Source organism: Monodelphis domestica, chromosome 6, assembly GCF_027887165.1.
Source record: "Monodelphis domestica isolate mMonDom1 chromosome 6, mMonDom1.pri, whole genome shotgun sequence".
In the NCBI taxonomy this organism is placed as follows: domain Eukaryota; kingdom Metazoa; phylum Chordata; class Mammalia; order Didelphimorphia; family Didelphidae; genus Monodelphis; species Monodelphis domestica.
In genome coordinates, this window is record NC_077232.1 from 265,833,223 (window position 1) to 265,905,311 (window position 72,089).

Consider the following 72,089-nt stretch of genomic DNA (forward strand, 5'->3'; position numbering starts at 1 on the left):
GATCCAATGTTCTTACTTTTCATGATTTTTGTAAATCCCCACTTGGTCATCCACTGTGCTAGCCCTTGCATCTTGGCACCATTTCCAACTTTATAAATCATGTCATCTATGACTTTATTTTAAGTGATTCATTGACATTCTTTTGATATCAAGCTCATTTCTCTATGATGCATACTCTCCCCTATGTCTTCTTTGTAGCAAAAGACGCAAATAAAACCATCAACTTACTGTTCATGCCTCTTTCTACACCTAATGCATAATTCACCACTTAGGAGAGACAAAGTATGCTTTAACCATCAATCCTCTGGGATCAATTAATCAATAAGCCATTATTAATTTCCTACTATGAGGCAGGTACTGTGTTAGGGAATAGTTTTAAAAGTGCAAAAATTGTCCCTGTCTTCAAAGATTAAATTCTAATGGAGGAGACAACAATTCCAAACGTAAACATATGAAAATACATCTGAAAAGAACAAAGTAGCTAAATAACAAGCAGTCTGGGAAGAAAGATGTAGCAGTTGGTGGGAGGGTTATCAGGAAAGGCTTCATGTAGGAGGTAGTGCTTGAGCTGTATCGTGAAAGAAAAAAGGAATTCTATGAAGGAGAGTTGAAGAGGGATTGCATTTCCTCCTGACATGGAGGATAATCAGTGCAAACAGAAGATGGGATGTTGTATGTGAACAGAGAGAAGGCTAGTCAGATCCATGAACTGATCAGATTTCTGAACTCTTCTGTTGTTCTTTTTCTTCATGGAACAGGGAAACAAACTAACAGACCCTACTGAATTCATCCCTCAGTCTGCTGCTTGACTCATTAACATCCCCAAATCTTGTGTGGTCCAGGAGCATGTTATTAATTAATTACATTTCCCCATCTCTCTTAATCAATTAAGCTCATAGCCTTCACTACATTTCATTAAAAATGATTTACTAAATAAACTGGAGAAACATCCCTTTGCTAATAGTATTTCATTATATCTCTTTATTCAATCCCTTAATCTCTTATGATTAAATAACCATTAAAGTTATTAAATATATAGTTTATTAACAAGACCTAATTATTTACAGTATTTTAGCTTGTGTTAAAAATTGTTAAAGATAGTATCTAGACTCAGTATCTGATTGTTGTTGTTTCTCAGATACTCTAGATAAAAGGGCCAAGGTAACAGTATTGGGCCTATAGGAGACAGGTGTATAAAGTAATCTTAATTTAATGAAAGTTAAAAAGTATTTAATAAGGTGATAAATAAATAGGAAACCCTAAAACTAAGGAAATATTAAGCTTTTAACCACTACCAACTAGTCCTCATGGTGTTCCTTCTCCTGGAAACCAGGTTACTCTTTTCTCCTTCCCACTAAATAAAACACAAAATTTCCTATCTAAATAACCTATTTCTAATAACTTATAAATGATGTATTTATCTTAGTCTCTATCTCTAAAATATCAAATGACCATCCAGAGTAAGTTGGTTGAGGCCTAGCAGAAGCTCAGCCTTGGCTCTGGGTTTCCCTCAGAACCCAGAGAAAAACAATTTCTTCTGGTTTCTTCTCTTCAATAACTTCACTCCAATCACAGCCAAATGATCAATGAACTCTAAGTCCTGGTATTCCCAAAGTGTCACAGGGAAAAACCAAGGAGCTCAGAGAGAATGCTGCTTCTGGGACCAGCTAAGATCCCAGAGAGCCTCCATCAATCAGACCAACTGCTACTCAGTTGTTCCCAAAATGTTGCCATAGGGAAAAGCCAGGGAGCTCAACAAGATGCTCCTTCTTGGACCAAAGTTCAGATCCAAGATCCAGAAACTGCTCAAAATCTCAGATCTCTCTATGGCAGTTACATTTTTCAACCCCCACCTGGGAATTCCAACAGAATTCTAACAGAGGCTTGGGCTCCAAACTCCAAAACTGGTCTTGATGCAGCTTAGCAAAGTTCTCTTCTGCCACTCAACTCATTGGAATCAATATATTCCTAATAATACTCCACTTCAATCAGATGCAGAGATGTAATCTCTCCCATTTGATCGCAAGTAATCATATAATTCTAAATCTATACCAAACCTTATTATTATATCCCCCCGCCCCCAAACAAACAAACATTTTAACATTAAGCTTACCTCATCCTATTCCTATTCTATACCAGAATAACTAACCTATGGTAGGGATAATTTAGGTAAAAGGGAACTTCAAGAAACAGAAGAAAGAAACCAAAGAAAACATACTTGCAAACATGCAAGTTCAAACAATGCAATTAAAGAAATCCAAAGTGCCAATTGCAAACTTTTGCAAAAATACAATTACATAAAAACAAAGTTGCATCCTATGCTGTTACAGAAAACAAAATCTATCTAGAACAATAACATGCAAACTGCATCTTATAAATCCTTTGGAAACAATTCAAACCAAACTTTTTTACTATGCTAAAATACCTATACTAATACAGAAAACCAAAACGTGTCTACACTAAAACTCAAAATTAACTTTCTATGCTAAGAAAACCAAAATCTTGTAGGAACCTAACTATGTACTCATATACAGATATATACACATGTGTACAAATGTACATATTACCTACATGTTCTGTACACACATATAGATATATACAAATCTGTACAAATCTACACATTATCTACATACTATGTACGTGCTATATACATGTTATGTATACATTTTATATATTATGTACAAACTTTTCCCATTATTTACATTTTTGTACAAACTATTTACATATCATTTTAAACTCATCTATTAGACAAACATCCCCCCTTAAGTGAGTTATAGAAAACCTTAAAGATTTTCTTTATGAAAGTTATGTAAGTTTCCCTAATGTTATCACATAGGAATATATGGAATCTTCCTCTGATGTGCACAGTCATTGCCATAGTCCCATTCCAAGGTGATCAACGTGATTAATGATAAGTAATTCATTTATTGCCATGAATACTCATCATCAAGTTATGATGTTGCAAATTGTGGGAGAAATATGTCCTATATGTTCATGCTGTTTGAATCGAATACTTACCAAATATTCAAATCAACCCCTTTTTCTTCTGTCTTCTGTCTTTGTGCTCCCATGGTGCTGTCAATGTGTAGTGTTGTTTGCACCTATGCAGAGACAGTGTGTAATGTTAAAATGGCACAAATAGTCTTACAATTCATGCCCATAACCAGTCTGTTTTCCTCTTATCTTTGTTGATGTCTTTACCACCATGCTAATGTCATCTCCATCATTGTCTTCTATGTGTTGTCCTGTGTGGTCTTCTGTTGACTTGATCTTGATATTGATCTCTGTCTACTCATTTTTTCTAGAATAACTCTTTACCTGCAGACATGTTGACTGCAGCCATGTTGTTCTGATGTCAAATCTTCCCCTGTCATCTTTTTAACATGGGAGCAATGTACCCCACAACTCTTTCTCTTGCACCCTGATAGCGGAAGGTGCTGTCATAAGTGTATTGTAATGAGGAACTGTCCTAGAAGGATGTTAGATGTTAAAACCTACCTAGGAACTCCTCAGGGCCAGTTAAGCACCAAGCCCTTGGCTTATGGAAACAAAGTTTATTTTAATAAAAGGAATAAGGGAAACTGGTAGGTATGTCCCTGACACTCTTCAAACTATCTCCACCTAACTCCTAAGTCCCCTGCTTAAGGGGAGTCTTCTGTTTCTTCTCTGAGCCCTGCCTACAACTCCCTGTCCTGCCTACACCTTTCCCAAATGATCTGACTTATTCTAATCTTCCCACAAGTAATTAATAAAGAAAGGGGGAAACCGATGGATTTGGCTGCTATACTAAGTAAGCCAAAGTTGTAAATGGAAAGTTTTAGATTACAATAGCCAAGAGGAATTCTGGCAGCTGGACCACTGGCAGATGATCTTTGGACTCAGGGAAAATTGGTTTTCTCCAAAATAATCCTCTACCTAGATGTCAAAGATTTCTCCACAAAATCCTAGCTATCCAGGGAGAATCTCTTAGAACAAAACTCCTCCTTCAGCTTGATGGAAATGTAGGCAGAGAGACAAGACCTTCTTCCAGCTCAGATGAAATCCAAGAAGGAAATGAAGGTCAGTTATTTTCAGTTCAAACTCCCACAATTCCTTTCCTACCCAGAATCCTTTCCCAGGGCTTATCTCAAAATTCCCTTCTTTTAACTAACCCTAGAAAACCAGTCTTATCCCTAACTGTATTTCTACAGTGTGGAAAGACCCTGTCCATGCTGGTTGTGTTGCAATAGTCCTGTTAAAGTTTTTGATGTACACTAAATCCCCTGGTTATATGTTATGGAGTACAAAATCTAATGGTCCCCCCTGAACTAATGCACCCATTTCATGTAATTCTTTGATCCTGTGTTGTAGTTCTTTTAGATATTCAGAAAGTTTCAGATCTACCCCAAGCATAGATACATAAGCTGTTTTGAAAGTTTTTGCCTGTATTGGTGGATAGGACATTTCATAGGATGAGATAGATATACAAGTTCCCTTTTGGTCTACTCCATAGATAGAATAGAACCAGAGGCAACATTTCTGGCCATTTCAAATGGGTTTCTGTGCACTCATCATTGATTTAACTTCTCTGTTCATCCTTTCAACCTGTCTAGAGCTTTGTGGATGGTATGGAACGTGGAACTTTAGCGTGATCCCTAGATTCTCACAGATCTGTTTTAAAATCGAGTCTGTAAAATGCATTCCTCTGTCTGAATCAATTCTACCTGGAATTCTAAATCTACATATTATCTCTCTTAATATGATCTTAGCTACAAAGCTTCTTTCTAGATGGAAAAACTTTGAGCCACTGTTAACTGGTCCACAATCACTAAACAAAACTTAAAATTCCCTGCTTTGTGTGAATTTCAAAACTACTCCACCCTATTCAGACCATTCTTTAGAAGATCGAATTTTGTTATTTCCTAATCAATAACAATAGAGATAATTGGAATAACAGAATCAGGTCTTGGAAACTACAATCTCCACCCTACTCAGGGTAACAAGATTAGGAAGGGCTGCAGCAAAACTCAAGATTTAATTATTTGAGAATATGGCCTTCAACAGACATGTGCAAAAAGGACAGAACTCTGGGTGGTCCTAGTTCAAGCTAGAGCCACCGTTGGCACGTGTGAGACGCAGGAAGTGAGGTAGAGGACAGCCTCTGGAGTTCTCATGACTTCCTGTGAGGAGGGCTAGAGGCAGTTGGAGGCTGGTGCTTGGAATTGGAGGAGCCCATGGACTGTTTTTCTCCAGTTTGGTCATGTGAGTGATAAGGACTGATCTCTTTCCTTGCCCTGGCTATTCAGGGCCTTAAGCCCATTTTGGCTTAGCCTGAGTAGAGTGGGTTTTTAAAACCCTCTTTCCTTCTCTCCCCTTTCCTTCTCTCTCTCTCTCTCTCTCTCTCTCTCTCTCTCTCTCTCTCTCTCTCTCTCTCTCTCTGTCTCCCTCTAATACTTTCTTCCTCCTGTTTGTAATTAAAACACCATAAAAAAGTTGGCAGCTGACTTGAGTGTTTCATTTAGGAATTACATAGCTGAATTCCTTGGTGACTTTAAATTAATATATATCAGTCTTTTAAAATGATTTCAATATCACATTTGGACATATTTATATAGTCAATCTGCAGGATTGCAGTTATACCAGGAGCTACCCATGCTCTTTTGACAATATCTATGATAACCTATGTCCCAAAATGACTGTTGGTATGTATAGCTTGACAGATATAAGAGTAGAATGCTCTAGGAAGAATTGGTTTTTCCCACAGATGCTATCCAGATTCCATTTTCTTTTGTAGCTTTGAAATTCTGCTTCCATTTCTGAATCTTTTTGTCTGTAGCCCTTCTTGTAACTGCAAATAAATTCCCTTCAAGTCTATGAACACAGTCCCACACTATTAAGTTCATTTAGAATGCTAAATAAAAAGTCTCTTCATGAGAATGTTCTTCATCCTCTTTATAAGATAAATGTGGCAATAGTTTCATTGAGAAAGAAAGCTTCTATTGATAATCATATGAAAAATGTTCTAAATCATTCTTGATTAGAGAACAATACTGAGGTACCACCTCACACCTATTAGATTAGCCAATCTGACAGTAGAAAAAAGTGATAAATGCTGGAGAGGATGTGAAAAAACTGGAACCCTATGCATTGTTGGTGGAGTTGTGAACTGCTACAACCATTCTGGAGGACAATTTGGGACTATGCAAAAAGGGCTATAAAATTGTGTATATTTGACCCAGCAATACTACTACTAGGTCTTTACCCCCAAAGAGATCATGAAAAAGGGGAAAGGACCGACTTGTATAAAATATTTATAGCTGCTCTTTTTGTGGTGGCAAAGAATTGGAAATTGAGGGGATAGACATCAATTGGGGAATGGCTGAACAAATTGTGGTACATGTTGGTAAAAGAGTACTATTATGCTACAAAAAATGGTAAGCAAGATGATTTCAGGAAAAGCTGGAAAGATCTGCAGGAACTGATAATAGAGCAAAGTAAGCAGAACTGGGAGAACATTGTACACAGTAACAGCAATATTATATGGTGATCATCTGTGAAAACTTGGCTACTCTCAGCAATACAATGATCTGGGACAATCCTGAAAGATTTATGATGGAGTTTTATATCAGTGTATTTACAGTTTTATTTTGGGGTCTTGTTTTTGCATGAGTTTGTTCTTACAACAGTCACCAATATGGAAGTATGTTTAGCATAATAATATAAAAATCTATGAAAAAAAAATAACAAACGTCCCCCAAAAGCTCCTATTTTCTTTCTATCTCCTCTAGATTTTCTCTAGACATAATGGAAAAAGTCTCTTCAATTTTTCTCCTAGGATCACTCAGAATTGTCTCTCTAAACTGACAATTACAATGGATATCTTCACAAAAGTCCATTTAGCTTTTAAATCTTTGGCAAAAGTCCCTATGGTTTCTATAGGAGAGGCCTTTGAAATAGGTGTTTCATTTACATGATTAGTTGATGCTTTTATCCAAATCTTTGATAAAACTGTCAAATAACACCAAAACCAAGCATAGATTCCTGGAGCCCTTCACTGAAGACCTCCTTCCAAATTGTTATCAATCCTTAGAAGTAGCCATTCTACCAGTTCTGAGCCTATTTAACTGTCTAGGCCACACTAATCTATTTTTCACTGCTTTTGAAATCCAATAATCATTGGCATCCAATTACATTTATTAAATGCCAGGTACTGTGCTAAGCTGGGAATACAGTTAATAAAAATAAAGACAGTTCTTGCCCTTAAGGCACTTATATTTAATTGGGGCAGTGGGTGGGTAGTGGGATATTAATATGCAGAAGGAGACAAGAAAGCTGAAGAGGAATGGAACAGAACACTGAGAGGGTATCCAGTGCTGGGGGCAGCTTGTTCTATGGAATTGAAACTAGTCAGAATAGCAGATGCAGAGCAGAGAAGAATAATTTTGCACAAGAATAGTATGAGAAACAGTATTCTCTTGTTCTACAAATTTAGCAACCCTGTTTTCAAAAATGGTCTTATTATGGCATGATCTGTTCTCGATGAAGACATGCTGGTTCTTTGTGATTATCACATCCATTTCTAGGTGTTCTTTAATCATCCACTTAATAATATGCTATCCTTGTTTTGGATGATTATCTTACAGAGATTATATGGAATCTATTACTGAGTCTTTAAGAGCTAAATAAGAGATCAGATGTTGTTGCCATAACTTTGAGAACTAAGATAGAATATGGGGAGAGAAAAAAGTTTGGTACTGGAAATTTTAAATGGTTTTTGAGAAATGTCTTATGTGAATTAAGTCCATTAGGAAAAAAATGTCTTAATGTGAAACCCTTCTTCCCAGGAGATAAGAGAGGAAGTGTCTATGTCATCTGTGCTCTCTGAGGATCTATCGAGAATAAAATGAGAAATGGTTTAATGTGAAGTGGTTCTCCCTATAAAGAATCAAGAGGATGTATGAATTGTAATCATGAGTGAAACTCTAAGACACCTCTGGAGAAAAGAAGTTTGGGAGGAAGGACTTGTGAAAGGCTTAAAATGAATGACTTAAGATGTGTCTTCTTAGTGATACATGAGGAGCTTTGCAGAAGCTTCAGAGAAGACAGGAAGGAGATAAGGAGAAATTATTGCCTTCTTGGAACTATTTTAAATATGGCATTTGAAAGAGAAGTTTATGAAGACAATTCTATAAAGAGTTTGAGAGAAGCTAAAAGATTGCTTCCTGTGAATACTAAAGAGAAGACAAAGAGAAAGAATTAGTTCTGAGGAGAAATATGAATAAAATGTTTAAGTGACTTTGCTTAATGTCTAAAATGAGTTGGATATTTTAAGACTGATTTTCCAGACAAGCGAGGAAGAGTTAATTAGCAATATATAGAAGCTCTGAAGTGATTGAGGTGGTGACATGGATTGTTGCCAAAATATTATAGTTATATATGTCTTCATGTTTACTTACAATTTCATTAGTACACATACACATACACACCATAATTTTATTTACTTAAATATAGATAATGGAGCAAATAATATATGTAAAGTAAGATTCTCTACTTCATCAAATAATTAAAGAATTGGAGTGTAAACTTAAGCTAATTATTTAATGAGCTAGAGATTACAAGTCCATTAATGAGAAACAAATGATCACAACATACTCCCACATTGCTATAGAGCTTTGGAGTATGAAATTAATTATATAGCAATGAGTCAAGTGATAGGCTGTGGTTGGGTGACTCACAAGAGAGTTGGTTAGCCCTCCAGACCATTTAACAGTGCTGCACATGAGGAGGTTGCATACTTCTTTATAAACTGAGCACACATATGTTTTAGAATTGTGCCAGAAATAATTATTACGCTCACTGGATTATGTGCAAACTCTATTGTCTTCCTTTTTTTAAATTTGGGATATTTGTCCTTCTCCAATCCTGAAGCTTCTATTCTATTTCTCATGAGTTTTCAAAGAGTGACAGTGGATTAACAATCAAATATGTATATTCTTTCAATACTTAAAGATGAAATTCTTTTTGAACAGGTAACTTGAACTCATCAAGGGCAGCTAGGTTCTCTCTTGCCATTTTCTTACGTAAGTAGCAGATGGTACTGGGGAGCTGGGCATATTGAGTCATTTCCTAAACCAGAGGACCTGTTTGAGCATGCCCAGATAACTTGATTTGCTCCTCCCTTCTTGTGGGCAGAGCTTCTCTAGCAGTTCATACCAGTTAAATGGAATGGCTTTCCTTTCTTAAGCATCTCACTCCCCATTCCTTTGATGGGGGATTGTGGTGACTTAAAATTTTCATTTGCAAAATGGCAGCTTCCAAGGACAAATGAAAAGAGAAAGGCCTGTTACATTCTGTTTTCTTGTTGCCTGGGGTACATATTAGTTCACAAAAGCTCCAGCACATAAATCTTCTGCTCAGAGTGGTATCTACTTCTTCCTTCCTTCCTTTTCACTTACTGGACTTTTGGTCTTCTGTCCCTTTGCCCCTTTACCAAGGAGATGGATGAGAAGATGGGGAGTCTAGGTCAGAAACCACCAGTTAGTATCTCCAGTTGGTATCTCCTCTGAAGTGTTTTGAATCAGTATCTTCTGGGATTCAAGCCCCATCACACTTGAGTTTTCCCACTCTCAAATAATTAACACCCCCTCTCTTGAAATTACATTATGTTTTCAGGGGAGCCCTTTCCCTCTCTCATACCCACCAAATTCTTCCGCTTGCTCCCTCCCATGCAACATGCTTTCATATTACCTTATACATACTTCATATTGACATATATAAGTACGTGATTCCCATCAGTAGAATGTAAGCTCCTCAGAGACATGGACTGATTTATTCTTGTCTTTTTATCCCTTGTACTTAGCCATGTCTTAATAAGTGTTTGTTGAATTAAATTGCCTTTTAGCCATATGTTTTCCTTCTGTTCTTTGTAGTATAAAGATCATTTTATAAGGGCAGAGAGAATAGAATTGAGTAACTCTAGCTTCTTTCCATCATCAGTTAACATAATCCTATGCAAACTGAGGCAAGTTCCTATTCCTTCTTTGTGCCCCCTCTTTTTTCCAACAGAACATAAGCAATTCCCCCAAACAAAAAACCTTTTTGTTGTCCCTTTCTTTCTTCTCTAGCCTTAGCTTGTTCTGTACTCAAGCACCCTGACAATATTCTATTTTTTAAAATTTTACAATGATTCCTTTTAATGGGGAAATTCAGTTTAATGCATATTTTAAGTAGAAAAAAATGCATACAGAATACAAATCCTACAGATTTCTCAGCAAAAATAACACTTCCCCAACAATTTCATGCCTGACAATATTCTTACATGCTTTTGTTTTCATTCTGTTTTGCTTTCTTTCTTCCATTTTCTATTGTTCAGTTCTGTTGGACACTTTGTGACCCATGGACCATAGCACATCAATACTATCCAATGATACTGAAGTGGTTTGTCATTCCCTTCTCCAGGGGAATAAGGAAAACAAGTAAGTGTCTTTTCTAGTGTCTGAGGTCAAATTTGAACTCAGTTCTCCTTGACTCCAGGTCCAGAGCTCTATCTACTGAGCTACTTAGTTATTGGCTTTGTCTTCTATACATGACTTTAAAAAATTTCCTATATGGATTCTTTAAACAATTTTTGTCTTTTTAGGGCCATCTCTGAAAAGTCAATCTTTGCCTTGTTCTACTCTTTCAAAGAAAACCTTTTCATACTTCATAAAGGGACAAAGGACTTGTATAACATCCCTTTAAATGCCCCATTACTTTCTATAACTATATCAATTAATTAGCTTGGAGGGTAGTATAGAGAATAAATCAATTATCCAGAGGCCAAGTACCCCTGTTACACATATAAAAATATCTCTTTTCACAAATTTCATGGCATACTCCTTTTTTTTAAATTGAGAAATGAACCCTTTATTAGACAGACTTTTAAAACAAATTATACATTTATGATTACTATATATTACTTTACATCCCCTTTCTACCTGTTTAGTTTCTCACCATCACATTCCCCAATTTGCCCCCTTTTCTATCAGCCCCACCCCCTTTCTCTTATCTTCTTTCCTTCCTACTTTCCAGTAGGATAAGATAGATCTCTATACCCAACTGACTGTGTATGTTCTTTCTTCATTGAGCCAATTCTGATGAGAGTAAAGTTCATTGTCTCCCCTTCGCACCTCCCCCATCTTCCCCATTACTGTCAAAGTCCTTTCATGACTCTTTTATGTGAGATAAGTTACCCCATTCTATTTTTCCCTTCCCCCTATTCCCAGTGCATTCTTCTTTTTCATTCTTTAATTTTATTTTTTTAAAGATATTATCCCATCACATTTAACTCAGCCCCCTGCCCTCTCTATATATACTCCTTCTAACTGCCCTAATAATGATAAAGTTTTTAGAAGGTTTAAGAATTATCTTCCCATGGAGATATGTGAATAATTTAACCATATTCAATGTCTCTTGGCTTCTATTTCCTGTGTCTTTTTATGATTCTCTTGAGTTTTGTATTTGATAGATTTTTCCCTTCAGCTCTGGTCTTTTCATCAGAAATGTTTGAAAGTCCTCTATTTCACTGAATACCCATTCCCCACCCCACCCCGAAATATTATGCTTAATTTTGCTGGATAGATGATTCTTGGATGAAGTCCTAGCTCCTTTGCCCTCTGGAATATCCTATTCCAGGTCCTTTGATCCTCAAATGTAGAAGCTGCTAAGTCTTGTGTTATCCTGACTGTGAATCCATGATATTTGAATTGTTTCTTTTTGGCTGTTTGCAATATTTTCTCCTTGACTTTGTAGTTCTGGAATTTGGCTATAATATGCTTAGGAGTTATCCTTTTGGGATGTCTTTCAGGAGGTGATTAGTGGATTCATCTGTGGCTGAGCTCTAGAAACCTTTGCTGAGGATTTAACTGCCCCCAAGGCCTGTGGCAGTGGTGGGGCCTGCCTTAGTGTGCTGCTTTGTACTTTATTTCCACTTTGCTGCAATAAATCTTTTGTGCTGGCCTTCTAAGTTGTTTGGGGCTGAAAATTTATTTCTCTGTCTTTTTGTGGGTAATATTGGTCCAGAATTTGTTTTGAGGTATTATGTCATAGCTTTTTGAAAGTAAGTTGGTAGAGAACAGGTGGGTCTGTGTACTTTCTCCGCCATTTTGGCATCTCCTTGGGGACATGCTACTTTTAAAGAACACAAAAAAGTAATGCTGATCTTGGCTGGCAACTTTTTGAATTGGGGCATTTGTTTAGTGATTCACATATGGATGATTATTAGATGCTGTGTATCTTATTTTTTCCCTTTAGGAAACAAGGACTTTTAACACCATTTAATGAAATATTATTTCTCCTCAATGCTAGTACAAAATGCTTGATCTGTTTTTGTTTAATATTTTATGAAATATGTGGCTACATACATTGTGCTGCACCATTGTACTTAAATCATTATTAACATCAGGAATAAAATATCCATATTGTCTAGTTAGAAATGGAACTGGAATATTTAACTTAATTATTCCCATTGAGCTTAGGAAGTCACTAGAATACAGCCTTCTGGGCATAGGAACATATGAGACTCTTACTCGCTTTTCACCCCCTCTCCATTTTCTCTCTTCCTGATTTATATTTGGCTGAATAAGAAAATGTTCCTGCTGCTTCTGGCAGACTGTGCAACTGCTAACAGAGAGACCTGGTTATTCTTTCCTCAGAGTGAGCATAACTATGCTCCAAGGAGCAGCTTATAAACCCAGAATTCATAATAAGGTAGGTCCCAGCTGTTACTTTAGCTATACCTGATCACCTTTCTGGACATTGTAAGGGAAAATTCATTAAGAGATCCACTTAACATCATAATAAATTTACATTAAAAATTAATTCTATTTTTTGTTTTTTATTTCACCTTAATTTCTAAATGTATTGCTTCTTCATTTCTTCCCAAGCACTTCTTCACCCATCCTGTTCTCCCACCACCCACCTATACCTGTCTCCTCCCATGGGGCTGGTTCAAGCAATCTCCTTCATCAATTCCTTCTCTTCTCTGCTTCCCCTCTCCTCCCAGGGCTGACGATGTCATCAGCCATGCTAGATGTAGTTCACTGTTTGCTTAGAGTAAATATAATCGTCATTAGATTCCTGTGGTTTCTCTCTCTTATGAATTTGATATCAGAAAAAAGTTATTAATAAATCATAATAGCTTAGAGTCCCCCCTTCCATCCACTTTTAGGAGATTTCCTAACTTGGACAATGGTTTTAGCTCTCTGTCATAATCTAAAGTTTGTATATTTCCAGCTAATGCCTTGGCTCTTCCATTCCCCTTTTCTTGGATAGACTGAAGTATACAGAAATGCACTGTAATCCTTCATGATTATGGGGATTTTACTTGAAGCAAAGTCAAGAGAAGGAAATAACTGAGAGAAGGAAAAAATTAGAAAAGGGTATAAAAAGAAAGCCACAGGGAGGAGAAGTTGGAGGAAGAGTAGACTTTAGTTCTTAAAGAGACAATTATAACTAAAAGTCTTCGACTGTTCTTTGTTCCAAGGCACCTGCTAGGACCCTATGGCTGACTGAAATCTTGCCCTTCTCTTCCAGAGCTCAACCCTTCCCCTTCTCTGGCCACCCATTGCTTCCCTATAGTTGCTTCTTCTTAGTTCAATTAAGTCCCTGGTGGGCTGAGGATTCTGTCTCTACCTTGTTAGCTTGTGAGAGAAAATAGATTTTTGCTCATCGAAAAAAATTAAATTAAAAAAATTTAAAAGTCACTGCAGTCCACCACACTTGGATCAGCAAAGCTCAGCAGGTGAATACAGAATTTATGTGGGAGTCTTGGCCAGAGGAGCCTTCATATTTGGGACTGTAAACAACTCCAGGAATTCACATATTTCTTCAGAATTAATGGCCACTCTTTCAAAAGACTCTGCTTTGTTTTCTTCTATCTTTTAATAAAATGCTTTTCTGTAACATTATAAACTGAGGGCTTAGGAATGGGGAACTGGCTTCTGTGCTCACCTGGGATGGGATGGAAGGAGAGGAGATTGATGCTCAAACATATGTTGATAGAGATCTGTGACCTAAGAGAAATGAGAAAAATTACCTAAAGTTCATAGAATCATAGAGCTAGAGCTGGAAGAGACTTCAGATACCCTTTTGTCCCTAGCCTTCACTTTAAAGATGAGGAAACTGAGGTTCAGAAAAGTTAAATCATTAGTCTAGGATGATGCAGCTAGTGAGGTCTTAGACAGAAAGAATTACAAGCCAGATCCTACTAATTCCTACCAATGCCCTGTCTACTATGTTGTTCAGTTGCTCTAGTTGTGTCTAACTCTTTGTGATCCCATTTAGAGTTTTCTTGACAGAGATACTGGAGTGTCTGCCATTTCCTTCTCCAGCTCACATTACACATGGGGTAACTGAGGCAAACTTGACCAGGGTCACACAGCCTGTAAATGTCTGAGACCAGATTTGAATTCAGGTCTTCCTGAGCACTAACCCAGCAATATATCTACCCGGCCATCTAGCTGCCCTCCTATCTATTATACCATGATGTTTTGGGTTTTTTCCCCATTCATCCTCTTGATCTAATAAGGGTTTCAAGAGATTATCCTTATAAGACAACTATGTCATGTCAGTTATTAGAGGGCACAAGTGTTAAAAATTGTTCTGGTATTCATTTAATGCTGAAAGAAAAATAGAAAGAGTATTGATGGTGAAGAGTTTACTCTGCTGATGACTCTTTGAGAAAATCAAAGCCAAATGAATAGTATGATCAATTTTTGATTTATAAAATTTGGCCTTTGTTATTATGTTATATTTTTGAGCTGATTGTATTAGTACCTTTTTAAAATGATGCTTAATAAAAAATTAGCCCACTCTTTCTGTAAACCTTGAAGTTTCCTCTAGAATGCACAATGGTTTTTTTTCTGTTTTACTTAAATTCTCTGTTATGGCAGATGCTATCATTGTATATGAAGACATAAAATATTTTAAGGAACTCTTGACCCTATTATCATAAAGTGTGACTTTCTCCAACTTGCACATATGATCATTTTTGACATTAGCAATTTTGGAGTGTCAAATAAAAATACAAATCTCTATCAGCATTATGTTTTTATGATGGCCTGCATTTAAGTTGAGAAAACTGGTGAAACTATGCCATCTAGTGCCCTCTTCTGAAAAGAACATCTGTGTTGATTAAGTTGGAAAAATATATGCATGTGTATATGTATATATTTTACATATATAAGAAATATAAACACACAAATCATCCTAACACAGCATATAGATAGCTAGAGTAAGCAAACCGACACAACGCTAATCACACACTGTTGTGTCAATTAGTGATTTGGAGAATTAGGAAAAGACAGAAAAATTCAATTCAGTTTGATTCAGCAAACATTTATTATTTGATATGTGCAAGGCCCTATTCTAACTCTTTGCCTGTAAGGAGCTTACATTTTTCTAGGCAGGGAAAATCAATATAGACACAACTAGTTAATATGAAACATAAAACTAATGAACATTACGGATTGCAAAAGGTCTACACATTTGCTCTTTACAATAACCCTGTGAGATTCTATTTTACCCCAATTTTATAGATGAGGGGATTGAGGGCTAGAAACATTAAATGACTTGCCAAGGCTTACACAGCTATTATTTGTCTTAGTCAAGATTTGAACTCACTTCTTGACTCTGTCTAATGCTTATTATGTACAAAGCAATAGAAAATAATTTTGAGAAGGAAAAAGTGTTAATAATAGATCAGGAAAAATTATGCTTAAGAGGTGGCACCAAGGTTGTCCTTTGAAAGAAGCTGAAGGTTACATGAGATGGAGATAAAGAAGGAGAGCATTCCAAATATGAATGTCTACTTGTGTAAGGGGATAGAGATCATATAGCAAGTCAATTTAATTGGATGTGATAGCATACCCAGGGGAAAAATAAGAAACAAATCTGGACAGCGAGATGGGAGCCCGATTGTAGAAGGTTTTAAATGCCATGCAGAGGAATTTGTATTTTAGCCTTGTGAGGGAACAGGAAACACTTAAATTTTTTTTTAATTTAAATTAGAGACATAGAAAGTTCTGTGTCTTAGGAATGCCAATATAGCACAAATACAGAGGATAGATTAGGAAGGGAAGACACTAGAAGCAGAAACTGAATAGGAGCCAAGTGTAAAGTCCAAATGTCCAAGAATGAATTCAAAACTCTGTGTTTTCCTAGATTAGTCAAATCATTTTTACTAATTTGGAAAAATAGGGAAATCATGGACACTCAAACAAGTTTTATAGCCTTGTTTTTGGAGTATAACAGACTCATGCTCTTACAATTAGATCAAGAAAAAAAGAATAAACTTCAAGTGCTATAAAATTGAAAGATAAATTGGTGGTGGTGGGTTGAAGACTATGCTTGGACCTTTTAATAACTTAATTTTTAATAATATTAAATGATACACATTTCAATAATAAAATTAAGAAGCTGAGGAAGGTTTTTCTTGACTTGCAGTTGTGTTTTGAAATTCTTACTCATTTCTAAATTTTTAATCAGAAATTCTTCGAACACCTCTATTCCTTGACAAGTAACCACTTGTAGGAATATACTCAGCTTTGTAGAGAAAGTATTCTTGATGGTTAATCTATTCTTTTGGCTTTCAGAAAATTGTATTTCAAGATTTCCTCTCACTCTTCCCTTGAGCCACCCTAGGTAATCATTCAAGATGGTGAGCTATTCTCTTGATCCAGAGAATCCTACAAAATCATGCAAGTCAAGGGGCTCAAATCTCCAGGTCCACTTCAAGAACACCCATGAAAAAGCCCAAGCTATCAAGGGCATGCATATCCAAAAAGCTACCAAAGATTTGAAAGACGTCACATTGAAGAAACAGTGTGTTCCTTTCTGTTGGTACAATGGTGGAGTTGGCAGTGGGGCAGTGGCAGTGGCAGCTAGGCAGTGGGGTTGGACACAAGGTCGTTGGCCCAAAAAGAGTGCTGAATTCTTGCTGCATATGCTTAAAAATGCAGAGAGTAATGCAGAACTTAAGGGTTTGGATGTGGATTCTCTCGTCATTGAGCATATCCAGGTTAACAAAGCTCCCAAAATGCGAAGAAGGACTTACAGGGCTCATGGGCGAATCAGCCCATACATGAGTTCCCCTTGCCATATTGAGATGATACTTACTGAAAAGGAGCAGATTGTTCCTAAACCAGAAGAGGTTGCTCAAAAGAAAAAGATATCCCAAAAGAAACTGAAGAAACAAAAACTTATGGCACGGGAGTACATGTGACATTATCAAGCAAATAAAAGCAAAATGAAAACATTTGTTACAGTAAATATTTTTGTTGTACATATGTTAGAGCCCCCCTTTTTTTACTTGATGTTTGATTTATACTTACTTTTTAATGGCTATTTTAAATAACAACTTTGGTCATCAGTGTAGTCAGTACAAGGGTTCTGAAAGTTACTGACCTGTATGTATTCTTCAGCTTCACCAATTATGGCAGAGGGGAGGCAAATGGAAGATTAAGTGGAGATTGTTGACACAGGAAACATCAAAATTAGGTAGACTAATGAAATCATTAAGTACATTTGTCACAAAGTACTATATAAACATCTATTTTTCACTGCTAGATTATTGTAAACTGTGTTCCTGAATTGGAGATGCTCTCATCCAGCTTTGAAACCTGTTATGCCCTGGTTGTGTTAGTGTACATAATCTATAAAAATATGCACATTAGGGTGATGGGTGTATGTTCAGAATATCTGCTTATAAAGTACACAATTGGAACTTACACTTTGGGCAGCTAGGTAGCATAGGGGATAAAGTGCTAGCCCTGGAGTTCAGAGGATGCAGGTTCAAATTTGGCTAGCAGTGTGACCTTGGGTGAGTCACTTAATCCGAATTACTTAACCCTTGCTGCTTTTCTATCTTAAAATTGTTATTAAAAGAGAAGATAAGGTTTGTTTTTTAATAGGTTAGACACACTATTGTACAATTCTAACAGCTTTTCCCATTTCTGGTCTTGTTTCTTCTATAATTGCAAGTCTGAAGCATGATTTTTTTTGTTGGTGTTTTTTTTTAAAATCATTTCCCCCAAAATTCCTTAATGTTTTTTTAAAAAAAAATTTAAAAATTTTTATCAGTCATCACTTGAGTTGTGTTAACTTTTTTTGAACTTTAATTTAAATGTTTTTTTATGCACTCAGATTCTTTCCCATTATTGCCCTAATAAGAGTATCAGTAATCCTGTGGCTTACTATCCTGGTTGGCTAGATGCTTACTCCCTATCTCCTAATCTGTTATTGGGAACCCAGACTCTCAATGGCCTCTCTGTTGTGGGCCAGGGTCAGGCCCCTCATAATCCTGCTGAGGGAGGTAACTTTCCAGGTTTGAAGGAGCAAGTGGCTCCCAGGCAATATTCTTTGGGTTCATATTCAAAAGTTAGCAATTTGCCCAATGCATGTTAGCAATTGGGACAGGGACTGCTAAATCTTAAGTAGCACTGAAAATTTTGACAAGCAGAAAAGTTAAGCAAAAGCTTAAGCAGTGACTCTTGAACGCTTTAAAAAATTTTTTCTCTAGCAAACCAAACACAAACTTTTGGAGAATTTCTAATCTTGGGGTCCAAGAACCTAGCCTATCTTTCTGGCCTCATTACTCCCCATTCCATTCAACCAAGAGGACTTCACACAGTACATCTTAATTTCCAAGCCTCATGCCCCAAATGCACTCCCTATTAAAATATTTTATTTCAAGATTAAAAAAAAATTTCCTCTCATGGTAGAAGCTATTCAGGTCTAGTGTGATACAATGGACCCTTGGTGCTTAAATTTTTTGTTTTGGATGCTTGAAGTACTTTTTCTTTGACATGGAAGCTTTGGATTTGCGCTATAACATTCTTGGACTTTCCCTTTGGGGTTTTCTTTTAGAATATAATTTATGGATCTCTGGTTCTAAAAGATTTAGTCCATTTTCACGGTCAGTTTCTCAGAATATAATGTCCTAGGGGAAAGTCGATAGCTCAGTGGATAGAGAGCCAAACCTGGAGTCAGGAGGACCCAGATTCAAATCTGAGCTCAGGCAATTCCTACCTATGTGACCATGGGCAAGCCACTTAACCCTGATTGAATTAGATGATTCTTAGGTGATTTTTTTCCCCTCTTGGCTTGTTTCCCAAGTTGTTTTTTTTTTTAAATATTAAAAAATATTTTGATTGGATTCTAATATTTATTGCTATCTCAAGGATTTGTGTTTGGTCTATTATTGTGAGCCTGTTACTTGGGTAAGATTTGCCACTTTTTCTTCTAAGATATTTATTCTTCTAATTCTTTCCTCCAGCACTTTTACTTTTTCTCTCTTGCTTCATTTCATCTAAGTATCTTTTTAATCTGTGGAAACTCCATTTCCCCCCTTGAATTTCACTTATGAAGTTATTATAAAGTTACTTTCTCCTTCCTTTTGTGTTTTGTTTTCCCCTGTTAAGAGTGTAAACTTCTTGAGGGTAGGAACTGTCTTTTTCTTTATATTTATATCCCCAGAACTTAGCAAAGTGCCTAGATCATAGTAGATGCTTGCTGTTTCCTGACTTCTAGCCTAGATTTTTTTTTCAGCTCTAGATGTAAAGTAATTTTTAATGCTGGTCAGTGTCTTCTTTGGCTTACTAATTTCTCTAGCTTTAGTTTCTCAATCAGGACTTATGCTTTTGGATAGTATAGTTGATCCAGCTTGGTCTAACCATCAGCTACCTGGATTCTTAGGCTCACTTCCAACTCCTGTATTAGACTCTCTAACCATATAGAGCATATATCTTCAGGCCCTTATGTCACCTCAGGAGAAATTGCCAGGGATCCAAATTTCTGGGTTCCTCGACTCTTCCAGTCTATGTATTTCCAGGTATTCACTGGTTGTTCCTACTCCTGGTGGCTTACTTGATGTGAGTTTCTTTAAAAAAAAAAAAACCAAACCCAAAAAATTTTACCTTCTATTTTAGAATCAATAAGCGTGTGAGGCCAGATTTGAACCCAGGATCTCGCATCTCTATACCTAAAAAAGCCACTGAGGCACTTAGCTTCCCACTTACTATCAATTTCTAGCCAGTTTGGGAATTGTGCCAACCCTGGTGCTTTTAAAGAGGAACCTTAGAACCTTTCTAAGAGGTTCTTGCTACCTTTGGACACAGAGCTTTGCAGTTTACCTATGACTGGCTCATTTTTTATCATTCTGGGAGGATTTTGGCTTGTTTGTCCATGCCAGTGCCCCTCCACCTTTCTTATTTTCCATGAACTTTCTGTGCTATTCAGGGTAGAAGAAATTGCTTACTATAGTCTCTCCTTGGATTTCTTGATAATTTATTCCGGTGCAAATTTCAGTTTTTTGACGAAGAGAAATCTGGGCACTTTGCCTCCATACAGAGAACCATTGGGACAGAAATCTCCTAGGTTCCAAATAGTAATGAGTTTTCCAGGTATTTTCCTACTAATTTAACTACTCCTTTTCATTGTAACACCATTGTATGATTATAGTTTCCTTGATTATTTTGTTACAGGATCATAATAGTTCATGTTCTTAGCAAGGAATAGACCCACAGATTGGCTATTTCCTTTGAAAACTATTTTTTCCTGTGTGATTGACTTCACTTCTAGTTAGCTATATTGCTTCTGAATGGAAAAAAAAAGTCTATCCAGATGGTTTCCAGGATTCTAGCTACTGGAATTCATTCAACACTAGTGATAACTCACTGGTGAGAACTCGTACCAAATCTGTTCTACATGTGAGTCTTAGTTTTGAATATTAAAATTTCACTTCATTTCTTATAAACTGTTTAATATTTCAGAGTCAAACAAAACCCATATGCGCTAACTATGGTGAAATTCTGATAGTTTATTACAATTATAATATTTGCATGCTAGTTAGTTTTTTGGGCTAAGAATGTTGAGTTTCTTCAGATTCCTAATATTCTAGATATCTGCATCAACATGACATCAATAATAATGGGATGTTGTACAATGTCATTGTGTAACTTGGAGGTAACCTTGAAGGCAGGAAGACCAGTGTCATTCAGTGAATGATGACATTCATCTTTTCAAGATAGGTTCTATAGAATGTTGTATGTGTAGTTTCTATTTTGCTTTTTAGTTTCTTGAGAATGTCATTGGGCTTCTCATAAAGAGTTTCCAGTACTTTGCTTATTTGTCTCAATTCATCTTAAAGAAGAATACATTAACAATGCCATTTTATAATTATCTGCATTCTCAGTGTCTTGGTTCCAAATCCAAATGATCACCCCATTGGCGTGGAATAGATTTGCCCAAGAATTGAGAGCAACACAAAACTATTTGATTTTTAAAATATTTTATTTTCCCAATTACATGTAATAACAATTTTCAACATAAATTTTCTTAAATTAAAAGATCCAAATTGTCTCTCTTCCCTCCCCCTAAAAAAGGAGATAACAATGAAAACTAAGAGGCCCATTTTAATTCAGGTGGGCTTTTGAATTATAAACTTCTCTAGGAGAAGCTGTCCCCTTCTTCAAGGTCATAAAAATTGCAATTCCACATTGCCCCTCCAAGTTCTGAAAATCCAAATCACATTGATTTCTATTCTTGTTCTACCTGCAACAGATGGCAAATTTCTAGGCAGTTTGACTCAATAGCTAGAAATCAAAGCTGGATCCAAGTGAATCCATTTATAATACCACCCAATATCATGCATTCTTACATTTATGTTAGACTAACAAGTTTGCAGACTGAGACAATTTGACCCAATGTCAAATTCAAAATAGCAGAATTTATCTTATCCTAAATACATCACTAAGACTTCTGGGTAAACATGACAGCAGTGTAGATGCAGGACTCCTCCTCTCCTCTCCAGCCACTGATACAGACTACCTCAAAAAGCCAAAAAAAAAAAATTCATATGAACGAAGGGACCCTACAGTAGGACACAGCATTGAAGGTATGTGGGATTTGGGCATTACCACACCATAAGGGGGTGAAAAAGCTTCCACAAAAATGCAAGCTGATCCACCCTCCCCCACCCCATCTACAGAGCCAGAGTCAGGGCCAGAATGTGCTAGAAACAGTGAGTGAGCGAGGGGCACCTCTGAAGTGAGTGAGGGGCACCTCTGGGTCCTTGGCAACTGATTGAGACCACTGAGGACCTAACCCTGAGAGCAGCTAGACCTGAGGCTCCAGCACGCTGAGGATCACAGACCGTGGGAGCCAGCAGGGAGATAGCACGGAGCACAGAGAGGGGCAGCAAACAGTGGAAGCTGCAGAGACTCGAAAGCTGGCCTCAGCCAAAATCCTTGCTCCTTAGCTCCATACACTGAGAGCCTGCCCATCTCATTCAGATTTCTAACTGGAAAGGGAAGGAAAAACCACCATAATAATGGCAAACAGTGCCCAGGAACAACTTCCCAGCACCAAGAAAAACAAGAAGAAGGGGTTGACCCTGGATGGTTTTTATGGAGAAAAACCCCAGACTATAGAGGAAATAGAAGAGGAAATGCAAATAAATGCACCAAAACCTTCCAAAAAAGGAAATTGTTCATGAGCTCTTGAAGAATTTAAATTGGAGCTTATGAAAAAGATGGAAGCTTTCTGGCAAGAAAAGTGGGAAAGAGTTCAAAGAGAAAATAACAGTTTAAAGGATAAGAACTCCCAATTGGAGAAACAGCTGGAAGCCATGAAAACCAGGATAGACCAAACCAAAAAAGAAAAGCAGTCCTTAATAACCAAAATTAGGCAATTGGAAGACAATGGTCTTGCAAAACAGTGAGAATTAATAAAGAAAAATCCAAAGACTGACAAAATAGAAGAAAACATAAAATATCTCACTGAAAAGATGACAGATCAGGAAAACAGAGCACGAAGAGACAATTTGAGAATCATTGGTCTACCTGAAAACCCAGAAATAAACAGAAATCTTGACATCATACTATAAGAAATTATCCAAGAAAACTACCCTGATGTTCTTGAACAAGGGGGCAAAATAGACATTGAAAGAGTTCATAGAACACCCTCTACACTAAATCCTCAAAAGACAACTCCCAGGTATGTAATTGCCAAATTCAAGAGCTTCCAAGCTAAGCAGAAAATTCTACAAGAAGCCAAAAAGAGACAATTCAGGTGCCAAAGAGCACCAATCAGGATTACACAAGATCTGGCAGCTTCCACACTAAAGGACCACAAGGCTTGGAATATGATACTCAGAAAGGCAAGAGAATTGGGTCTTCAACCAAGGATCACCTATCCATCAAAACTGACTATATACTTCCAGGGGAAAATACGGGCATTCAACAAAATAGAAGATCTCCAAGTATTTGTATAAAAGATTTCCAAGTATTTGTAAAGAAAAGACCAGAATTAAGTGGAAAGTTTGATATCCAAACACAAAGATCAAGAGAAACAAGAAAAGGTAAAAAAAGAAAGAGAAGGAAAAGGGGAAAATGTTTTTTTATTCAAACTTTCTTCTTTAAGGGCTTCAATAAGATCAAATTATTTACATTAATATATGGAGAAAATGTTATTTGTAACTCTCAAAAATATCTTCACTATTATAGTAATTAGTGGAATCATTCACATGAAGAGATTGGGGTAATAAGTACTATAAGATGATATGCAAAAAAAAGGAAAATGGAGGGGGGGAATTGAAGATGGCACCTAGAGAAACTTGAAGAAATAAGATGAATAGGATAATCTTTATGACACAAAGATACACATGGGAAGGGGAGAGGAAGAATACTCTTATAAGAAGGAGAGGAAGAGAGTGTTAATAGGTAATACTTAAACCTTACTCTCAATGAAATTAATTCTTAGAGGGAAGAGCATCTAGATCCATTGGGATATTGAATTCTATCTTTCCCTACAGGGAAAGTAAGAAGGGAAAACTAAGGAGGGTAGGGACACAGGGAGTATAAAAAGGGAGAGAAAGAGACAGGGGGAGGGAACTTAACAGACAATGAAAAATAAAAAGGGAACAAAAATGGAGGTGGAAGAAAGGGGACTGATAAAGCAAACCATTGGTTTAAAAGGATATAGCAAAAGAAGAAAGGACAGAACTAGGAGAGGATATAAAAATTCTGGGGAATACACAAGTGGCAATCATAATTTTGAACATGAATAGGATGAACTCACCCATAACAAAAACAAATAGGTGAGTGGATTAGAAATCAACATCCCACCATATGTTGTCTGCAAGAAACACACTTGAGGGGGGTAGACACTCACAAGGTTAGAATTAAAGGTTGGAGCAAAACCTATTGGGCCTCAACTGATAGAAAGAAGACAGGAGTTGCAATCATGATATCTGACAAAGCCAAAGTAAAAATAGATCTGATTAAAAGGGATAGGGAAGGTAACTACATCCTGATAAAAGGCAGTATAGACAATGAGGAAATATCACTAATCAACATGTATGCACCAAATGGTATAGCACCAAGTTTCTAAAGGAGAAACTAGTGGAATTGAAGGAGGAAATCGATAGTAAAACTATACTAGTGGGAGACCTGAACCTTCCTCTATCAGAACTAGATAAATCAAACCAAAAAATAAATAAGAAGGAGGTAAGAGAAGTGAATGAAATCTTAGAAAAATTAGAGATAGTAGATATGTGGAGAAAAATAAATAGGGACAAAAAGGAATACACATTCTTTTCAGCAGCACATGGTACATTCACAAAGATTGACCATGTACTAGGGTGTAAAAACATGGCAAACAAATGCAGAAAAGCAGAAATAATAAATGCAACCTTTTCAGATCCCAATACTATACAAACTATTTGACATAACAAGCAAAGAGGGAGTTCTACCAAATTCCTTTTATGACACAAATATGGTACTGATTCCAAAGCCAGGCAGGTCAGAAATGGAGAAAGAAAACTATAGACCCATCTCCTTAATGAACATAGATGCAAAAATCTTAAATAGGATGCTAGCAAAAAGACTCCAGAAAGTGATGAGGAGAGTTATTCACTATGATCAGGTGGGATTCATACCAGGAATGCCAGGATGGTTCAACATTAGGGAAACCATGCACATAATTGACCATATCAACAAGCAAACCAACAAAAATCACATGATTATCTCAATAGACACAGAAAAAGCCTTTGACATAATACAACACTCATTCCTATTGAAAACACTAGAAAGTATAGGAATAGAAGGGTCTTTCCTAAAAATAATAAACAGTATTTATCTAAAACCATCAGCCAACATCATCTTCAATGGGGATAAACTAGATGCATTCCCAATAAGATCAGTAGAGAAACAAGGATGCCCATTATCATCTCTATTATTTAACATTGTAGTAGAAACATTAGCAGTAGCAATTAGAGAAGAAAAAGAAATTGAAGGTATTAAAATTGGCAATGAAGAGACCAAGCTATCTCTCTTTGCAGATGATATGATGGTCTACTTAAAGAACCCCAGAGAATGAACCAAAAACCTAGTCAAAATAATCAACAACTTTAGAAGTTGCAGGATACAAAATAAACCTCAGCAGCAGGAATTAGAAAGAGAAATTCCATTCAAAATCACCCTAGACAATATAAAATTCTTAGGAATCTATCTGCCAAGATAAACACAGGAATTATATGAACACAACTACAAAACACTTTCCACACAACTAAAACTGGATCTGAGCAATTGGAAAAAACATTAACTACTCATGGGTAGGATGAGTTAACATAATAAACATGACCATCCTACTCAAACTTATCTATTTATTTAGTCCCATACCCATCGAACTTCCAAAAAACTTTTTTACTGAATTAGAAATAAAACAAAGTTCATTTGGAAGAACAAAAAATCAAGGATATCTAGGGAAATCATGAAAAAAAAAATACAAAGGAAGGAGGATTTGCAGTACCAGATCTCAAACTATACTATAAAGCAGTAGTCATCAAAACAATTTGGTACTGGCTAAGAAACAGAAAAAGGAGGATCAGTGGAATAGACTTGGGGTAAGTGATCTCAGCAAGACAGTCTATGGCAAGCCCAAAGATCCCAGCTTTTGGGACAAAAATCCACTATTTGATAAAAACTGCTGGGAAAATTGGAAGACAGTGTGGGAGAGATTAGGCTTGGATCAACACCTCACATCCTACACCAAAATAAACTCAGAATGGGTGAACGACTTGAACATAAAGAAGGAATAATAAAGTGGAGGAATTCCATGGGAACTGAACAACCTCCAGGAACTGATGCAGAGCGAAAGGAGCAGAACCAGGAGAACATTGTACATAGAGACTGACACACTGTGGTACAATCGAATGTAATGGACTTCTCCATTAGTGGTAATGCAGTGATCCTGAACAGCCCAGAGGGATGTATGAGAAAGAACACTATCCTCATTCAGAGGAAAAATTGTAGGAGTAAAAACACCAAAGAAAAAACAACTGCTTGATTGCATGGGTCGAGGGGGATACGAGGGGGATACAGAGTCTACATACGGGGCATGTAGACTCTGAATGAACATCCTAGTGCAAATACCGACAATATGGAAATGGATTCTGATCAAAAACACATGTAATACCCAGTGGAATTGTGGGTCAGCTATGGGAGGGGATGTAGGAGGGATGGGAGAAATAGAAAATTATTTTTGTAAGCAGGGAATAATATTTGAAATTAACCAAATAAAAAAATTTTTTTTAATTAAAAAAAATGTTCTGGGAATCTTCATGAATAGAAATGGAGAAAAAAGCTGAACATAAGCCCATCACAGTAAAATATCTGGCTTTGTTTGGGATTGATGATATTATTGTAGCTGTGTTTGGAACAACAGGGTGGGATCCTATTAGATGGTCATTTACAACTCCTAAATACTGGATGAACTGATAGGTTGTGCTGCCTTGTTCATCGAGCTTTGCTTTCTTTATAGGAAGGATTGGTGTATTGTACTCAGAGAATGTTTGTACTGTTATCCCTTGCATAATCAGTGAGTCTATTATTAGGTGGATGCCCTCCACCACCTCTTTACTTACTTTGTACTGAAATATGTGAGTTTCTTGACCTGTATAGATGGTAGTTGATCAAAGGCTATTCTCTGTTTGTATTAGGCTAAAAACCTGTCTGGTAAGCCTCAGACCTGATTCAGTGACACAACACAATCTGGCTGCTATCTTTTTTTTTTTTAAAAAGAGGATTTATTTGAGTCTTTTCACACATGGAATGGAAGGAGGGTCAAGGCAAGTTTCCCTAATCTCTAATTTTCTATATCTTCTCCCACCAAGCTGAGAGATTCTCATGGATCTGCCTTCTGTTCTTCCAGTTGCTTACCTCTACTCTGACTGCCTTTGAATCAAAAAATCCCTATCTAGCTTTCCTGACTACTGTGCCCCCCAAATATTATTGGTAGACAAAATATAGTTGAGGTTGCTTTGATCAGATGAAAGCTAATGGCAAAGTCACCCTAAAGAGTCAGGCCAAGAGGCAGCAGCTTCACTTGACGACAGACAGATCTTCTTGGCTTGAGTTGGCTTATTCTAAGTAAATAAGATAACAAGTAGTAAACAGGAACTCAGGAACATGGTCAGTGGGAACAGATGTAACTTCGGTAGATAAATCTTTTTTTGGATACCAAATAGAAGATGGGAGAAATCTCAGGTGCAGTGTAAATGGCTTCCAGCCGAAAGTCTGTTATTTTTCCTGGCAGGAAGTGATCTCTCCAAGCTCCCTGAGAAACAGGAACCAAAGACCCCCTCCACCACTCTGTTCCTCTTTTTATATATTCCTGACACTCCTTAGAACTTTATTCCTTGTGTTCCATACATGACCAAGCCTCTCTCTTGCTTTCTATCATACCTATAATCCCCCCTTTGTACAGAAAAAAACACCCTACAATCAGTTTTTTCCTCTGTGAACCAAAATACTTACCATGATTCCTTTGTTACATACTTTTTCTATAGTCTAACCCCCCAAAATAATAAAGATCTACTCTATCTAAGCTATACTTAGTTTAACTTGCCTATTCTAGGGACTTGAACAAAGGAAAGGCAGGGAAGGACAGGGAGTTACAACAAATTATCACAAAGTCTAAACTCAACACAACATTTGCAAACTCAAACAAACTAGAAATGTGAATATAACCTACCAACAATATAAAATGCAATAAAATTCAAAAGTTAAACATTTCAATAAACTCTTCAAACCCAACTTGCTATCAAAACCTTATACTGCTACGCTAATACACAACTACAATCTTATTGATAGATAGAAAAATGTATAAATCTAGAAGAAAATTAGATAAACTTATAATAAAACTCAATGGAGTATAAGCTTTCACAAAAAACATAATCTAACTAAAAAAACCTGACTTATGCAAATGCATTTTAAGCAATCTAATTTGAACAATTCCAGTCTTTCTTTTCTACATGCTATTGCTAATACATTGAACCAATTTTTCTACATTAAACTATAAACTGAGTATCCTATCTTATTTTAACTATACCCATCTTTTTATATAATCTGTACTTATAATTACATATCTACATACATATTTGTATGTTACATATGTTCATATGTACAAATTTGTAAAACTTTGCATTCAAGGAACTATAGACATCTCTTTTACATATTAAAACCTATATATAAAGATATGTATATTAGACTTATTACAATTATTTACAGCTATGTACATGTGTGGTAATATGCAATTTATGTACTGTATGTTTCTGCATTAACTTCTACTTTTGATCCCTATATGTTCCCTTATACTATCCAAACAGAATATCTCAAAAGAGCTTCTATCTATCTAGATAATACCTCATTGATCTAATATGTCTATCATAATAATTAGTGGAATAGAGGCCCTATATATGCTTGTTGGATGTATCATTCTCATTCACTCTTCAGATTTTTCCTCTTCTCATCTTCTCTGATGGATCTCTTCTTTCTTGAATGTATGTCCTGTGGCATGCAACTAGATATGAAAGTGTTTTTGTGTTTTATGATGCATTTCCTCTTACAATCTCCTTCTTCAGTCCCTATTTAATCCTCTTCTGTACACAATCCTTACAGTCTCTGCCATCCTGTCATTTAGCTGCTTTCCTTCTGCTCTCTCCTTACTGCTGCTAAGTTCTGTTTTCAAGATTTTCCTCTGGTCCTAACTCTTCCTCTTGTTCATCTTCTCCTTATGAACTTTTTGCCTATTGTCTTAGTTGTCTGATGAATCTTTCAGCTTTCTTTTAATCAATCTCATCTCTTTCCTCCTTCTCCTAAATCTATCTCTGTCTCTGCTACTTTCTCCTCCTCTACTGTGAGCAAATTTCACATGAGAATACTGAACCCAAGGTTCTTTCTCTAAGATTTTTAGAGCTGTATGTTCGTGAAAATTACCCTGAAAGGTCCACTCCAACTTTCCTGTGTAGCTGATGTTTTAGCAAAGTTTCTAAAATATACTAAGTCTCCTGATTTGGTATTGTGAAGTGAGAAGTACAAAGGCCCAGATTGATGCAATAAACCCATCTCATGAAGCTCTTTCAGCCTGTCTTGTAACAGTGCTATATAGGAAGCTATTTGAATGTCTCCTTCCAGCATGGAAACATGAGCTGGCTTACATGTTTTAACTTGTAATGGAGCATGGCCATATAGCATTTCAAAAGCAGAGATATGTAAATCTGCACTAGGGCGAATACAGAGGTAAAACAGAGTAAGAGGAAGGATTTCTGGGCACTTCAGGTGAGTCTCTGAACAGAGTTTTCCAATCATAATCTTTAACTCTCTGTTAAGTCTCTCGCCCTAACCAGAGTTCTGTGGATGGTAAGGAGTATGAAAACTTGCTGTTATCCCCAGATTCTCATAAAACCTATGTAGAACTTCCTCTGTAAAGTGGTTCCCACCATCCAAGTCAATAACACAATAAAACATGGGACTACAAAACGGGAAATTATTTCCTTAAGTAGCACCTTCACTACAAACCCTGCTGTGTTTTTAGTTGGGGGAAATGCTTCTGCCCAAGCCCAAGTCTGTCTACCAGTATTAGACAGTATTTATACTTCCCACCTTTAGGCATATTTATATAATCTATCTGTAGGCTTTCAAAAGGGGTGTAAGCTAAAGGTTTACCACCTAAACCTTTCTTTTTAAATACCCCTTAATTGAATTTCACACAGATAGCACATTTTTACAGACCCTCCTTCCAACAGATGTTATTCCTGGGCCAATGCAATTTCTTTTTACACTATCTACCATTGCTTGTGTTCCAAAGAATCCTTTACCATGGATTGAATTGTGTAAAGATTAAAATTTAGGGGAAACTAAACTGGCCTGAGCAGGAGTTTTTCTTCAACTGCATGAGCAGTCATTTTTTTTTTATCAATGGTCAAACTCAAGAGCCTGTCCACATCAATGACAACTATTAGTATTACCAATACAAATAATTAATAAGGGTCAATACCTGAAAATAACACCAAAGAGCAGCTGCCAAAGGTCCCTGGCCCTATACAACAACCATTTGTCTAATTCCAGGAGAGACCCAAATACTGAGAAAAAAAAAGGCAAGAAGCTGCCTGTGCAACCAACAAAGAACAAAGGGGGAAATGGCCTGGGGTGTCCCAACAGGAGAGGGCCTCTCTAGCAATCTAGATGGAGCCGGGGGGTCAAATAGTCTCCAAACCTCTGGGGAGTTCCAAGACCTCAGTGATAAGACTCTGTTTCAGGCCATGCTTCCAGTCATCACACACCATGCCAGGAAAACCTGGGGATGTGCCATCAGGAAGGGGACAGGCTCTGGCACCAAAGATTGCCTATCTCCCAAGGGCTGGGAGGGAAGGGGCACTCAGGAGGCTTTTGACAAGGCATCATCCAGAAGCAGGGGGAGTAGCTCAAAGCCAAGAACAGGACCTTCAAAAGCAGCCCAGAGAGTCTAAGAGAAAGTGGGGAGCCCAAGCCCTGGGATTGGCATGAAGTCCTGGTCCGAGGAATCTTATAAAAAAAGGAGCTGAAGCCAAAGGTCTTCCAAGACAGCTGCCAGGCTCTGCCCTGGGCAAAGGTGTGTCACTGGTGTGTCTTTTGCCTCTCAGTGGTAGCAGAACATGAGTGATTCTGGGGTGGAGGACACCCCTCAGAGCCACAGTTCAGAAGCTCACGTCCTGCAAATGATAGAAATGAAAATGATTTGTCTACTTTAGAGGCAGTATACCCAAGCCAGGGGTTTCCTCTCATTCCTTGGGCAGGGCCAAAAGACCTTGTGGTGCTGCAGCTGTGAGGCTGCACACAGCCTTGATGAAGGAATCCAACCTGAACCAATGCCAAGAGGATCCTGACCTCCTAAGGAGAATCTGGGGGCTCAGGATTACTTCAGACCAGCTCCCTGGGAGCTCCCAGGACAGAGAAAAAGTCAAAGGGACTGACCACAGAAAGGTCAGCAAGGGTTACATTTCCCTGAAAAGTGCCTTTCAACCACCAGATGGATCTTTTGGTGATGATGGCGCAGGGGAATCTTCAGCACAGGCCCCTCAGGGGGAACAAGTCCCTACCAAATCCAGCAGGAGGAAGCAATTGAGATGTCTTCTAAATCGGCTCAACAAACAGGCCCCAGTTTCTGATCCAGCTCCAGAGAAAGCCTGGCATGCCCTGATCATTGCCAAAGCCTCTAACAAAAGTTACTTTTCTGAGTGGATGAGTTTTCCCTCCACTGAGTTGCACAGTCCTTTGGGGTTCGTAGTGTTAGAACCAGAAGGGTGCTCAGAGGTCAACTAGGCCAAGGCTCGTATTTTACAGAGAAGTAAACAGACGCACAAAAGATCAAGCAACAGACTCAAGGTCATAAAAGCAGTAGAATTAGGATTCTAATCTAGGGCTCCCGATTCTAAATCCAGTCTCACTTCTCTGCTAATCCCCCACTAGAACAATTTTTTAAACTGGGGGAGCCATCATTTAGGTAGGGGAGAAGGTTGACAAGCTGGAGAGCATGGGGAGAGGACAGTGTGGATCAGGAGCTAGGGATGCTTATCTTTCAGAAGAAAAATCCATTCAGAGGGGATCCAAGCAGGGTGGGAGATCTCTGAAGGTATCATGTAGAAGAGGCTAAGACTGGGGAGTGGGGGGATGGAGAAGCTCCCAGGAGAGAGCTGTCAACTCAATAGAAGGAATACTTCTTCATCAGAACTGGTGAATGAATATATGGGATGGCAATCACCAGAGAGGTATGGAAACTGTCAGTATGGTTAGGGTTCCTCCAAAATCCTTCATCTAGCCCTTTCAATTTTCCATAAATTACATCAGTAAAAGGAAATACATATCTACAAATGCCTTGAGGAAACAAGGCAGAATCATTAGTACCACAATTTTAAAAAAAATAATCAATGCCATTTTAATAGTCTAAAGCTTTTTGGGTATGCAGTGACATTAGGGTAAATGTATTTTAAACTTATATTACTGAGAAATCGAAAAAGTTAAAGAAAATCTTCTCGATGCTGGTTGACATGTGCTTCAAATATAAAAAGAAGAGAAAAATAAAACTCAAATATTATATTGCACATGCAAGGAAAAACAATAATAAAAGTTTTAAAAATCAAAAATATATAGCTTACAATCAGTAACATTGTGCCAGTCAAGGAGAGTTAGAATACAAAAGTTTATCACCAAAAAATGAGATCCATTTCCTTTTAAACTTGGCCATGAATCACTGTGTGAGTGCAAATTATTTTCAGAATAAAATAGTAATACAGTAGTAGAGTAGATAATGCATATTCAAAGAAGTCCCAAAGTCCCTTAAATTCACAACATCCCTGTTAATTACAATAGCAAATAAACCCACTATTATATTTCACATGAGTTGCTGTGTGACATTTAAATAAACTTATGAACTGATGGATATTTGTCACAATTTTTACAGATGTAGTAAATCTTTCAACCTTGGCAAAGATATTTTTAAACAAAATAAAACTTATTTGGGTCTAGAACATCACCAACAAAGCTAGATTATTCTGGTGGAAGTAAATTAAACTAAAGAGAATGCATACAGGAGCTCCTTTTGACTTCCTGTTTTATATAAAGCTTTAATTTTTCCTCTGGCAAGAATTTCTATTTGGTTCTCTCCATTTAATACAACATTCTATATTTTATATACATCTAAAAATATCATCCATTCAAGAAGCACTAGTTATCTAAAGTCATTTCTGAAGACCGGTTAAATTACAATTTAAATTCTTAGCTTATTATATTCTCCAAAGATTGTATACAGTTGCAACCAGTCTTGATGAAGTCCATCCATCATCATCTATGTGAAAATTAACAAAGGCAAAAAAGCAGAAAAGGCTTTTAAAGCAACATGTGATCTTCGATGGATCTAGTGACAAGGGTTTGGACCTTGGCCTTTGGACCTTGGACCTTTGGCAAGATGTTCATGTGCTTATATAATGATATTTTGTTCTTCAGCACAGGTACAAAATAAAGAATAATGTAATAAAATAGTATTGATTAGTTTAATAATATATGAACTTAAAAGAAAATTAAATCTTAAAACAATCAGGAAATATAATAATATAAGTAAATGACAGGGTACTGGCAGGCAGTACAGTCAAAATCCTTTTCACCAATTCAATAGACTTGTTCTCTATTATTGGAGGAGAATAAACTCAAAATAGTTAGCAAGAAATAAACTTCCAGATATCTTTTAAACTTTCCTTCCCCTCCCCCCCCCCCCCAGTATTTATTATCCATTTAGATTTCTTTTGTCACCTCTTTTAAGTTCCTCATACATACACTGGGCAGAATGTGAAGATATCCCATATGTGATCTGGTGCAGAAACTGGGCAGGCCAAAATGACAATGGAATTTAGGGAGATGCATCTCCCCCTCGAATCTTAAGATTAGTCAAGCTCTTAAGTGCAAGGTGTCCAATCAGCACAAAAACCTCAAGGATCAGAAGTAAGAAAACACACCCTAAAGCTATAAGCTTCGTGAGCTCTATAAGGCTCTGTGGAAAAGGAAGCTGTTTGAGCTATGCTTTGATTATTTATGAAACTGTTATTGATTCTTCTTTGGGGACGGTAATTAATGGTCTTCTGGAGCTAGATGGAGCTACAGTTAGTGAGCAAGGTCGGGTGATGAAGAGTAAAAGTCCAGGTGGATTGACTCCTACTGAGCTCACACTCACTCTTTCTGGGCTGTGATATCAAGGGGTGTTACACAGGAAATTGGGGTTCCCTTGTTATAAGCAAGTGATGGGGAGTTGAAGGGAAGTCTCCCCTATCAGGTGATAGAAGGGGTACCCCCAAAATCCCTTGCATGAACTGGCCAGAAAGATAAGCCTCCCCCAAGTATGATGACTCAGTGGGGGAAAGGTCTTGATCAACACTAGTAAAGACTAGTGAGTAACTCCATTTAAGTTCTTTTGAATAACTCTCTAAAAATATACATGACTGCATTTTGAATATATTTAATAGATGTTGGATATAAGGAAGTGTGGAGTTGGATTGAGGAAACAGAGGTCCCTATTATCTATGTCCCAAAAAGGTCCTTCACTCTGCCAGCTGCAAAGCTGGACAGAGTTTCACATTCCCCTTCCACTTTTTCTCACTCTAAATTAAATATTAGAAGGGTCAAAAAATAGTAGAGCAATAGACAGGAAGAGAGAGTCAGGCTCTCTGACCAAGAGTCCAAGACCCCCACAGGGCCAAAGAGACTTGACACTCTTGATAGATGTTCTCAGAGGTACAATGATGTAGATATACTCTTCAGGTGAAGTCAGAGGACTATTCACTGGTAAATTCTCAGTTGTCTCTTGACAAGATCTCAGCAAGGAAAAGTGCTTCCTGCCACCTTGAGATCCCAGCTCAAAAGCCTTGAATTCCTTTTGGAGTTCTCCAGGTCCCTTTTTCTCTCCCATGATCCTCTGTTACCAACAGTCTCTTTCTGTCAATCATCTCTTCATTCGGTGTTCTAGCCTTGCCTTTGCAACCTGCTCTTACAATTTCAGCACAGATTTTCCCCACCACAGGGATCTTGTGATCCCTGTTCAAATGCTCCACTTGACACCGGGAATAAGTACTATGTTCTGTTTGCCAAAAATTCAATCAAGGTGCATTCAGAAATAAAAGTTTAGGTGGTAGATCTTTGGCATATTGTCCATTTGAAAGTTTGAAGATTGATTACATAAGTATGCCCCAAATTGGAAGATACAAGTTTTGTCTTGTAGTTGTTGATAGATTAACAAAATGGCCTGAAGCTTTTTCATCTAATACAAATACAGCTAGTTTTGTGGTGAAAGTGTTGCTTAGAGAAATTGTTCCTAGATTTGGTATTCCAATTACCATGTGTTCTGATAAAGGATCTTTTACACAATATATTATGAAAAGAGTCTATGAGAATCTTGGAATAACACTTGAGTATCATGTTCCTTATCATCCACAAAGTTTGGGTCAAGTGTTATTAATTTATTCAATCTTAATTCAAGCTTATGTAATTCAATCAAAAGAATCTTGCTATCTCTAAGATACACTTTTGTATTTGGGGATGCAAGAAGAATATCATCCACAAAATGCACCAATTTACTCTCTTTGAATTGAATACTTTTAATACCTCTTTTTAGAATCTGTGAACCCTTGAGGTAAACAGGTCCAGGTCCATGTGTCTTTTCCCACTTAAAAGCAAAGATCTTTTGAGAATCCTCTTGAATTGGAATTGAGAAAAAAAGCTGAGCATAAATCTAACACAGTGAAATATCTTGCCTGACTTGGAATGGAGGAAATTTTAGCAGCTTGGCTCAGTACAACAGTATGAGTTTTGATTACATAATCATTGACAGCTCTTAAATCTTAGATAAAATGATACATGGGTTTTCCATTCTCATTCAATTTTGACTTTTTAATACTCCTGTATTAAATTCTGAGAAGCAAGGCATTAAGATTCCTTGTTGGATTAGAGATTCTAGTATTGGTTTTATTCCCTCAATTGCTTTTTTAGTCAAGGGATATTGAGGTACACAAAGAACTGGTCCTACCTCAGTCCTCACCCTAACTGGAGTAGCTGATTTCAATAAACCCACATCTATAGAAGCTTTTGACCAAAGATCCTTATGGATATTCTCAGGTATTGGATAAATTGAACCTAAGTCACCTTCTGTAATTACTGAATCTAAGAAAAGTAACAGAAAGGCTTTCAGAGAGTCTTCGTTTTCCATTGGACCATTTAAGAAATGTTTAAAATTGTCCAGTTGAAATTGAATGTCAGCTTGCATCTTGTGCATCATAATCTTTTGTGCCTTAACATTTAAGAATTGATAAAGAAAATTCCCTAACAAAATAAGGTGAAGGAGGCATTCTGAAAACTTAAAGGTTCCCAATTGAAGGAAAGCCAAAAAAGGTTTCTTGCAGAGTAGCATTCATTATTAGTAGTACAACAGAAAGACAAAACTGAGTGCTCAATACTAGACTCTAGTGGCAGGGGTGATGAGGTTTAAGTCAAGAATTATGGGCTGGTTTTAGGGGTGAGGACTCTGCTTAGCTGGAGTGGGAAGAGGTTTGTTTGTTTTGTTTTTTTTAGCTAAGAGGTAGTATAGGAAGCTGGGTGGGGAGTTTGGGGAAAGGACTTAGTTAGGAGAAAGGACTAGTATCCTCCTGAAAACGGAAAAGGAATCCCCCTCTGCTGGGCTGGGGTTTGGGGCAGGGAGTTTAAAGCTTGCCAGTAGCAGCAACAGCAAGCAGCAGTAACAGCAGGAGTTAGCAAGAAAAGCCTCTGTGAGGGAAAGACTTGGCTACCCAGCTCTCCTTGAGGACAGGTGTAGGCAATGAGCCTGAGAAAGGTTTAAAGTGTTTCCCAGAGGGAGAAGGAAGAGGGGAGAGGGAAAACCATGGCAGGAGAAGAAATCTGGTTCCTTTAGTTCTGAAGTCCCTTCGTGGTTTCCAAAAACTGTAGGAGTAAAAATGAATAGATACTCCTAGTATTTAAAACTATATAGGATTTTGATAATAAATCAAAAGAGAGGGAAAAGAAAAAGGATTCTTTTACTCAAGTGAGAAGAGCAAAGAACCAAAGACTCACACCTACAGCACTTTACCAAAAGCACAAGCTCTCAAAAAAGAGCCCTGCCTGGGTCTCAGCCAAATTTATCTCCCAAACATCCTTATGTAAAATAGGGAAGTAACTTAAAAGGATGCTGGGAATGTAGCTCAGGTGTGGCACAATTTTTCACTTGCACTATAGTTATGTTCATCAAGGCACAATCATTAATTTTTCCATTAATCATATTTTCTTTAAAACATTTCTCCATTAAATCTATTTGTAATTGAATCTTTATTTCATTTGCTTTAACTCTGAATCTCTAAGCATCCACTTAATAACAGCTTTGATCTTATACAGTCATTTTAATTATCCACTTACATTTATATACAATTGCCACACATATTACAGGAAAATATGAGCATACTCTACACATAGTCAAGTCTATAAAAGGCTTTAATACAGTCCACTCCAGTAACATATAACATATAACACCAATCCAGAATCATGTTGAAAATCAAATAAGGTATCCAAAAGAAACCATTATAAATTACTTCCATTATTCCTTGTATCATGTTGTTGACAAAACTTGGGAGATGGAAGTCTAGAAGATGAGGTCATATCCTGCCTCTGACCAGTACTAGCTCTTCTTGCCTCAGTTGCCTCATCTGTAAAATAGAAGAGGTGACAATAACAGCATCTACCTTCCGGGTCTGTTTTGAGGAGCATATGAGAAAATATACATAAAATACTTTGCAATTCTTCAAGAGCTAGTGAAATGCAAGCTGCTTAGATGAATGTGTTGACCTAGAATCAGGAGATCTTGGTTCATACACTGGTATTTCGCAGTAGGCAAAACTCAGTGTTCTCATCTGTCAGATGGAGCTCCTCTTCCTGGCACTATCATAACAGAGTTCGTGTGAGGAGAGGTCTTTGTCTAAGTTTCTTGTTCTAGAAGCTTCTAAAGCAAACCCAACCCCTTCTTCACACACTATCAGTGATGATTTAGTTATCAACAGTATAGAGAAGGAAGCTAAAGAGAGAAATCCTTAGTTCAAGTTCTGTCTCTGACAGATCCTGAGCATTGTGTGACCCAAGACAGGTACCTGAGGCAGTTCTCTGTGTCCAGGGTAGCTCAAGAAGACTGTAAATGACAGAGGCAGGCTTAATCTATACCCTGTCAGTCCTGTTTGACTCTTTGTGACAAACTCCATTTGGTATTTTCTTGGCAGAGATGTAGTTTGCCATTTCCTTCTCTAGCTCATTTGACAGATGAGGAAATTGAAGCCAGCAAGGTGAAGTGACTTGCCCAGGGTCACATAGCTAGTGAGTATCTAAGGCTGGATTTGAACTCAGGTCTTTCTTACACCAAGACTGGTATTCTATCCACTGCACCACCGGTTTGGGAAATTCTAAGCAAAATAGACAAGAGAGGACATTATCCTTAGAGCCAAAAAGTGCCTTTGACAGGCACTGGGTCAGAAAAGCACTTAGTACACAGGGCCAGACAGTTCAAGGAGGTGCTTCAATTCCTAGTGCCTCCTTGAACTGTCAGTTAAGCTATTGAGAGAGGTTGGAAGGAGTCTCCACACCAGGACCTCCCCATGCAAACACTTACTGGTTCACATGAGTTATGGTCTGGACTTGGGGAAGGAAGAATATGATGGGTGCCACTGACTGGGAATCCATCACTTAACTGCTGAGCTGGGCTCCAACATTCCACACATTATCCTTAGTTGTCCCTCTCCTAGGTTACTAATCCCTCCATCCCAGGTTTCCCAGAGTCAGTCCATGTAAAGGAGGGTACTTAAGTCCCCTTAGAGATAAAGCCTTCCCTGAGAGCCCTGCACCAGCACTGAGGCAAATGACCCTGAACTGAGAGTTGTCTCTCACTTGAACTCCCCCCAGGCTACACCCCTACCTGCTGGGAATTAGATCTCCTGGACCTCACAATGTCACCACTTAACACAAGGTTGGCCTTCAAATGAGAACCTTGACAGCCCCATCATCTGCCTCCCCTCTCTCCAGACACTGATATTCCACTTAGACTCACTCACTCTTTGATGATCTGCACTCAGACTCTTCTCCACCCTGTTGGTGCTCCCTTATTGCCATCTCCCTCCACCCCACCCACATCATCGTGTTTTACTCCAAAACTATCTGTCCTCTCTGGAATGCATGCTTCCATTTTGAACTTTCCCCCTTCTCATTCCTTCCAGCTTCTGCCTCTCACTGAGATCTGGCTCCCTCCTGATGCCCTGCCTCCTTGGCTCACTAAGGAGCAAGAACACTCCTTTCTTTCCATGGCCACTTTCACAGCCTCTCTCTCCCAAACACTCAGCAACCTCTTTGTTTCTCTAAGGTTCATTCAATCCAATTTTATCACCCAATTCTGATTCTCTCCTGGTTCTCTTTCTGTCCAGCTCTGATCCCACATTCTCAGTCTCCTTTGCCAGATATTTTGTTTAAAATCCTTACCTTCTTAGTATTAATTTTAAGACTGATGAGTAGCAAGGGCTAGGTAATTGGGTTTCAGCGACTTGACCAGGGTCACACAACTAGGAAGTACTGGAGGTCAAATTTGAACCTAGGTCCTCCCATCTCCAGGTCTGGCTCTCAATCCACTGAGCCATCTCGCCTGCTCAGCCATGGCTGCATCTTCATCCAGATCATGCCCACTCTCTGTGGGTTTTCTCCAAGACTCCATCCAGGGGATCCCCGCCGTCCTCAAGTCGTGTAGTCCTCTATGAGAAGCACTAATCGATAGCAGCAAACTTGAGCATCCCCCCAAAAACGGAGCAGCCCAGTCTCTACGCCTGCATAGGAGGGCAGCCAGGCCAGTTGAGAAAGGGAAGAAGCAGAGCCCGCCTCCCCCCACCCCCAGGCTGCCCTACCACCATCTAGGTCCCCACCACCGTCACCATCACCATCGGACATCTCGCCCAGGGAGCACGAAACCTGTGACTCTTCCTCGGGCACCCCCTGCCTGGCCCCCTCCTCAGTGTACCCCACACACCGTGCCCCGCTCCTCCCTCCTCAAATTTCCTCCCGCTACTCCGCAGGTACTCACCTGGCGCAGGTTGCGTTTCAGGTGTCCTGGCTCAGTGGCGCAGGCTGTTCCTAGGTCACGCCCACCCGCAGTTGGTAGGTCCGGATCATGGTCACCGCTGCAGCAGCAGCAGCAGCCACTGCAGTCACCCATAAGGCTCCGGACTGGCCGGCCGAGCCCCAGGGACACGCCGCCTCTCTAGGCCAGGCAGTTCATGCTGGTGGCTTATTTTCCTCTGCTGCCTCCACTCAGGCTCTCCCCAACGACTGGGGGCCACGAGCCGGGCCGTGACTTCTGCCCTCCCCCAACCCCCAAGCTGCTCCCCGCAGCATATAGCCCACAGCCAGTCCCAACTACAACTCTGGGGAATTATAGCAAGGGGGAGAGGCCCCGCCCCGGGATAACCACGCTCCTCTCCCCGCCCCGCCCGGACCCGGTCCGAAGCCTGAAATGCTGGTGGAGGTGGCGCCTCTAGATTACCCTCTCTCAGCGCTAGGGAGGCGGGGCAGAGAGGGCTCCCCAGCGGCCCCATGCTTAGGAGGCTACCCAGGGCTGGTGGCAGATGGCTCTCTGCAGCTGGCAGGGTTGGGTAAGAGCCACCTGGGGTCCACCTCACTCCCTGCTCTTCCTCCTCCTCCACCTGCCCAGTGACACTGCACCTTCTGCTGACAGCCGAGCTGCTGGAGCGAGGGACCCGGCTCTGAGTGGGAACTTCAGGCTCCGCCCCAGCCAAGAGCCTTTATCGATCTCTTCCCTCTACTGTGTCCGAGACTGGGAAAGTGGGGTGGGAGAGCACTATTAATCCCCATCCCCATCCAGTGCAAAGGTAGGGTGTCGGGGCACAGGGAGTCATGGTCACCGGTACATCCAGTTGTTGCCTCAAGCTCTTGAGTCTCACCCCAACCTCCAGTGTTCTCTTCCTTACTCCCCTCTGTGGGGGTTATCCTCAAAGGCCTCCCGCTGCTACGGAACAGAGGACATCTATCGTACTGGTCCAATCCTCCTCTCCCACTGCCCTGTCCCCTAACCCCATTGACCCCAACCCCAAACCCTGGGTCGTTCAAGTCCTTGGGCTCATCCTTCACGTCAATTCCAGGACTGAGATCTCTGCTTCTGGGGAAACAAGGGAATTAGCCCAATACGGCACTAACCGCCTTCTTGGTGAAGTATCCTGTTTCTACCCTTGGTCACCCTTATCTCCTCCAGAAAAGTCTTTCCTGCCCAGTACTCCTGACCCATTCCGTTATACACATCCCCATGTGATGGGAGGACCTGATATTCTCTGGTTGGGGAGGGGATACCCTTTTAAAGAACTACCAGGCTCCAAGAAAGCTTTAAAAATAGAGGAATTTACCGAGTGAATCGCCAGGAGGCAGGTACAGGTGAACACTGCCTTCCTTAGAGGAAGGGGTCCAGGATTTTTATACCTTAAAGGGCCAGAGACTATGTGATTGGGAAAGGAAGGTGGGGAGGGGGGCAAACAAGGAAGATTAGGTGACATTCCCTGAGGTGCCTTGGGTTCTGAGGTAGAAGCACAGATATACATTGTTTATGACATTCTAAGCCCTGATCATAAAGGAGGATGAGTTGCATGTCTCACAAAATCTAGTAATGTTTGATATGCAAATAGAAGATACAGATCTGTGCTAAAGCCTTCATCCTAGGGGAAATGCATCTAAAACAGAAGAAAATGTATTGCTCAGAGAATCCTTTATTTAAACAGTTGTCACTTTAGTTGCACCAGGTCTGGCTTTCTTTACCACCAGCACTCCTGGGGTCCAGGATGGAGGCATTCCTCACATACTCTTTTGACATGGGATTCCTCTAGAGGCTAGGGGTGTCCAGGGGATCCTGTACCCTCAAACCACCCACACAATCTACCTACCATCTGCTGGGACTAAAGAGGCTCTTTCCATGCCTCTCTCCCCCTTCCCACTAGGATTCTTCCCTAGGGTGGAGACAATGGGTCCCCATGTCTCCATGGCATGTGAGCTGGCTACAGCCTGACTCTTCTTTTTTCTATATCTGATCTCTATACCCACAACTCACAGACACGCACAAACAAAAGTTGCTCAAAGTATTCTCCTGTGGCCTTGGGAGAACCACTTAACTTCTATAGGCCTCAGCTTCCTCACCTGTAAATGAAATGATTACCTTCAGGCTCCCTTCTAACTCAAAAGCTAAATCTTTGCTCTGATACCGTCTCCCTCCTTTGGCAGAAAGCAGGGATTTAGCTAAAACTAATTTGATTCATTCTGGATTGGTCCCTCTACTCCCATATCCCCTTAGCAAATGCCTGAAGGACTCCTTTGTGGAAGAGTCTAAGAAGGCAGGGAACATAACCCATTTCCCTCAGGTATAAATACTGCCCCTACAATTAAGTTTCCTAGGAAGGTTACTATTTTACCAAGTCCAGTGCTGCTGTCTGGGCTGGGCAGAAGCCACCCCATGTCTACCTCAATTCATGATTTGATTCCTATTTCTCCTCCTCCTCCTGCAGGTGACCTGCAAGGCATAGTGGTTATGTGGGCTATCAGGCATCCAGGCCAGGAACAAATATTCCTTAAATGCAGCCGACATGGCAGGAGAAGTTTAAGAATGCTAATGGCCCAGGGAGACCTTCAGAGCCCAGCCAAGCAGAATTCCAGGCCTGGTTCTACCTGTCCACAAGGAACAGAAAAACCATGATGGGGTAATTCCCTTGCCCAGTGGGGGAGAGAGGATCTGTGGAGCAGGAGCAGCTGGCAGATCCATGGAAGGACCCCACTTTGGTCCCTGGGGTGCAATAGGAAAGCAGGTGTCATGCTCAGTCAATCGTAAAGGGTTCTGCTTTGGAAGCCACCCACCATAGTGCTGAGAACTCAATTGCCAGCTACTAGATGTCTACTGTGTGCCAGGCACTCCACTAAGTGCTGAGAACTGTAAGAGAGCATTTACGAGAGGAGACAAGCATGCAAAACAAAGTGAAGGACCTCAGCTGTCAATCAAGAAAGAACATTCCAAATGGAATGTTCCCAGGAAAGACAGTTGGAGAGTCAAGCCAGGCTGACAGGGGAAGAAGCTCTGAATTGGACCCCTGTTAGCTTCTGTCCTACGCTGAAGGACCGGAGGGGGGGGGGTGCTTCTGGAGCTAGACTGAGAAGACATTAACTTTTGTTGGTGGCTTAGTGTGGTGAAAAAGATATTTGTGTCTCTGAGATTTGAGTTTGAAGAAGAAGAAAGAAGATTAAACAGTTATCCTCCCATCTCCTTGACAGACTTGTGTCACAGCTGTAACAGGACTGACACTTCCCAAAATCCTCCTAACCCTCCTTATAGATTAGGGATAACCCTACCCCTCTCACCTCAAAGTCCTGTTTTTCCCAATAAACCTCCTTACCTGAGAAAGAGGGAAAAAGTATCTTCTCTAAATCTCACAGTTCACCTTTTAGTTACATAGGAAGGTGGCTGACTAACAGGGGGTAGGGGAAGGGTGGCAGGAGGGTGTGGGTGGAAAACTAGGAGGTGAAGGGTGGAGGGTAGGAAATATCTTAATCTATTAGCCATCAGTAGTGATCAATAGGCAACCCCAGAATATCCCCTTTAGTAGTATCTCTCTATCTCTCAGAAGTATCTCTATCTCCATTATAACTAGACACCTTCAGGTTTCCCCTAGTATCTCTCTAGTCAAGCCAGAGTATCCCATTTATTGCTACCAGAAATATCTCCTAGATTATCTTTCTAATACAATTATTAGAACTCAATTGTCAGCTACTGGATGCCTACTGTGTGCCAAGCACTCCACTAAGTGCTGGGAACCCCAAATGAGACAAAATCTCTTCTCTTGAAGCTCACCAATGGCCAGGGCAGACAGTTCTGAACTAACAAGAGAAAGAGACAAGTTGTACACTAGGAGCTAAGATAGTGGAGTAAAGGGCACTGCTCCCCTAACTCCTCAATACACATACAAAAAGAAAATAAATCACCTCAAAACAAATATAATAGAAGGATCTGAGAGGGAAGGATTGAGAAGAGACAATTGAAAGGGGGAATGGAAGGAGAGAAGGAAATGGGGAGAGATGGAGAGAGAAGATTCTTCTTCCCCTCTCTTTTTCTGGGAGAGAAAATATATTCTGGGAGAGAAAATACATATTCCCTGACAGAGGGAATATATATATCTCCTCAAAGAATAGTTCTGGGAGATGGAAGTCACCTACTGTCATTTCCTTTCAGAAACCTGGGGTCACCCCACTGTCAAGGAGAGATGTTGTTCCTTGAGTTAGGCTGTTTGGATCCCTGGGATCCTGAGCTAACCTTCCCCTTTTGGGGAGAGATGTGATTCTCTCCAAATCTTCTGTCCCCTTTCCTAGCATCAAAAACTAACCAAACCCAATTCTAAAGTAGTAAACAATTTATTTGGGTTCACACAGGGAGTGAGAAGTAGGGGTGTCAGGCAAGGAAACTGGGGAGTAGGAAATCCTAATATTGGTCCCCTCTGGCAGACGGTCCCCCTCCAAGTTCTTGGGGTTCAAGCCTTGAACCCTCCTCCGGCCAGCTGCTGGTTGATCCTGATTCCTCAGCTAGCTTTTAATTCAGGAGTCTAGGAACAGGTCAGAGAGAGAGAGAGAAATCTCAGGGAAAGATCAGTATGGCTCTGGCCAGCGTGAGTCCAAATCCCAAACCCCCTTGAGAATTCCAGGAGCTGTTCTTGAAGAGTCTTAGTGGAGGTGTTTTTCAGTACCAGAAGGAATAACAGGTCCCAAATGAATGTACTCTTTCTCAGCTACCAGGAAAACATCCCTTCCTCCTCCACCTCCCAGGCTGGAAGACCATTGACAGTTGGAGCTTCTCTCTCTCTGCCCCTCCTCTGCTGCTCTTCAGCTGATCTCTCCTTCAGCTTGGCTTCTAATTGCAACCTACTGAGCTCTCTTCCTTCCTTCCTTCCTTCCTTCCTTCCTTCCTTCCTTCCTTCCTTCCTTCCTTCCTTCCTTCCTTCCTTCCTTCCTTCCTTCCTTCCTTCCTTCCTTCCTTCCTTCCTTCCTTCCTTCCTTCCTTCCTTCCTTCCTTCCTTCCTTCCTTCCTCTCTCTCTCTCTCTCTCTCTCTCTCTTTTTCTTTTTTTCTTTCTCTTATTTAAACCCTTACCTTCCATCTTGGAATCAATACTGTGTATTGGCTCCAAGGCAGAAGAGTGGTAAGGGCTAGGCAATGGGGGTCAAGTGACTTGCCCAGGGTCACACAACTAGGAAGTGTCTGAGGCCAGATTTGAACCTAGGACCTCCCATCTCTAGGCTTGGCTCTCACTCCACTGAGCTACCCAGTTGCCCCTGGATCTCTCTTTCTTACATTACACAAAGGATAGCTGAAGAAATATGCCTCACTGGGGTGAGAGGAGAGAGCAGCCCAGATAGCATCTATTAGAACTGGCAGAATCTGAAGAAGCCCAATAGATGGTGACACCATCAAAGTCAATGAAGCTGCAGAAAGGGACCAAGTCCAGCCTGAGCCACTCCAAACAGATATAGAAGGCAGAAAACCTACAAATTCTCATATGGCAGTGGATCCCTGAGGCCACAAGGGGGCAGAGTGCATGGAGGAGCCCAGAGTAGAAGACCTGCCCAGCCCCACTTAGGAGGAGGAAGCAGCAGAAAGGGGACCAGTCCAGCCCATAAAACAAGAGGGAAACAGCACAGGGCTGTGAATATAGCTGGGCAAAATATCTGCAAACCTCCCCAGAGCAAGCCAGCAGGGTCACCTCCTTGACAGTCACACGGTGAGGAACCAAGGCTTAGAGTAGGAGACAGTCTTCTCTAAGTTTACACAGCTGGTATATAGCAAAGACCTAAACCAAGTACCAGAGAAGCGCACTTAGCAAACCTGGAGCAGTGCACCCTCTACCCCAGGAAGAAAGAAGAGCCTAGCAGATAGATAAGGTAACAGGAAAAACAACAACAACAACAACAACTAGAAAAATGTGCCAACCCCCTCCCCCCAGCTGTGACATTATAAAGTTACTTTATTGACAGGGAAGACCAAAATATGAATTCAGAAAAGGACAACAATGCCAAAAAGGAAATAGTGAGGCCTCAAAGGAAAGGGTGAAAGGATGTCAGGTCTCAAAATGAAAGAAGTTTAAAAATAATAAAAGAATGGACAGAAAGGTAAACAGCTGGAGAGAAATTCACTGAAGAAATCAACTCCCTAAAACATAGGATTGGCCAAAAGGAAAGTGAGGCACAAAAATACCTTGAAAAAACAATTTCCTAAGGAATAGAATGGACCAATGTATTTCTAGGACTACAACCTAGAATTACACATCCAGAAAAACTGAGCATAATCTTCCAGAGGAAAAAAAATGATATTTAATGAAATCGAGGAATTTCAGACCTTGCTGGCCAAAAAACCAGAGGAAGGAAAGGAAAGGAAAAGAAAGGAAAGGAAAGGAAAGGAAAGGAAAGGAAAGGAAAGGAAAGGAAAGGAAAGGAAAGGAAAGGAAAGGAAAGGAAAGGAAAGGAAAGGAAAGGAAAGGAAAGGAAAGGAAAGGAAAGGAAAGGAAAGGAAAGGAAAGGAAAGGAAAGGAAAGGAAAGGAAAGGAAAGGAAAGGAAAGGAAAAGAAGGAAAGAGGAAAGGAAAGGAAAAGAAAGGAAAGGAAAATTTGCAAGGAAAATTTGATGATGAGCAGGTTCAATACTCAGGAGAAACATAAGTGAAAACTTAAGGGTTTTGATAAGGTTGAATTGTGTATATTAATACCTGAGAAGGTGATGACTGAAATAACTAAGATATCTATGATACTTGAAAAAGGTAAGGTATTTAAAATATGCAAAATACCTAAAATACTTAAGAACTTCATCACAATTAGAGCAATGAAAAGGAGTATACAAAGAAGGAAGGAAGGAAACTAAATTAGATGGACTGATATTAAAAAAAAGGTATGGGAAAGAACAACTTATAGACAGAAGAGATAAGGAAAGATAGAAGGGAATAAAGGACCTCTTATTAAAAGGCATGTAAGTGGCAAATACAATGAAGGAGAAAATGGAGGGGAGGTGCAATGATTGAACTTTACTCTCATTGAAACTACTTCAAAGTGGGAATAATACTCACATTCTTTAGAAACCTACCTTAACCTATAGGGAAATAGGAGGATAGGGAGAATAAGGGATGGGGGTATGGACAAAAGGAAGGTGAATTGGGTGGAGAGTTATCTGTGAAGATTAAATTAACTCTCCCCTGCACAATATTAGATTTAATACCACACTTACACTTGAATAGGGGAGGTCTGTGACCCACATGTGCAATAGTGGGTAATGAATCAGAATTACCTGGCTGTCCCCGGGCAGTCCTAAGCAAAGCTTTAGATATAATTGGTCCATGTAAAATGGAGGGAAGTCACAGGGAAGTGATGAAAAGGAATGATCTTTAAAAATGCCAAGAAATTCCCGTGAAGGTGTCTTTTGGAGGACTTGATTTTGGAAGAGCTCTGACTGAGGATCTTGAACTACTTCTGTTTTCCTTAAAACTACCATGTGGGGTGAATGAAATAGGCTGACTCCTTTCCTGGATTTTTTGAAGGGGCTATGCTCAGGAGAGACCTACCCTATTAAGAGAGGCTTCCTGCATCCCCAGGTCCTCTGCTCAAGGCTGAGGCTGCTCCAGCTAAGAGCTAATTAGCCCTGCCTGGGTTGAGCCAGGGGCCAGAGCAAAATACTTAGTGTGTAGACTAGATATCTTAACCTATTCTCTCTCTGATTTTCTTACTTTCACTCTTTCTATATTTTATAAATAAAATGTTAAAATAAATCTCTTTGGGATTTGACTAAATTCCTGGTGACCCTACTCCTAAATAATATAGTCCAACCTTTTATATTAACCCTTTACATTTCTACCCCTTACACATGAAAAACAAAACATCCATGAGGGAAAGGCTAAAAAAGAGAGAGAATAAACAGGGGAGAGATGAGGTGAAGAAAAGCACACAATTAATAATCATGACTGTGACTGTGAATGTGAATGGGATGAAATCACCCATAAAACAGAAAAGGAGAGCAGAATAGATTATAAAACAGAACCCCATGATATGTTGTCTACAAGAAACACATTTAAAGTAGGAAAATAGAGTAAAAGAGGCTGAAACAGAATCTAATATGCCTCAGCTAAAGTAGAAAAAAAAGCAGAGGTAACAATCATGATCTCAGACAAAGCAAAAGTAAAAACTGATCTAATCAAAAGACATAAGGAAGAAAATTACATTATAAAAAAAGGCACCATAGACAATTAAACAATATCAATATCAAACATATATGCACCAAATGGCATAGCATTCAGAATCCTAAAGGAAAAGTTATAGGAGTTATAGGAGAAAATAGATAGTAAAACATCACTAGTGAGGGACTGCAATCTTCCTCTCTCAGAAGTAGAGAAATCCAACCAAAAAATAAACAAGAAAGAAATTAAGGAAGTAAATAGAACTTTAGAAAAAATGGATATGTTAAAACTCTGGAGAATGAGAATAGAAAGCAATATACCTTTTTATCAGAGGTATATGGTATCTTCACAAAAACTGATCACATAATAGAGCACAAAAGCCTCACAACCAAATGTAGAAAAGCAGAAATATTAAATGCAGAAATAACTAATCATAACACAATCCAAATTACATTCAACAAAGGGCAGCAAAAAGAATAAAAATTAAATTGGAAATAAATAATCTTTTTTTTCTAATTCATTTTTAAAAATTTTATAGTATTTTATTTGGTCATTTCCATGCATTATTCATTAAAGACAAAGATCATTTTCTTTTCCTCCCCCCCACCCCCCATTGCCGATGCATGATTCCACTGGGTATCACATGTGTTCTTGATTCAAACCCATTGCCATGTTGTTAATATTTGCATTAGAGTGTTCGTTTAGAGTCTCTCCTCTGTCATGTCCCCTCAACCGCTGTAGTCAGGCAGTTGCTTTTCCTCGGTGTTTCTACTCCCACAGTTTGTCCTCTGCTTATGGATAGTGTTTTTCTCCTAGATCCTTGCAGATTTTTCAGGGACATTACACCGCCACTACTGGAGAAGTCCATTACATTCGATTATACCACAGTGTGTTTGTCTCTGTGTACAATGTTCTCCTCATGTGTGTTTCTTGGAGATAACATATGGTAGGGTTTTGGATTCTAATCCATTCTTCTATTCGTCTACGTTTTATGGGTGAGTACATCCCATTCACATTCAATGTTATGACTGTCACTTGTGGACTCCCTGGCATTTTGATATCCTTCCCTAATTCTAACCTTTCTTCTTCAGCTCTACCTTTTAGTCCAGTGATTTACTTTAAACCAGTCCCCCTTGTACTTCCCTTTCTACCCCCCTCCCTTCTTATTCCCTCCCTTATTTTCCCCTGTAGTCTTTTTAAAATTTCCCCCCACCCTCTCCCTCCCTTGTACTGCTTCCCTCCTCACCAGTCTGTTTTTTACCCTTCTACTCCCCTATGGGGCACAAATCTATTCTCTTCCCCAATGGATTGGATTGTTCTTCCCTCTTTGGGTCAGTTTCAAAGTACGTAAGAGTTGAGTATTTCCTATCTCCAACCTCTTTACCCTTCCAGTGTATCGATGTTCTCCCCCCTCCCGCCATGAGCTTCTTTGTGACATATAAATTTACTCCCATTTGTTTCTTTTCCCATTTCTTTTAGTCATAACCTCTTTTCTTTTTTAGCTTTAGTCATGTATATATATATATACATACATACACATGTAAATGTATTTATGCATGCATATATCTATATACCTATTTATGTCTTGTCCTTTCATCCTATACAGTTTGTCACTGTTCCCTCTGAGTGTAATTCTTCTAGCTGCTTAGGTGATAGCAACAGTTTTTAAGAGTTGCCAATGACCTCTTTTCTTATAGGGATACATATCATTTTAACTTATTGAGTCTCTTAAAATTTTTTTGTTGTTGTTTTTCCCTTCTCTTTTAATTACGTTTTGATGATTCTCTTGAGTTCTGTGGTTGGACTTCAAATTTTCTGTTCAGGTCTGGTCTTTTATTTATGAATGCTTGGAACTCTTCTGTTGTGTTAAATGACCATACTTTCCCCTGTAAGAATATAGTCACTTTTGATGGGTATTTTATTCTTAGCTGTAGGCCTAGTTCCCTTGCTTTCCAGAATATTGTATTCCATGCCTTTTGGTCCTTCAGTGTGGATGCAGACAGATCCTGTGTTATCCTCACCGTGTTTCCATGATATCTGACAGCTTGTAATACCTGTTCTTTCATCTGATTGTTTTTGGATTTGGCTATAACATTTCTTGGTGTTGTCAGTTGGGGATTAAATACAGGGGGTGATCTGTGGATTCTTTCAATCTCCACTTTCCCCTCTTGTTCTAGGATCTCGGGACAGTTTTCCTGGATAATTTCCTCTAGTATTATGTCCAGGCTTTTTCTTTTGTTGTGGTCTTCTGGTAGTCCAATTATTCTTTAAGTTGTCTCTTCTTGAACGATTTTCTAAATCGTCTGTTTTGTGAATGAGATGCTTCACATTTTCCTCAATTTTTTCATTCTTTTTGTTTTGTTTTATAGTGTCCTGCTGCCTTGTGAGGTCACTTGATTCTAGTTGTTTTACTCTGGTTCTTAAAGATTGGATTTCATCTCTGGCTTTTTGGTCGTCTTTTTCCTTCTGGTCTGATTTTCTTTGAAGATCGTCTTTCATCCTCTTTATCTTGTCTTTCATCTCCTTTGCCTCATCTTTCATCTCCTTTGCCTCATTTTCCAGCTGGATGATTTTGGCTTTCAGGACACTATTTTCTTGTTTTAGTTCAAGTGCCTCTGTTTCCAGATGACTTATCTTAATTTTTAAGTTCTTTTCCCAATTGTCTTCAGCCTCTCTTAGTTGTGTTTTGAGTTCTCCCACAGCCTGTATCCAATTCGCTGGGATTTCTGGTTTATCGTTTGCTGATCTCTCCCCCTCTGTTCCATTTGGTGAGTAGTAGCTGTCTATTGTAGTTTCTTTCTTCTGTTTCTGTTGTTTCTTCAAATTCACCCCTTCTTTACTCCCCGTATTTGCCTGTGCTCTTGTTCCTCTCATTTTTTTGTTTTTTGGGGACTTCTATCAGTCTCCCCTCTTAGAGCTTTAACAGAGGATCTCTTGGCGTAATCTCTGGGGGAGGGTTTTTGGGGGTTTGAGCTTTCCTGTCCTCTGGAGGCTTTTGATTGGCTTAAAGTCCAGCAGTCAATGAGGATGGGTGGGGAGCCTGGGCTTCCCTGTGTTCTGGAGACTTTTGATGGGATTGAGTTCAGCTTAGTTGGGCTGGGTTTACTCTGAGTTTTAAACTTCCTGGATGGCTGGAGCAGATATGGAGGATCTCCAAAGCTCTGGCCAGGCTGCCAGGTCTATGCTCCTTCTAGGCTGCCATCTTGACTTTGCCTCTAGGTTTCTGTTTTTTTAGAAGACCCTGCTCTCTAAGGGGGGAGGGGTTGTGGCTTGCCTAGGCTCTGAGGGCTCCTGATGGGATTAGGTTCACCTGGTTTGGGCTGAATGAGCCCTGATGCAAAAAGCCTCCTCCTCCACAATCTGTGTTGAATGCCTGGAGACTGACCTGGGTTTTTTCAAGGTAAGCCCTTCACTGGCCTTGAGGTTTTTGTTCTTTCAGAAGCTCTGAGGGCTCCTGATGGGATTAGGTTCAGGTGGTGTGGGCCGAATGATCCCCAAGCCAAAAAAAGGAAGAAAAAAAAAGCAGCAACCCCCTCTTCCACAGTCTGTGTTGAATGCCCGGAAATTGGCCCGGGTTACTTTCAAGGTAAGCTCTTCGGAGCAACCCCTTTGCCAGCCCTGATTTTTCTGTCGAAACTAAATAATCTTATCCCAAAGAATGAATGGATCAAAGAATAAATTATAGAAGCAATCAACAATTTCATTAAATAAAATGATAATGAGGAGACAACATATCAAAATTTATGGGATTCAGCCAAAGCAGTGCTTAGGGGGAAATTTACATCTCTAAATGCTTATTCCAATAAAATAAAGACTGGATCAATACAACTATTAAAAATCTAGAATAAGAACTAATTTTAAATCTCCAACCAAACAACAAAATAAGAAATCTGAAAATCAAGGGAGAGATTAATATAATTGAAGGTAAAAAACATTGAACTAATAAATAAGAAAGGAGTTGATTTTATGAAAAAATAAGTGAAATAAATTATTGGTTAACTTGATTTAAAAAAAGAAAAAAGAAAGCCAAATTAGCAGTATCAAAAATGAAAAAGGTAAGAAATTAAAGCAATTATTGGTAAATTTGCTCAACTAAATGCCAATAAATTTGACTTAGTGAAATAAATGAATAATTACAAAATATACACTACACAGATTAACAAAAGAGAAAATAGAATACTTGACATCATCATGAAAAAATAAATTGAACAAACCATCAGTGAACTTCCTAAGAAAAAGGTCTCAGAGCCAGAAGGATTCACAAGAGAATTCTACCGAATAGCCAAAGGACAACTAATTAAAATACAACATAAAATATTTAGAAAAACAGGGGGAAGTAACCCTTCCAAACTCTTCTTATGATATAAATTAGGAAGAACTAAAAAAGAGAAAGAAAACTATGAATCAATTTCCCTAATGAACATTGATGCAAAAATTCAAATAAAATACAGGCAAGGGAATTATGACATATCACAAAAAGCCACTTGCAAGAATCTTATTTTTCAGCACTGGAATATTTTTTCTTGTACCACCTCAGAATTTTCAGAAATCCCCACTGCCCCTGACCTGCTCATTACAGGTGACACAAATATGACACAAAGCAATCATATTTCATTAGTTGTCTCCACAAACCTGTAAAAATGAAGAAGAGAAAACCTCAAGCCTGAGAGGAAAAGAACAGAGGCTATCAATCAGACTCCTCCCCAAATCACCTCCTCTCTGTCTGGCTTTCTCCACTGAGCATTCAGTGCTTTCATTTTTTAGAGTAGGCATTCCATCAACTGCTGAATGTATGAATCAATGGATGGATTGCCCTCAGCTTTCAATATAGGAATCAGTACCCAAGCAATCAGTCTACAATTCAACAATGTGCCTACTTTGTGTAAGTCTCAGTCCTGTCACACCAAATGGAGTTAGTTGGGCCACTGGAGAAAGAGAGGCCAATGGAAAAGGCTAGAGGTTTTCCATGCCTCTTCCTTTCAACCTGGTCCACATGTTATACTGTCTTAGTTGTCCCTCTCCTAGGCTGCTAATCCCTTCTATCTCAGGCTTCCCAGAAGGCCCCAAGTCAGTCCATGTCAAAAGAGAGCACTTCTGTCCTCTTAGGGCTAAAACCTTCCCAGAGAATCCTGCATCAGCACTGAGGCAAACAACCAAGTAAGATTTTTTTAAAATCCTGAAAATCTCTTGGGACCTCTCCATCACCAAGCCTTTCCATCACCATGACCATTCCATCACCACGGCCATTCCCCTGCCTTCCTTCCTCTCGAAATAAAGTTTGTTCCCTCACCATGAAGATATCCTGAGTTGACAGTTCTTTGGACAAGACCCTAATTTCATCCCCCTCATTAAATGCACAAGAGGGATTGAATTTTTTGACTGGAAGTGAAACGAGCTCTGGCTTAATCAAGACAAAGGCCCTAATTTCACCAAGAGGACAATTTCCTGATGTCCTTAGGGAGAGACCTGCTGAAGAACCAACTTTTCCTGTGTGTCTCACTTCCAAAATCTTTTTTTTTTCAGTTTTTCCAGGTTTTTATCTGTTCCCTCATAGATACAACATTGACTTCTGTATCTCATATCATCAGTTATCCCACATTTCCCTTTTAGAAAGCCGTACCATATAATATTGTATTTTTAGAGAGAAAAAACATATCATCCCAACTGACAACACATTGAAAAAGTATGACATATGCAAACCTGTCTTTCCCCATGAGTCTGTAAGTCTTCCCCCCAAAAAATGTCTTGCATCCTCCCTAAGAAGGAATGTCTCTTCTCTCCTCCACAATTCATGGATCAACTCTTGGCTCTTATGAGTCCTTAAGATTAACTCAGGATTCATTCTTCCTGGCAGAGTTAGCATCAGCAGACAACATGCCCAGACACTTAGTACAGTGCCTGACAAATACCCGACTAATTGATTAATTGATGGCTACCTTTCAGTCTTTAAAACCAAGACTCTTGGAACAAATGCCTGAATCATCAAACATTGAGTGGGTGCTCTTACTAAGTGCTAAACCTCTGACCATATATCCATTATGTAGGAGAGCTGGCTTTCCATTCTATTCAACCAGTATCTATTCACAGCTTGCTTGCTCTCTTAAGGATTTAGCCTCCTAAATCCTTCTTGTCTTGCCTGTCTCCCTACCCCCACAATCTATCTGTTGCTGACCTCTGACCCCTGCCTGACCCCCTGCCTTGGCCTAGCTGAAGGAACAATATCCAACTTAATTGTCTAATCATGACTCTCTTCTGGTTATCTTTCTACCTCTCTAACCAAACAATAAATGTTAATTAATAATTTAAAAATATTAACATTAATTTTAAGACAGAAGAGCTGTAAAGGCTGGACAATTTTAAAGTTTAGTGATTTGTCCAGGGTCACATAGCTAGGAAGCGTCTGAAGCCAAATTTGAACCTAGGACCTCCTGTTTCTAGGCTTGGCTCTCTCTCTACTGAGCTACCCAGAAGCCTCCTGACTTGTAGGTCCCAGCTCAAATTCCACCTTTCCCCACCCCTCTTAGTCCTAGTATCTTACTTTCTCCCTAACTTCTCTATGGGTCTTGTTAGTTTGGAGCTGTCTGCCCTGGCCCTTGGTGAGCACTCTTTTCCTTTGGGGTTCCCAGCACTTCGTGGAGTGCCTGGCACATAGTAGGCATTTAACAGATGTGCCCTGACAAAATTGACTTCTCAGGTGCTTGTCTGTCCTGTAGGTGCAAAGCAGAACCCCACCATGAGTGACTGAGTGTGCTTCCTGCTTTCCTTCCATGGGTCTGCCAGTTATCCACTTTCCACAGGGAAGTACCCAATCATGGTTTTTCCCTTTGAAGGGAATCAGGCCTGGAACTCTGCTTGGCTGGGCTCTCTGATGGTTTCTGTATGCCATCAGAACTCTCAAACTTCTCCTGCCGTTTGGCAGACTGGGACTCTGCACATGGATTGTGGCCCATGTGATCACCATTCCCATCTGGGCAGGGGCACTTAGCTCATGTTTCCTTTGAACTGGGAGGGTAGCTCCAAAGCTCGGAGGTGAGAGACAAAGAGACTCCTGGAGTGGTGCTGCTGTTCCATGAACAGACCTGTTAACTGCAGGATCCATGGTGGCTGTTGTTCTGGGCCCACACTTCTGCATGGCCTATGCCCTGGAGCTTCTGCAAACCACATCTGGATGGAAATCTGCACTGCCTTCAAGACCTCAAAGCTGCTCCTTTCTGTATTTCACTGATGAGCTTGTGCAATGTCTCCAAATGCACTTCACCCCACCCCCACCCCTGCACATCTGCCTTGACTTTCTATTTCTATGGTTTCTTCCTCTCTCACTGTGCCTGTGCTCCCACCCCAAGCTCCTGTTTGCATCTTTCCCACTGCTCAGAGCTGAGGTTTCCCCAGCACTGTAGATCTATCACTGGTTCTATCCATCTACACACACTCTATATGTCTGCCTACAAGATATATTTATGCACCCATTCTATTTTTGGAGCCTTGCCACCTTGTGAGCTCAAGAACAGGGACATTACTGGTCCCCCTACTTTTGTAAAGATGACTTTAAGGTTATGACTTAAAATTTAGATTTAATTGGTCACCAAATAAAATACCCAAGTCAGTCTGGAAATGTATGGTAATTTAATTAATATAGAGGGAAGGAATTTAAGGAGAAGGCAGAAAGAGGATATAGGATTTCTCCTGCCAGGCCTATTCCAGGGAGAGTCTAAAATCCCCACCTCTAGGTCTCTGAAGAAGATTAAAGGCTTCTAAGAAGATAAAGTTGGAAAATAAAGGAGGAAAATTCATCCAAAAACTCACCACCGAAACAGAGAATAGCTCGTAGCCATGCTAAGATGCCAAAAGCTCAGCACGCTGCTCTCAGCTAACTCTCCACCGCCAATCAGGGAAAGAGTCCCAGAGAGACGAAAAAATCCCAAATATATAGACCTTTCACTTTTGTGTCTCCTCTAAATTTTCACATCTACCAATCACATCAAAGACTTTCTCCAGGACTGCCCATACTTTTAGTTCTCATCTTCTTTGATTAGATTATATCTTTTGAGTTACTTAACACTTCTTTGTTAAGTTCACCTTTTGTTAGTTACTTGGCCTTTTTGTGATTAATTTAACCTCTATAGTTACTTAACATCTTTTTGTATTAAGATACTTGACCTTTTTGTGATTAATTTAACCTTTATAGTTACTTTTTGTATTAAGATCTAAAAATAGACTTAGCTTAAAGTTTTAGCTTCACTATAAGGTGAGAACTAAGTACCTTCATTGCTCAATCAGGAGATTACAACTTTATCTTCCCCTAAAGTACAGTCTAAGTAGGGTGGAGTAATTTTAAAGTTCACACTTTACAGATGTGGAAATTGAGACTGGCAAACGATGCCCAGGGTCATGTAGATAGAATGTGCCTGGGATGGACTTTGAACCCAAGTCTTCCTGATTCCAGTCTGTGTATGCCTTCTTACTAAACTTACTAATATGGAGCCCTCTTGGACAAATCCACGGGGACTCCTCCCCTTAGGGGTCCCATCCCCTCCCTTTTCTGGCTAAGCATGAGCCCCCCCCCATCCCACCCAGCCATCCCTCTCTTCTTGAAGTCATACTTCCTCTTGAATCTCACTAAAGACAGTTAGCCCCTTTTCAGAGGTTTCCAAAAGCAACCCCACAGTACTGATTTCTGAGAATGCTTCCACCCCTTTACTTACTTTTCTTACTGCCCCTTTTCTCCTTTTTCTCTGCCAGGACTAGCTTTAGCCTCTTTCCAGAGGTCCCTAGTCCTGCCCCTTCCTCAAACCCAGGTCACTCAGGCTCAACTCTCCTTTCAGTTTCTGCTTTTCTTTTTCCGCAGTCATTCATTCAGTAGAGGCTGTTTTGAGCCAGACACTGTTCAAAGCACTGAGGATACAAGAGGAAATAGTTTTTGCTCCCTGTGTTCTCTTTTGCAGTTTGCTAAGTGGAGGAGACAGAGAATCCTTATCTAATACTTCCCTTAATAACTAGTTGGCTTGAGTGCTAAGCCCTCGCCTGTCCTGGCTTTTCCCCTCAGTCCCTGAGCCCTCTTTGGTGTCTAGTCCTCAGCACTCAACTCTCAGCATCCACATTCTGTTAGACCCAGATTTCCCTTCAGTAAATGCTCTGTACTCCTTGACCTCTTTTCCCTTTCTGGGTCCCCCCAGCCCCGCTCCCCCCAGGCTGGCCTCATAATTGGTTCAAACATAGAGATGAAACAGGTGAATGAATGAGGAGGTGATAATGTTACAGAATTTTCTGTTTAGCTAGGCTCCAGGAAACTGCAAGTCACTTAGAGTAAGGAAAGAGGGAGATTTATTACACTTGTAGACCCAGACAGGATCATTCCTCCAAGGTCTGGGCCCTCAGGAAAAAGGTTCTTGTCATTTTTATACACTTGGGTTACATGATTGCACACATACAGATACACGATTGGATGAAAAAGGGGATTGGCCCTGCATTGTGTTGCAGCATTGTCGAGGGGGGAGGCAGCTTTTAGTTCCCAGGCTTGTATATAGTCTTTAGCACGGTATAGACAGTCTAAGTCCAGAACATCAATCCAGCATGGGAAGCAACAGTGCCTTTTGAAGTGGAAGTACTGGTTTTGTTCTGGAGTTCCAGCAGGTATAGGGGAAGGAGCGGCAATATTGGTCATCCTGTTTGTAGCAAGCTTCTACGTGGGGAAGCCAGTCCTTAGAGCAAAAGGGGACCTCTAAAAGGGGAGATTTGAGTATTTTCCACTACAATAAGAAGGCGAGAGGAAGAAATAGCCAATAGATTCCTATTTTAGTTATCTGTTAATGCCATTATTTGATTGTTTAGACTTTGAGATTCCATTTGGAGTTTTCTTGGCAGAAACACTGGAATTGTTTGCCATGTCCTTCCTTTTCCAGCTCATTCATTTTACAAATGAGGAAACTGATGGAAAGGTTAAGTGACTTGCCCAGGGTCACACAGCTAAGACGTGTCTGAGACTGAATTTGAACTCAAGAAGATGAGGCTTCCTGACTCTAGGCTAGCTGCCTTTCCTTGACTGTACCTGTGGGCTTATGAAGCCTTCTGGACTTCTGGATCTACTGGTGGCTTTCTACACTTTTCACCACAAAGTGTTACTGCTGTTCCATTCATTTATTTAGTCAGTTGTCACCATTTCCTTTAGGATTGATCGGGTTCACTTGGAACCTTCTGTTGGCTTGTAGGATTTAGATTTGGAAAGGATGTCAGAGAAATACTAGTCCACAGATTCTTTTTCTTTTCTTAAACCCTTAATTTCTGCCTTAATAGCAGCTCTAAGACAGAAGAACAAAGGGGTTAAATGACTTTCCCAGAGTAACACATCTAGGAACTATCTGAAGTCACATTTGAACAAAAGACCTCCTGACTCCAGGCCTAGCATTTTATCCACTGTGCTACCTAGATGCCTCTTAGTTAGATTCTTAAACTGGGGTCTGTTGTGGTGAAAATTTTCACCTTTTAAGAGTATTATAATATTGAACAATGGCCGCCAAGGAATTTACTTATGAAATTCCTAAAATGAAACACTCAAGTCAGAATGGAGTTTATGGAGGTTTGATCACACTGGGAGTAGGGAAAGGAGAGGGAGAGAAGGAGAGAGAAGGAAAGGGAAAGGGGTTACTCAACCTCTGACCAAGGCAGGGGGAGTTTAGGCCCAAAGGGCCAAGGTGGAAGGAATCAGTCCTTGACTCACGTGACCAATCTGAAGGGAAGCTGTCTGCGGCCTCCTCTCTGTTCAAGCTTCTAACACGAACTGGCGTCTAGCCCTGTCTACAGGAAGTGAGTGAACTCCGGAGGCTGCTCTCTCCGTCACTTCCTGTGCCTTACACGTGCCAATGGTGGCTCGAGCTTGGCTTAGGACAGCCCAGGTGGGCAGTTAGTTATTTCTGATTTGTCATTGACTAGCACATGCCCGTGTAGTGTGGGTGTGCACAATTTTTGGGTGCTAGACCAAGATGGAGATTTTAAAATTCACAGGTCCGTTGATAGGCCAGTGAAGTTGGATGGGAAAAAAGTGACATCTTTGTGTTCACTAATCTTTTGTTTCCTTTGTAATCTGATGTATTTTTTTTTGCATTTAAAAACGTGATTCTAAGAAGGGGTCACTAGACTTCACCAGACTGACTGCCAGAGGAGCCTAGGACCCACAAAAAAGGGAAGTATCCCATGTCTATTCTAATATACTCATTTTCTGAGGAGTAGAAAAATCCTGTGGGACAGTATGATCTCCCCAGATTCACATGGGTGGCAAGGGGCAGAGCTGAGATTTGAACCTGGTCTTCTGATTCTAGACCCAATCTTCTTTATATTCTTCTACTTCTCTGTATATACTGTACCATTTCTTTTTCATACTAGTTGTATGAACTATTCCAGGCCCAGTGTAAAATGGAACCCTTTAAAATGGCAGCCCAAATCTCTTTAATTTAGGTAAAATGTTTCTTGTATGTAACCCCAACATCCCCATGAAGTAGAACTCAAATGGACAAGAAGCCTTTATTAAATATTTATTTAGGTGTCAGGACAAGAGCAGAGTGCTGGAGCGAATTCGATCCCACAAGCATTCATTAAGCACCTATTATTTGTAAGGCAAGTGTTCCCAGACCGAAATGAAAGGTGGTGTGATGTAGTAGATAGAAAGATAGCTGTGGAGTCAGGAAGCCCTGGGTAGATTCGAGACCTCCCTCTGACACATACCACATGTGGCTCTTAATTTCTCCTCTACCACTCTGTGATGTGTGGTTACATCAGTGGAGGAACTTCTGCTTCATGAGTTCTAAATCATAGACCCACTGTCCCGACTACCTGCCCTTCATTCAGTGCTCGCTCCATGTCCTCTTGTTACAGGACCCTGAAGTCAGGGGAGGAGATGAGAAGAGCCCTTTGAAATGGGGACTTCACTTCTCTGGCAAGAGAACACTTTTTCCTTTCCTCTAAAGCTGCTGTGTAAGAAACACATGTTGTCGTGCTTCCATGATGCCTTCCTGCAGCCCAACATGCAGATTATGAAGTTCTTGGCTCATAATGAGATGGTCTGCGTCCACCTCATAAGCATCTATTTTGGTGAGCAAGAATGGGGGTCTCTGAGGGGGCTTCTGAATCATCTGACCCAGCAGAGTCACAAAGAGAGCTTATGTCAAATCACACTGACTGGGCTGTCCCTTTTCTAGTCACAACAACTGGATGTGATGGAAGAGGAAGGAGAGATAAAAGACCTAGAGAAGTATAATGCCAAGATGGGCCTACCTCCCTATTATGTTTCTGCTCTAAGGCGACCCTCTCCTCTGGGGCTGTAAGGTTAGGGGATGCCAATCTTGGGTACTAGAAAGGTTTAGTGGGTGATGAGCAGGTAGTGAATTCTGTGTCACCCAAGGGATGTGACCAATGAGTGTCTCATCCAAAGTGGCTATTCAATTCTGTAAGCAACCACTGTGTGCAGGAGACTCTATGAGGTGCTAGAAGTTACATATACAGTTTCGGGGAAATCCAAAGTTATTTGAGGAGAGAGAGATGACTAACAATGGGAGGGACCAGGGAAGGTTTCCTTGAGGAGACAAGACCTGACTGAACCTGAAAGGTGGAGAAATCATCTGAGAGGCAGAGATGAGGAGGGAGAAGCCCAGGCAAGTCACAGGCCATGGCTGGTATCCATGGCCAGGAGCAGTAGCCAGAGAGGGGGAATTCAGGAGACGGAGAATGACTTAGAATGAAGGGAAGTGCTGTGATAAGGTTTGAGAGATTGGTGGGAGCCACCAAGGAGATGGCTTGAAATGCTAGACTGAGGACACCATATCTTATCCAAAGGGCAGTAGGGAACAAGTAGGGGTTTCTGAGGTGGGCAACATGGTCAGGCCCCTACCGTAACTGACCATATGCCACAAATTGATGTTAGCTGATCTCCCCCACATCCTTGCTGAAGCCAGAAAATCCTATTCCTCCTTAACTGAGTCTGTGTTCCACAATGATGATTCCAGATTTCCTCCTCTCCTCAATTTGCTCTCAGCATCCTGACTCCCAACTTGTCAGCTCACCCCCAAATGAAGGCCTGTTTGCTGAGAATATCCCCTTTTGTTTTCATCTTCAATCTCTGACATCTCCCACTCCATCCTCCAGTCTTTGATAGAAGTAGCCCTTCTCTCCTTGTTAAGGCAGCCCCAGCCCCACTACAAGGACTCTTCATTCCATGTTTGATCATTGATTGAGGAGATGTGATCAACAGGAGCTTAATAAATGTCTACTGACTGACTTGGAGGATGGTGGTACCACCAAGAGAAATGGGGAACTTGGAGAAAGAATATGTTTAGAGGGAAAGATGATGAATATGTTTGGGACCTGTTAAACATGGAATTATAGATTTGGAATCAGAAAAGACCCTGAACGACATCAAGACCACCCTCCTCATTCTATTGATGAAGAAACCAGAATACAAAGAGGCTGTAATTTGCCTGTGGTTACTCAGCTAGGCACCCTTCCTTATCTGACCTGTTTGGACTCTCCCTGCTGTGATAAAGGATGGAAAGATTTGCAATTTGCAAACTGTGCAAGAACTGAAAAGTGCAAACCTAGGTATGATTGACAGTGGCATGTGACCAAAGGTCACATGGGAGCTGGAGGTGGAGGATCTGGGAAGATTCCATCCTGCCCCAATGAACTTTTCTTCTGGTCTCCTGAGGAAGTCAAGAGGAAGGTCTGAAAAGGATTTCCCCTGTGATGAACTGAGGAAGGGTTCCTGTATCTAGCTGCTCGCAGCATTCAATCTCACTTGGACATCAGGACTTGCTTGGACATCTAACAACAACAGATCCTGGCTCTAAATGGGTTTTTTTTTGGACCCCTGCTGAGTAAGATTTGGGAACTTGGTTAAGTTTTAGTTTAGTAACCTAGTTAGCATAGTTAGTTAGTTTTTAAAATGAGAATAAGCATAAGTAAATCCCTAAACCCTTAATCCTTTCCCTTCCAAAACAATAAAGTAGATTTTTATGTGTTTTTTCTTCTTGTGTTTTCCTTATCCAAAATCCTATCCTAACAGTTTGGCAAAGCCAGCTAGGTTAAGAATCTGTATATTGTATTTATATCTTGTATGATTGTATATTTCCCTGTGTACTTAGCTAGCTAGAAGCTTAGGGGGTTACATAGAATTCTGAGGGTTGACTTCCTGAAGGGGTTACTGAAGCTGCACCACAGACCCCAGCAGCCATCTTGGGGCAGCCATCTTAAGAGAAAAAAAAACGTTTTGATTGTTTGAAAATTATTTGTGTTGTCTTTAGTTTATGTACAATATACACGGTAGCAATAATTGTACAGTGGAAGCTGGCATGTCTGTAGACATGTTTTCAATGTACTGTTTCAGTTCTTCGATTATTTTCTGCATGTACCATATTTTGTATTTGTGATGTTCCCTAATTATTGTCATTATGTGTTTGCTATGGACTGTCTGGAACCCCTAATGCATGTTAAGCTATGTGACATTATGGCTTATGTACCCCTGGCTGTAATCTGTGCCTGTGTGGTCTATAAGTCTCATGTCTCTGTGTGCTTATGTGTTAAGCGTCTAAAATATCTGGTGATCTGGTTAGAAGGGATGACATGAAGATGATGGTTATGCAAATGAAATTCAAACTTGATTACCTTCGAGCACTTAATAAACCTGAATATGACTCAAGGCTTTGCATAAGATACCAACAGAGTAAACAATAATGGGAAAAATGTAAATAGATTAGATAAAGAGGAAGCAGCAGGAATGATTTCTTTGTGCCCACTTAGAGATATGCCAGTGGTCAAACAAAATGAAGTCCATAAAGTGAAAATACATAAGAGATTTTCCCTGGAAGACCTTGAGTCCATCAGGAAGAGAACACAACTTTTTCATGACAAACCTAAAAGAGTGATTAAGGAGATGCATAGGGCAATTGATTTGTATGATCCTGACTTCAATGATTTTACCCTACTAAGGAAGGAGGTCTTGACTAAGAGAGAAAGAACCAAATTTATTCAGGAGACTAGAACAGATCTCTTATTGCAATCCTGGCCAGAGGATTTGAAGTTAGATATATCTGAAGAGGGAGTTTATGAGATGTGAGTAGAGGCAAGAGATGCAATTCTGGAGGTAATGGGAATGTATACCAAAAGGCCCAATTCGTGGTCAAAATTTGAGGCAATCAAACAGGTCTCTGAAGCTCCTGTGGTTTTCCTGGAAAGGATAACCAAGGCAGCTGAAACTTTATTGGGAATGGATCCCCTGGAAGAAAACTCAATTGCACATATTAAGAGGGTCTTTGTTAAAAATGCTGTCCCAAAGATTAGGCAATTTTTAAAAACAAATTACCCTGACTGGGAGGAATTAGAGCTGGATGATCTACAGAGGAAGGCCACATATTTGATTACAGACTCAGAGGAAAGGAATGATGACAGGGATACTATTGTTGAGGAATTGAAGAGGAAATTGAAGGAAGCTGAATCAAAGTCCAGAGAAAGTGAAATCAAAGAAATGAAAGCTGTGGCTGTGTTAAGATCTGTACAGCCAAGGTATACTAATAATACTTATAAACCAAATGAGAGGAGATCAGGCTCTAGGAGGTGTTTCCTGTGTGATCTGTGGAAAGGAAACTAGACTAACAGTTTGTGTGGGGGAGGGCCAACTGGGAGTGGCAGTTGGGTCTTCTGACTAGCACTTCCTTCCTGCCGGGGGGAAGACGGGGGTCTTGCGTCCTGGTGTTGGAGGAGATAGGAGCTTGTTCAGCCCAGTCTGGAGTGGCATGCTCTTCTTGGTTCAGCCCAAAGACACAGGCTTCTGAAGGTTAGAATTGTTCTTGTTTGCTTTCTGTGTACTGCTAAGAGTCTGAATTAGAACAACAAGAGTAGACGGGAGTGGGACAAACCCTCAGCCAGCCACTGGGGCCTGGCCTCAGGTCTGAAGCTGAGAAAAAACTCCAATCCCAACCAGTTATTAAACGTTATATTTTGAATTTGCAGTCAGATAAGTGGACTATCTTTACTGATCATAGAGGGAGATGAACTTCAGTTCAGTCATTCAAAGACAAACCATCCTTACTGGACCCCAGCTGTTTCCTCTCAACAGGGGGCATCTCCCTCCCCTGCTTCACCAAACAGTGTTCCCTCTCTCCCCTTAACTCCTCCATACCCCATAGAAACCTCCCATTTATCCCTATTTTTCCCAATCCTATTTCCTTTCCCAATAAATATTACAGTTTTTGACAGAGCCAGCTAGGTTTCCCAACGTATTTTGTCAAGAATTTGAGAAGTTGGGCCTGCATACATTTCAAAAGCCTATGTGACGGAGACTTCCGCTCAAGATGGCAACTTAGAGAAAGCTAAAGTTCGGAGCTCCAGAAACCCTTCCTTACTGATCTCAAACAGAATGCTCCTAGGGCATCGAAATTCAAAACAAACAGCAGAATAGACCCCGGAAACACTCTTCCTGGACCTGGATCAGAAGGTATGCCCCCCCAAAGAGTCGGAGCCTGAGATCACTCGGATCTAAGGGGAAGGCAAAGGGAAGGTCCCAGGACCCATCCCCACCAACCCAGAGTGCTGAGTCCAAGGCAGCAGCAGGAACCTCAGGGCAGGCAGGGGGGCATCGGGAACCGGCTGTTCTGAGGGTCACCCCATGAAAATGACTTGAGCCAGTCACGGGGGAACCCAGACAGCAGGGAGGCAGAGAGAGACGGGGGGAGCCTGTAGCCCCCTGAACAGAACCTTCCATCTGGGTCTCACTGAAGGTCGCTGCCTGAGGGCATACTCAGTCTGAGGTTAATCCTATCACCAGCCCTCAGAGCTCCAGGAAGCCATGGCACCTCCCCCCTCAGAGTACAGGGTCATCTGAAACAACAGTAACCCTCAGGGCTGGCAAAAGGGCCTCAGAGCTGAAGGCCGAATCCTGAAAACAACCTGACCCAGTCGAGGGGGCACCCAGACAGCAGGGAAACAGAGAGAGACAGGAGGAGCCTGTAGCCCCCTGACCAGATCCTTCCATCTGAGTCTCACTGAAGGTCCTTGCCCGAGGTCATACTCAGTCTGAGGTTAATCCTATCACCAGCCCTCAAAGCTCCAGGAAGCCTTGGCCCCTACCCCCACAGAGTGCTGGCTGAGGCACAGAAACAAGGGCCAAGCCATAGAATGGACAATCTGCCTAGGGCTAAAACCTCTGAACACCAGACAGAGATAAGAAAAGCTAATCCTCCCCACTCAGATAGAGATGGCAAACTCCACAGAAGCACAAAAAAAACCAAAATTCCAAAAAAAACAAGAAGAAGGGGGCGACTTTGGACACATTTTATGGAGCAAAAATACAAAACACAGAGGAGATAGAAGAGGAAACACAAGCAAATGCTCCAAAACCTTCCAAAGGAAATGGAAACTCTCCACAAACCCATGAAGAATATGAATCAGAAATGATCAAAAAGATGGAAGCCTTCTGGGAGGAAAAATGGGAAATAATGCAAAAGAAATTCATGCATCTACAAAACCAGTTTGACCAAACTGAAAAGGAAAACCAGGCTTTAAAGCAAGAACTAATAAAGCAAAGCCAAAAGACCAAGAAATTAGAAGAGAACATAAAATATCTCACTGACAAGGTGACAGATTTAGAAAATAAAGGGAGAAGAGATAATTTAAGAATAATTGGACTTCCAGAAAAGCCAGAAATAAACAGCAAATTCGACATCGTAATACAAGATATAATCAAAGAAAATTGTCCAGAGATTCTAGAACAAGGGGGCAATACAGCCACTGACAGAGCTCACAGAACACCCTCTACACTAAACCCCCAAAAGACAACTCCCAGGAATGTAATTGCCAAATTCCAAAGCTCTCAAACAAAAGAAAAAATCCTACAAGAAGCCAGAAAAAGACAATTTAGATATAAAGGTATAAAGGAATGCCAATCAGGGTCACACAAGACCTTGCAATTTCTACTCTGAATGATCATAAGGCATGGAACATGATCTTCAGAAAGGCAAGAGAGCTGGGTCTTCAACCAAGAATCAGCTATCCAGCAAAACTGACTATATACTTCCAAGGCAAAGTATGGGCATTCAACAAAATAGAAGATTTCCAAGTTTTTGCAAAGAAAAGAACAAGCTCTGTGGAAAGTTCGACACTGAAAAACAAAGAGCATGGAATACCTGAAAAGGTAAATATGAAGGAAAGGGAAAAGGAGAAAAATGTTATCTTCTTCTTTTACTCAAACTCTCTTCTATAAGGACTACATTTATATCAACCTGTGTATACTAACATGTGGGGGAAATGTAATGTGTAAATAGGGGGAAAATAAAGACCAAATAGAATAATCTTTCTCACACAAAGATTCACATGGGAAGGGGAGGGGAAGGAAACCGCTATAAGAAGGAGAGGAAGAGAATTTTTACTTAAACCTTAATCTCAGGGAAATCAACTCTGACAGGGAAAAACACCCAGACCCATTGGAATCTTGAATTCTATCTTACCCAACAAGGGTAGGGAGAAGGGAAAACCAAAGGGGGGGGGAGGGAAAACAAAAGAGGAGGGAAAGAGAGGGGGTAGGGGGAAGGAACAAAAAGGGAGGGACTAAAAAAGGAAACATATCAAGGGAGGGGACAGGGGGGACTAATTTAAAGTAAATCACTGGACTAAAAGGTAGAGCTGAAGAAGAAAAGGTTAGAATTAGGGAAGGATATCATAATGCCAGGAAATCCACAAATGACAGTCATAACTTTGAACGTGAATGGGATAAAATCACCCATAAAACGTAGACGAATAGCAGAATGGATTAGAATCCAAAACCCTACCATATGTTGTCTTCAAGAAACACACATGAAGCGGGTTGATACCCACAAGGTCAGAATTAAAGGATGGAGTAAGAGCTTCTGGGCCTCAACTGACAGAAAGAAGGCAGGAGTGGCAATCATGATATCTGATAAAGACAAAGCAAAAATAGACCTGATCAAAAGGGATAGGGAAGGTAATTATATTTTGTTAAAAGGGACTACTTTAGATAATGAGGAAATATCATTAATCAACATGTATGCACCAAATAATACAGCACCCAAATTTCTAATGGAGAAACTAGGAGAATTGAAGGAAGAAATAAACAGTAAAACCATATTAGTGGGAGAATTAAACCAACCATTATCAAATTTAGATAAATCAAATAAAAAAATAAATAAGAAAGAGGTAAAAGAAGTGAATGAAATCTTAGAAAAATTAGAATTAATAGACATATGGAGAAAAATAAATAGGGATAAAAAGGAATATACCTTCTTCTTAGCACCACATGGCACATTCACAAAGATTGACCATGCATTAGGTCACAGAAATATGGCACACAAATGCAGAAAAGCAGAAATAATAAATGCAGCCTTTTCAGATAACAAGGCAATAAAAATAATGTTCAGTAATGGTACATGGAAAACCAAATCAAAAACTAATTGGAAATTAAACAATATGATACTCCAAAATCATTTAGTTAGAGAAGAAATCATAGAAACAATTAACAATTTCATCGAGGTAAATGACTATGACGAGACATCCTTTCAAACCTTTTGGGATGCAGCCAAAGAGGTAATCAGAGGTAAATTCATATCCCTGAGTGCATATATCAACAAACTAGGGAGAGCAGAGATCAATCAATTGGAAATGCAAATAAAAAAACTCGAAAACTATCAAATTAAAAACCCCCAGCTGAAAACAAAACTAGAAATCCTAAAAATTAAGGGAGAAATTAATAAAATTGAAAGTGATAGAACTATTGATTTAATAAATAAGACAAGAAGCTGGTACTTAGAAAAAAAACAAACAAAATAGACCAAGTACTGGTCAATCTAATTTAAAAAAGGAAGGAAGAAAAGCAAATTAACAGCATCAAAGATGAAAAGGGGGCATCACCTCTGATGAAGAGGAAATTAAGGCAATCATTAAAAATTACTTTGCCCAATTTTATGGCAATAAATACACCAATTTAGGTGCTATGGATGAATATATACAAAAATACAAACTGCCTAGACTAAGAGAAGAAGAAATAGAATTCTTAAATAATCCCATATCAGAAAATGAAATCCAACAAGCCATCAAAGAACTTCCTAAGAAAAAATCCCCAGGGCCTGATGGATTCACCAGTGAATTCTATCAAACATTCAGAGAACAGTTAATCCCAATACTATACAAACTATTTGACATAATAAGCAAAGAGGGAGTGCTACCAAACTCCTTTTACGACACAAATATGGTACTGATTCCAAAACCAGGCAGGTCAAAAACAGAGAAAGAAAACTATAGATCAATCTCCCTAATGAATATAGATGCAAAAATCTTAAATAGGATACTAGCAAAAAGACTCCAGCAAGTGATCAGAAGGATCATCCACCCTGATCAAGTAGGATTTATACCAGGGATGCAGGGCTGGTTCAATATTAGGAAAACCATCCACATAATTGACCACATCAACAAGCAAACCAACAAGAACCACATGATTATCTCAATAGACACAGAAAAAGCCTTTGATAAAATACAACACCCATTCCTATTAAAAACACTAGAAAGCATAGGAATAGAAGGGTCGTTCCTAAAAATAATAAACAGTATATATCTAATACCATCAGCTAATATCATCTGCAATGGGGATAAACTAGATGCATTCCCAATAAGATCAGGAGTGAAACAAGGATGCCCATTATCACCTCTACTATTTGACATTGTACTAGAAACCCTAGCAGTAACAATTAGAGAAGAAAAAGAAATTGAAGGAATCAAAATAGGTAAGGAGGAGACCAAGTTATCACTCTTTGCAGATGACATGATGGTCTACTTAAAGAATCCTAGAAATTCAACCAAAAAGCTAATTGAAATAATCAACAACTTTAGCAAAGTTGCAGGATACAAAATAAACCCACATAAGTCATCAGCATTTCTATATATCTCCAACACAGCTCAGCAGCAAAAACTAGAAAGAGAAATCCCATTCAAAATCACCTTAGACAAAATAAAATACCTAGGAATCTATCTCCCGAGACAAACACAGGAACTATATGAACACAACTACAAAATACTCTCCACACAACTAAAACTAGACTTGAACAATTGGAAGAACATTAACTGCTCATGGGTAGGACAAGCCAATATAATAAAAATGATCATCCTACCCAAACTCATCTATCTATTTAGTGCCATACCCATGGAACTTCCAAAATTTTTTTACTGATTTAGAAAAAACTATAACAAAGTTCATTTGGAAGAACAAAAGATCAAGGATATCCAGGGAAATAATGAAAAAAATACAAAGGAAGGGGGACTTGCAGTCCCAGATCTCAGACTATATTATAAAGCAGCGGTCATCAAAACAATTTGGTACTGGCTAAGAGAAAGAAAGGAGGATCAGTGGAATAGACCGGGGGCAAGCAACCTCAGCAAGACAGTATATGACAAACCCAAAGATCCCAGCTTTTGGGACAAAAATCCACTATTTCATAAAAACTGCTGGGAAAATTGGAGGACAGTGTGGGAAAGATTAGGTTTAGATCAACACCTCACACCCTACACCAAGATAAATTCAAAATGGGTGAATGACTTGAACATAAAGAAGGGAACTATAAGAAAATTAGGCGAACACAGAATAGTATACATGTCAGACCTTTGGGAAGGGAAAGACTTCAAAACCAAGCAAGAATTAGAAAGAGTTACAAAATGCAAAATAAATAATCTGGAATACATCAAATTAAAAAGTTTTTGTACAAACAAAACCAATGTAACCAAAATCAGAAGGGTAGCAACAAATTGGGAAACAATCTTCATAAAAACCTCTGACAAAGGTTTAATTACTCAAATTTACAAAGAACTAAATCAATTGTACAAAAAATCAAGCCATTGTCCAATTGACAAATGGGCAAAGGACATGAACAGGCAGTTCTCAGCCAAAGAAATCAAAACTATTAATAAGCACATGAAAAAGTGCTCTACATCTCTTATAATCAGAGAGATGCAAATCAAAACAACTGTGAGGTATCACCTCACACCTAGCAGATTGGTTAACATGACAGCTATGGAAAGTAATGAATGCTGGAGGGGATGTGGCAAAGTGGGGACACTAATTCATTGCTGGTGGAGTTGTGAATTGATCCAAACATTCTGGAGGGCAATTTGGAACTATGCCCAAAGGGCGATAAAAGACTGTTTGCCCTTTGATCCAGCTATAGCACTGCTGGGTTTGTACCCCAAAGAGATAATAAGGAAAAAGACTTGTACAAGAATATTCATAGCTGCGCTCTTTGTGGTGGCAAAAAATTGGAAAACGAGGGGATGCCATCAATTGGGGAATGGCTGAACAAACTGTGGTATATGTTGGTGATGGAATACTATTGTGCTCAAAGGAATAATAAAGTAGAGGAATTCCATGGAGACTGGAACAACCTCCAGGAAGTGATGCAGAGTGAAAGGAGCAGAACCAGGAAAACATTGTACACAGAGACTGATACACTGTGGTACAATCGAAGGTGATGGACTTCTCCATTAGTGTAAATGCAATGTCCCTGAATAATCTGCAGGGATCTAAAAAATACTATCCACAAGCAGAGGATAAACTGTGGGAGTAAAAACACCGATGAAAAGCAACTGCTTGACTACAGGGGTTGAGGGAATATGACTGAGGAGAGACTCTAAATGAACACTCTAATGCAAATACCAACAACAGGGAAATGGGTTTGAGTCAAGAACACATGTGATAACCAGTGGAATCGTGCATCAGCTATGGGAGTGGGAAAGGTGGTGGGAGGGTGGGAGGGGAGGAAAAGAAAATGATCTTTGTTTCCAGTGAATAATGTTTGGAAATGACCAAATAAATAATGTTCAAAATTAAAAAAAAAAAGAAATCATACCTACATTTGGGATTCCCTCAAAATTAGACTCAGACTGTGGAAGTCACTTTGCTCAATCAATATTAAATGAAATTTATAAAAATCTAGGAATACAAGCAACATACCACACATCATATCATCCCCAAAGTTCAGGGCAAGTGGAAAGATTAAATAAAGACATTAAAACATTGATAGGAAAATTTTGTGCAGAAACACACCAAAAATGGACAAACATTCTGCCATTAGTTCTGTTCCATCTTAGAACATGACCCAATGGAGATTTTCACATCTCTCCATTTGAGATGCTATATGGACACGCAATTTGGCAAGGAAGGACTTGTAAACCAGCTTACATTGCCATGATAGGTGGAGATTGTCAATTAACAAAATATATACAAGCTTTACAGACAAGAATAGCAGAATTGCATGAAATGGGCTTGATACAACAAACAGTACCCCTGGATTACAATTTGCACAACATCAAACCAGGAGACATAGTATACTTAAAAAATTTCAATACAAAATTGGCTACAGACATAAAATGGACTGGACCACATGAAGTATTGCTTACTACCCCAACAGCTATAAAAGTTGCAGGGAAAGACTCATGGTTTCACTGTTCCCATGTGAAACCAGAAAAAGTTCAACAGCATTGTAACAGACATCGAAGATAATTAGACAACAGATAGTGCTGAGAAATGAAAACAAAAACTGATTAACATAAAAGCACATCATAAAGAAATAATAGTGACACATAATGTTTGAGACAACTTTTCAGCCCAGAGGAAAAGCAACCCAGAGGAAAGGCATCCCAGAGGAAAAGCAACCCAGAGGAAAAGCAACCCAGAGGAAAAGCAACCCAGAGGAAAAGAATCCCAGAGGAAAAGCATCCCAGAGGAAAAGATTTTAAACCAGCCCAGAGGAAAAGCATCAAGAAAAGATGCAAGAGACAAGAAACAAAGAGGGAAAGGTGAAATGGACAGCTAAGACTTTGAACTTTGTAAATTTGTTAATATAAGAAGAGGACAGATTGAAAACGAGACTTATGTGTAAGACTGCATGTGTTGAAATAATAAAACAAAAGTAATTTCACATAT

General features: G+C 39.7%; 1 protein-coding gene and 1 long non-coding RNA gene across 2 annotated transcripts; one reads left to right on the plus strand and one right to left on the minus strand.

Moving 5' to 3' along the window:
- The first annotated feature begins 16,633 nt into the window (after nucleotides 1-16,633).
- LOC100016350 (60S ribosomal protein L17-like) lies at nucleotides 16,634-17,286 on the plus strand. The gene has a single exon (XM_056803849.1). It carries the CDS (start codon nucleotides 16,673-16,675, stop codon nucleotides 17,237-17,239), a length of 567 nt encoding a protein of 188 aa, XP_056659827.1. The 5' UTR covers nucleotides 16,634-16,672; the 3' UTR covers nucleotides 17,240-17,286.
- A 19,888-nt stretch (nucleotides 17,287-37,174) lies between these two features.
- LOC103104697 (uncharacterized) lies at nucleotides 37,175-40,400 on the minus strand. Its single transcript, XR_008913004.1, has 3 exons — nucleotides 39,970-40,400; nucleotides 39,378-39,715; nucleotides 37,175-37,567 (listed from the first exon to the last, which is right to left on the minus strand). It is a non-coding gene; the product is annotated as an uncharacterized LOC103104697 (long non-coding RNA).
- Nucleotides 40,401-72,089: the final 31,689 nt, after the last annotated feature.

Coding starts and splice junctions, on each gene's coding strand:
- LOC100016350 (XM_056803849.1), top strand. CDS start 16,673: ATGGTGAGCTATTCTCTTGATCCAGAGAATCCTACAAAATCATGCAAG.